This window comes from Neofelis nebulosa, chromosome 17 (genome assembly GCF_028018385.1).
Source record: "Neofelis nebulosa isolate mNeoNeb1 chromosome 17, mNeoNeb1.pri, whole genome shotgun sequence".
NCBI classification, from domain to species: Eukaryota; Metazoa; Chordata; class Mammalia; order Carnivora; family Felidae; genus Neofelis; species Neofelis nebulosa.
Window position 1 is genome coordinate 12,454,125 of NC_080798.1, and position 72,089 is coordinate 12,526,213.

Here is a 72,089-nt window from a genome sequence, read left to right on the forward strand (position 1 = left end):
GGTCCATTTCTGGGTTCTTTATTCTGTTCCACTGATCTATAGACACATTTCTTTAGAAATAAACTAGCACTGGGGTGCCTGGGTGGCTCAGTCAGTTGAGTGTCCAATTTTGGCTCATGTCTTGATCTCACAGTTCGTGGGTTCACGCCCCACATTGGGCTCTGTGCTGACAGCTCAGAGGCTGAAGCCTGCTTCGGATTCTGTGTCTCCCTCTCTCTCTGCCCCTCCCCTCCTCGTGCTGTCTCTCAACAATAAATAAATGTTAAAAAAAATTTTTTTAGAGAAATAAACTAGCACTAATGTGTGGCTCCTGTATATGTCACGTGGTGTCTTTAATGATAATGATGATAATTACTGGCATCTATTGATCACATATTAACAGGAAGAGCCTTGACTACTTTGCATGTATTAATTTGTGTATTTCTATATGAACCTGGTCTTATTTTACAGATGAGAGAACAGAGGCATGGAGAAGTTACTTGAACAATGACTGGTGCTAAGTGTCACACAGCCAGGGATAAGCCTCAGTGGCCAGGTTCCATTCCACGTTCTCTTGGCCACTACACTCTGCTTTCATTAGGATGTAGGGGCACCTGCGTAGCTCAGTTGGTTAAGTGTCTGATTCTTGATTTTGGCTCAGGTCATGATCTCACAGTTTGTGGGTTTGAGCTCCACTTCGGGCTCCACACTGTCGGCATGGATTGGCATTACTTGGGATTCTGTCTCTCCCTCTCTCTCTCTACCATTCCCCTGCTTGAACTCATGCTCGGTCTCTCAAAATAAATAAATAAATAAACTTTAAAAAAGGATGTAAAGTAGGCTTGGAAGCTAATGAGAATGAGGCCAAATCTGAGTAGGAAGCATCTTGAAGCAGAGGATATTTAAAGTGAGAATAATTAAAGTCTAAATGCCAGTTGAGCAGGGAAGGAAGGCATGATAAAATAAAAAGAACAGCACAAGCAAAGACCTCGAGGCCTTTGTGGGAAAGCAAGGGACACACTCAGGCTGGAAATTTAGAGTGGAGAGAAGGTTTAGAGAAGGAGGGGAACAGTTCTGACCTGGAAAATTTCTGTGAATTGTGTGTTTATCCTAAAGACGCAGAGAAGCCACAGAGGTGTGTCATGCAAGAACATAACCACGTTTCCATCTTGGACCGAACACTAACAATAAGAAGCCAAGTTCATTGATCAGGGGTAAATATTCTGAGAAGTTAAGGCTCAGGCTCTGGATCCAGACTTGCTAGTTTTGAAACTGAGTGCTAACACTTATAACCTTGGGCAGGTTACTTAATCTCTCCGGGCCTCAGGTTCAAAGATGTGAAATACGGGCAATGTTATCACACACTTCATAAGGTTGTTGTGTGGGTTAAAAGGGACTATGTATACATGCTGTGTGAGCCAAAAATGAAATCCTTGTAACAGACATTTTGGTGTAATATAAAAGCATGACAAAAGCAAGAAAATATTGGAAGGAATATATGGGGCACCTATAGATATTTTAAGGTATTCCCTTCTCTCTCATTCCCTTCACTTGTCATTTGAAACTTCAGTGTTACCTTTTGTTAACCTTAAAAATACAACTGCCAGTTATTTTATGAGCACAATTGGGTTTATTTGGGAATAGCAGAGAATTCCAATTCAGGACAAGCAAGCTGCAGCAAAACCATAGACATGTCTCCAGAACAAAGGAGAGGAACAGTCTATTATGGAGGAAAGGGGGGAAATTGGGAAGATGGTGAGAAACAGAATGCCCCTTGGAGTAAACTGGGAGTTTAAAGCACAGTGGCTTTTCATTGGTTGAGTTGTGACAGTCTCTCATTGGCTGGGCTGTTGCAGAGTGGGGGCAGGGGAAGGGAGGGAAGCCTCCTGCTGGGATAGTGAAGTAGAGTCCACCTGCACAGTGTGTCTCTTCCCATTGGGTCTGCAACTGATGGGGAGTGACAGACCATGAGAGCTCCCCCTGCTGGCCTCTTTTCTCCATTCTAAACAAGAATTCCTTTTATGAATTTTTACCTTTGAACAAACACAAATATCGTGTATGAAGACTACTTTTGAAATATCTAGTTAACATGATTTATCTTTAAAATTCAGAAAGCCCCTTGGGGTGGAGGGTAATAAGAATTGCCTGCATTAAAAAAAAAAAAAAAAAAAGCTGATCTGGGGGAGCATGTGAGTGGCTCAGTTGGTTAAGCGTTGGACTCTTGGCTTAAGCTCAGATCATGATCTCACCATTCATGAGTTGGAGCCCCACATCATGCTCTGTGCTGACAGCACAGATCCTTGGGATCTATCTCTCCCTCTCTCTACCCTTTTCCCCCATCCCTAGAAATAGATAAATAAACTTTTAAAAAAGTGAATAGAAAAAAAAAAAAAAAGATCTGGTAGGTCTAAAATAAAGTCAGCCTTTCTAGTCTGAGTGTTTGCCCCCAAGAGCACTTACAAATCATGAAGCTACCCTTTCTTCTTAGAGACACCTCTGCTAGTATCTTACAATGGAGAGACACAAGAAGCTGACAATCTGGAGGCTTGGAAGCCTGGATGACAGACTCAGCTCCCTGCCTGGCATGCTGGGAACCCATGCGCGATTCCTTTACTCCTAGTGAGGCAGGTTAGCATAGGGGTACCAGAAAGGACTCAGGTCACCAATCACCCGGGTTCTCACCTAGTGCAGTGGTTCTCTGCCCTGACTGAGTCCTAAAATCACCTAGGGTCCCTCCCCAAATTACGGATGTCTTGACAGATTCTAATTTAGTTTTAGAAGAGGCTTATGTAATTTTTTTGTTTATGTGCATATAAAAAATATTTTACCTATAATTATATATAAATATAATATATATATATAAATATAATGAATATATATATTTCAGATTCTAATTTAGTTTTAGAAGAACTTTAGGCAAGTTTTGAGCGTCCCTGAAATTTTAACACGCTGCCAGGGTTGGGAGATACTATCTTGGAAGTTAAGGCTCTGGGCAAAAATCCTGGCTTTTCTGTTGGCTACTGGCTTATCAGGAAAAAGTTCCTGAACTCTCTCTCTGTGCCTTAATTTTCTTATCTGTAAAATGAGGATAACTATTGTCCTTATCTCCGTCTTATTGCTGTGAAAATCAAACAAGATATTAAATATAAAGCACTTAAATTACTGCCGTGATATGTGTAAGTGTTCCATAGATGTCAGCTGCTGTAATTATTATTGGCAGGATTTTATTAATGTTTACATTTCATTATGGGATGGAGACTGCCAGCAGTCAGTCAGGCGTGGGGAGGATTTCTTATTTTTACAGTGAGCAGCAAAGAAGGCCACCCAATGTAAAATAACCAATTTTCCATTGACATTTGAGCAGAGACCCAAGGAAAGTGAAGAGTCATCCATATGCTATCTTCAGAGAGTTCCAGGCACAATATAAGCCCCTTTCAAAGGGTGGCTTTCAGAGTTTGTGTTGTGCCTTGTTCTTTTCATTCTCCCAGGCTCTATCTGTGTTATGAAAGATGAGCTTTTTCACTCCCCCCCCCCCCGGAATTTATGGAGCTCTGAATTACTATTTGGTTGTAAAATAATGTATGTTATCACTTCTGCTTTCTTTCCCCCTTCGTTTTCGTGGAGAAACATCTCAAAGGAGCCAAAGGGCCACTCTCTGCTTAAACACTGCCTTTCAGGAGTGGGTGATAACGTATCTTCTCCCAAACTTGCAAGTTATTCCAACTATCCCAGGGCCTCACAGTCCCTTGGACATTGGCATCTTTCCAATATGATACTCAAGACAGAAAAAGGATTTAAACTCTGTATGAAAATATCCCCTCGTAATCTATCTGTAAACATTTTAGTAAACATTTTGAGCAGAGCCCCGAAGTTCCGATGTGCAGTCTGGCTCTGATTCTCAAACGCTCTTGTAGGCACAATTACATAGAGGCTGTTTACCAGGCACCCGCCACAACAACAGAAGAAACTTTTAATGACTATTACAGGGAGGGAGGTGAAGTTCTCTAAACATTTCCTGCCAAGTCATGTAGCACTGAATTGAAAAGTTCATTGAAAAAAAAGAAAAACGACCTCAAACATTTAGATATCAGTATAAATTTAGAAACTTTGGAATAATAGTGAAAAACATTATAGAAAATAAAATTCTGAAATTGTTTTGGAGGTCGAGAGTTCATAATAGTGGTTAACTAACTTATAAATGGTTATAAATCTAGAAAATATGATTAGATATACATGTTGTGCAGTAAGATATAAGCTCTATGAACGCAGAGACTTTGTTCACTGCTGAAGCTACGGTCTTTGCTTTTTGCCCCGAAAGCGTATATTTTTTTAATATTTATTTTATTGCTTTAATTCCAGCACAATTAACCTACAGTGTTATATTAGTGTCAGGTGCACAGTACAGTGACTCAACAATTCTATACATTATTCAGTGCTCATCACGATAAGTGTGCCCTTGACCCCCTTCACCTATTTCATCCATCCCCCCATCTACCTTCCCTCTGGTGACCAGAAGTTTGTTTTCTATAGCTAAGAGTCTGTTTTTTCATTTGTCTTTTTTGTCTTTGTTTTGTTTCTTAAATTCCACATACTGGTGAAATCACATGGTATTTTTCTCTGAATGACTTATTTCACATGGCATCATACTTTCTAGATCCATCCATATTGTCACAAGTGGCAAGACTTCTTTTTTTTTTTTTTTTTTTTTTTTACAGATGAATGATATTCCATTGTGTATGTATTTACCACATCTTCTCTAGTCGTTCATCTATCGATGGACACTTGGGCTCCCTCCATGACTTGGCTATGGTAAATAGTGCTGCAGTAAACATAGGGGTGCATATGTTTTGTTTTGTTTTGTTTTCACTTAGTGTTTTTGTATTCTTTGGGTAAATAACCCGTGGTGGAATGACTGGATCAAATGGTAATTCCATTTTTAATTTCTTTTTTTTAATGTTTGTTTTTGAGAGAGAGACAGAGCACGAGCAGGGAAAGGGCAAGGAGAGAGGGAGACACAAAATCCGAAGCAGGCTCCAGGCTCTGAGCTGTCAGCACAGGGCCTGACATGGGGCTCCAACTCATGAACTGGGAGAACATGACCTGAGCCGAAGTCGGATGCTTAACCAACTGAGTCACCCAGGCGCCCATATATTTTTAATTTCTTGAGGAACCTCCGTGCTGTTTTCCACAGTAGCTGCATGAGTTTACATTCCCACAACAGTGCACAAATGTTCCTTTTTCTCCACATTCTTGCCAACATTTTTTGTTTCTTGTGTTTTTTATTTTGGCCATTCTGACAGGTGTGAGATGATATCTCACTTTAGTTTTGATTTGTATTTCCCTGATGATAAGTGATGTTGGGCATCTTTTCATGTGCCTGTTGGCCAACTGTGGGTTTATTTATGGCCTCTCTATTTTGTTCCATTAATCTGCGTGTTTATTTTTGTGTCAATATTATACTGCTTTTATTACTATAGCTTTGTAGTATATCTTGAAATCTGGGATCATGATATCTCCAGTTTTGTTATTTTTCAATATTGCGTTCGTATTTTGGGTCTTTTGTGGCTCCATACAAATTTTAGGATTATTTGTTCTAGTTCTGTGAAAAATGCTATTGGTTTTTATAGGGATTGCCTTAAATGTGTAGAGTATTTGGGTATTATGGACATTTTAACAATATTTGTTCTCCCAGTGCATAGCATGGAATATGTTTCCATTTGTTTGTATCATCTTCAATTTACTTAACGAATGTTTCATAGTTTTCAGAGTACAGGGCTTCTTTCACTTTCTTGGTTAAGTTTATTCCTAGGAATTTTTTTTGCAGTTATAAATGGGATTGTTTTCTTAATTTATCTTTCTGCCACTTCATTGTTAGCATATAGAAGAGCAACAGAATTATGTATATAGAGTTTGGATCCTGTGACCTTCCTGAATTCATTTATCAGTTCTAGTAGTTTTTTGGTGGAGTCTTTAGGGTTTTCTATATATGATATCATGTAATCTGCAAATAGTGAAAGTTTTACTTCTTTGCTGATCTGGATGCATGTCATTTCTTTTTCTTGTCTGATTGCTGTGGCTAAGGCTTATGGTACTATGTTGAATAAAAGTAGAAAGAGAGAGAGAGAGAGAGAGAGAAGGCTCAAACTAAAATCAGATATCAAAGAGGAGAAATAACAGCTGATACCACAGACATACAAACAATTATAAGAGAACATTATGAAAAATTATACGCCAACAAACTGGACATCCTAGAAGAAGTGGGTAAATTCCTAAAACAATATAGCCTACCAAAACTGGATAAGGAAGAAATGGAACATTTGAATAGATGAGCAATGAAATTGAATCAGTAATCAAAAAACTCCCACCAAACAAAATTCCAGCACCAGACAGCGTCACAAGTGAACTCTACCAAACATTTATAGAAGAATTAGTATCTATTCTTTTCAAACTATTCCAAAAAATAGAAGAGAAAGTAAAGCTTCCAAATTCATTCTCTGAGGCCAGCATTACCCTGATACCAAAACCAGATAAAGACACTACAAAAAAAAAACCCTACAAGCTAATATCTCTGATGAACATAGATGCAAAAATCCTCAACAAAATATTAGCAAACTGAATCAAACAGCAGATTTTTAAAAAATCATTCACCCCAATCAAATGGGATTTATTCCTGAGATAAGAGGGTGGTTCAGTATTCACCAATCAATGTGATGCAGCTCATCAACACAGGAAAGATAAAAACTATATGATCATTTCAATAGATGCAGAAAAAGCACTTACCAAGGTACAACATCCATTTAGGATAAAAGCCCTCAACAAAGTTGGTTTGGGGGAACATACCTCAACATAATAAAGGCCATATATGAAAAACCCACAGCTAAGATCATACTCAAGGGTTAAAAAGTGAGATCTTTCTCCCTAAGGTTAGGAACAAGACAAGGATGTTTACTCTCACTACTTTTATTCAGCATAGTACCAGTATTGCTACCCTGGCTTTCTTTTTCATTTCCATTTGCATGATAAATCCTTTTCCATCCTTTCACTTTCAATCTGCAGGTGTCTTTAGGTCTGAAATGTGTCTCTCATGGGCAGCATATAGATGTGTCTTGTATTTTTATCCATTCTGCCATGTGTTGTCTTTTGAATGAGCATTTAATCCATTTAAATTCAAAATAATTATTGATAGGTGTGTACTTATTGCCATTTTGTTATTCATTTTATGTTTTCTTTTTCTAGTTCTTCTCTATTCCTCTATTCTCTTGCTCTCTTCTTTCATGGTTTGCTGGATTTCTTTAGTGACATCCTTGGAATCTTTTGTCTTTATTCTTTGCATATTTATTAGTGGTTTTTGACTCGTAGTTACCATTAGGCTTGTATATAACACCTTCTGCATATAGCAGTTTGTGGTCATTTAAGTTTGAACCCATTCTTTATTCCTCCTTCCCACCCACCCCCCCCCCCAACGTTTTAGGTAAATGGCGTCATACTTTATATCCCTTTATTTTGTTAATCCTTTGACTTATTTTAATAGATATATTTAATTTTGCTGTTTTTATGCTTCCTACTTTTCTTACTCCTGCTTGTGGCCTTTCCTTTCCACTCAGAGTCCCCTTTAACATTTCTCGTAGGGATGTTTTAGTGGTAATGAATTCCTTAACTTTTCTTAGTTTTTGAAACTTTTTTTTGTCTTGGAAACTCTGAAACTCTTTATCTCTCCTATTCTGAATGACAGCATTGCTGAATAGAGTTTGTTTTGCTGCAGGATTTTTTTTTTCTTTCAGCACTTTGAATAGATCATGCCACTCCCTTCTGGCCTGCAAAGTTTCTGCTGAAAAATCAGCTGATAGCCTTCTGGGATTTCCCTTGTATGTAACTGGTTTCTTTTCTCTTGCAGCTTTTAAAATTCTCTATCACTACTTATTGCCATTTTAATTACTATGTGTCTTGGTGTGGATTTCCTTGGATCAATTTTGTTGAGGGCTCTCTGTGCCTCCTGAATTTGGATTTCTGTTACTTTTTCCAGATGCAGGAACTTTTCAGCTATTATTTCTTCAAACAAATTTTCTGCCTCCTCTTCCCTCTCTTCTCCTTCTGGGGTCCCTATAATGCAAATGTTGTTATGCTTGATGGTGTTGCTGAGTTCCCTTAACCTACTTTCATTTTATTATTCTTTTTTCTATCTCATGTTCAGTTTGATTGCTTTCCATTACTCAGTATACCCATCACTGATCCATTCTTCTACTTCCTCTAATCTACCCTTTATTCCCTGTAGAGCATTTTCAATTTCACTTTTTGAGTTCTTCATCTCTGGTCCTTTTTATGTTTTGTCTTTGTTGAGGGACTCACCAAGGTCCTTCACTCTTTTCTCAAGTCCAGTGTGTATCTTTATGACCATTTCTTTAGCTTATCTGTCAGATATATTACTTGTCTCCATTTTGTTTAACTCTCTTTTGGTATGATTTTGTCCTGTTCTCTCATTTGTAACGTATTCCTCTGTCTCCTCATTTTGTCTAACTCTGTGTGTCTGTTTCTGTGTTAGGAACGTCAGCTATGTCTCTTGCTCTTGAAAGTAGTGACCATATGAAAAAGAGGTCCTGTAGTGCCCTCAAGTTCAATGTCCCCTATTCACCAGAAACTTGCACTTCATGGATGTCTCCTACATGTGTTGTATGCACCCTACTGTTGTGGCTAAGCCACATTTGCCTTCAGTCCAGTCATCTGCACTGACTCTTTGCCTGTTGTAGGCATAATTTGGTCTCTGTGTTGTTAGGGGGCCAGTCTGGGGCCACCTTGGGCCTGAGTTGGGTCAGACCAGGCTTTTTCCACAGATTTAGTAGCACTGAACTGCAGGGTGCTCTCCGTGTATTGTCCCCTAAGAAGTTTTCATTGGTTTGCAGGGCCACAATCAGACCAGATGTCTGTCCCCAGCCAATTGCTTGAGCCACAATTGGACTGATATATGTGCTTATCTTCCCCTCTCTCTGGGAAAGGAGTCCCTTTAGAGTGGTGGTACTGGCCTCTGTTGGGGCTGCTTGCATACTGCCATATTTGTGTCACCACTTTGGATAGACTCCTGCTGAGGGCACGTTGGAGATGTTGGTCTACAGGAGAGTACAGGGGCAGGGGCAGCTCATGATGTTAGCAAGGTTTGCACAGGTCTGTTGTGGGGGACCTGTAGCCACTTAGGAATACTGCACAAGGTAGGTCAGAGGGTGTGAGTCTTCAGGAGAGTGTGGGGATGGGGCATGCTGTTCGCAAGCTAGGGGGAGAGTGTTGACACTATGCTGATTCCCACAGTTGTCTTGTATCTAGACTGGGGTTGGGGGGAGGGAAATGGTTTCCACCAGTTCTTTTGTTCTTGGAGAAGTCTCATAAAGATCTTTGTCCCTCCAGCACATGTTCTGAGATTAGTAAATAAATCCCCTTCCTTTGAGCCTCAGGTGTTTTTCAGACTGCTGCTTCTAAGCTATATCTCGGTGGGGCTGTTTGTTACACTCTTTTTAAGGGCAGGGACCCAGTTTCCTATTAACCTCCACTTCTCCTAGATCTGAGCCCCACTGATTTTTAAAGTTCTAGGTGTTAAACCCCACTGACGGTAAGAACTCATGAAATTAAGTCCCTCTGATTTTTAAGCCAAATGTTAATGGGGATTTGTCTTTCCAGTGTGGGTCCCCTATGCCGGGGTTGCCTAGTGTGGTCTGCTCCTTTCCTTTCTCTCCAACTGAGGCATCCTCTTGCGTATGGTCCTGCAGGTCAGTTTGGTTCCTATCTGCATCTCCACCCTTCCTACCCTTTTTTATGTGGTCTCTTCTCTACATTTAGGGGTGGAGAGTCTGTTCTGCCAGTCAACAAATCACTTTCTGGGTTATTTACACTGATGTGGATGTTATCTAGGTGTATCCAAGGGACAGGGTGAACTTAGGATCCCCCTACTCCACCATCTCCCCCCCACTTCCTGAAGCTACATCTTACCACTGGTTAGCACTTTGTAGCTGTGCCCAGAACTTATTTGTTAAATGGGTAAAAGGGAGAAAATTATATTGAGTTCATCTCAAAAATTTCATATAAATTTTACTCAGAAGAATCCTGCAAAAGGTCTTAATATAACTAATACAGGTAAACAGTCAAAATGAAGAAGACCATTGACTTTGCTGGGGCCTTATTATGTAGGCATGGTCGAATGAATCATTAGTCTTGGGGCTCAGTCTCCAGTCTCCTTCCCCTCCATAGATTGATATCACCTGGTTCAAAGTACCAACCCCCCCCCCCAATCACATGGTTAGTCTTTCTGGTGTGATCAGCCCCCATCCTGAGTCATCCATTATCATAAAATTATCTTGCCCTCCCCCCAAAACTCATCTGGCCGGTGTAAACTGTCAGGTGTGGTCTGAGGGAACCCTCATAAATAAGAAAGACTCCTGTCACTTAGCAGATTCTAAGGATTTAATGGCTATCTTCCAGGATCTAGGGGCAAAATTCAGCCAGCCTATTAATTATACAGGTGCACACAATTTAGAATTGTTGTATGTTCTTGGTGAACTTAACATTTTAACATTATGAAGGGTCTCTCTAGCAATGTTTTTAAAACATGTGTTGATTTAATTCACATTTGATAAAAGTCACCCTTTAATTTTTTTTTTTAACGTTTATTTATTTTTGAGACAGAGAGAGACAGAGCATGAACAGGGGAGGGTCAGAGAGAGAGGGAGACACAGAATCTGAAACAGGCTTCAGGCTCTGAGCCGTCAGCACAGAGCCCGATGCGGGGCTCAAACTCACGGACTGTGAGATCGTGACCTGAGCCGAAGTCAGCCGCTTAACCGACTGAGCCACCCAGGCGCCCCAAGTCACCCTTTTAAAGTATACAATTCAGTGGATTTTTAGTATATTCACACAATTGTGTACCTCACCATTATTCTCCCTCCAGAACATTTTCATCACTCCAGAATGAAACTCTATACCCATGCACAGTCCCTCCCTATTCTGCCTACCCACCCCCAGCCCCTGGCAACTCCCAGTCTACCTTCTGTCTCTATGTATTTGCGTATTATGGACATTTCATATAAATGGAATCATATACATCCTTTTGGGCTGGTTTCTTTTACTTAACATAATGTTTTCAAGGTTCACCATGTATCAGTACTTTATTCTCTTTTTATGGCCAAGTTATATTCCATAGTATAGATAGACCACATTTTGTTTACCCATTCATCAGTTGATGGACACTGGTTTCCACTTTTCTGGATATTAATATAATGGGCTTTGAACATCCGTGTGCAACTTTCGTGTGGTCTATCAATAGTTTTTGACTTAAAATATATTTTGTCTGATATTGTATTTAAAAATTTGTCAAAATAATTTCAGGCTTAGGGTGATATCTTTTTTCCAAAGAGGATATTCACTTGACCCTCAGGTACCCGAAAGTATTAGCAATTCAGGATTCCTTTTACATAGTTTTAAGGTTACAGCTGATTTGGATTTGGGCTGCAGACCCCTACCAGGGCAGATCTGTATGCTATTCACTCTTACCTCCAGGATTCAGTGGTTCCTGGTATCCAACACAAAATATAGGAGTTTTATCAGTTATCCACTCTTGGCAGGCCGTGGACTCCAACTTTTATAACCCTGGAGTCATCACAGTGTCAGAGATGAGTGCCTTGCTTCTCAGCCTTACCATTTTCAGAACTGGCCAGTGCCCCTCAGGGGAAAAGTGGCTCCAAGTTCTCCTGAATTTCAGAACTTATTCTCCTGAAATTCTGTACACACTGTTAGCTTACTGGTGCTTATCAACAGACTGTGTGTGTGTGTGTGTGTGTGTGTGTGTGTGTGTGTGTGTGTGTTTAATGGGAGTTACCTATTTTGCCATTACTCAAAGTGGAAGCCTCTGTTATATTTTTTGTCAGTCATTTTTATCTTTCCTATTATCAGGTTGATCCTGCTTAATATATAAAACAGCAAAACAAATGTTACCAAACGTTTTTATTTTGGGGAAGAATCTTTTGATCTTAAAATGGTTCTTTTCTTTAAAATCACCATTTTTCACATATTTAATGTTATCTATTTTCCTATTCAGAGGTGCATTGCCCAGGATTTGAATTGGCTTCAGTTGGTGTTCAGATATTTTCACTATCCTCCATGGTCTTTTTGTCCAGAGAGATAAACTCAAATCTATCAGGACTTTAGATTTAAACTTTTAGGAATTGAATCACTATACTATACACCTGAGCTAATATAACACTGAATGCTAAATAATTGGGATTAAAATTAAAACTTTAAAAAATAGGGGCACCTGGCTGGCTCAATTGGAAGAGCATGAAACTCTTGATCTTGGGGTCATGAGTTCAAGACCCATGTTGGGTGTAGAGATTACTAAAAATAAATAAATAAATAAACTTAAAAAGTAAACTTTAAAGGAGATACATAGAAGAACAAATTATTTAATGACACAAAAAATAACTGGAGAGATCCAATTATTTGGATCCAGTTAACTGGGACATCATGACAACTGACCCAATTCCTCCACAGGTCAAAGATCTGAAAAGGTAAACTGAAAGGGCTGTATTCAAGGATAAATGCACCTGAGTAGATAAACGGAATGAACAACAAGTCATGCTGACTTGAACAAACCAGTTATGAAAGATTTGGGAGGTAATTGGAAAATCTGAATAGGGATTGGGTATGTCAAAAGGCAATTTCTGCATACTGAATGAAACAAAGCAGGATGAGTTTATGGCAAGGCTTTTGACCTGCAAACCAGGAATCTCAAAGCTACAGAAACAAGAGTTCTGAGTTGTTCACAGGCTAAGGGGTATTTATGGGACAAATATGGAAGTCATTTGTCTTTTTTAGTTGATTGGCTGCCTAGTGGTCTTCTTTCTTATTTGGATCAGGGTAGCTGAGTCAAGGAAAGGAAGTCCAGACACAGCCGTGAACAGACTTGGCATTTGGGGATTGACTGGTGTCCTCCACTGATTTCTGAGATGAGCTGTAAATTCCTGTAAGGTTAGGTTAAGTTTCCTTTTTTGCACCTGCATTAACCATCTCCATTTTGTCCCTGACCTAAGAGACTCCATTTTAGTTCGGTTCTGCCACCAAACTAGCGTGAGTTTGCTCCTTGTTGAGTTACAGATAGAGACAACACCAAATGGAGCTGTCACACAAAGGAAATTTTATTTGCAGCAAATAAGGAGATCACAGGGAATAACTTCCAAAGCTGTGACTCCCCTGGCAGCGGTGAGAGGTTTCTTTTTGGGGTTTAGGATGAATATTCAGTAGGAGGAGCTTTGTCATTTTATGCAAAGGTGGGCATAAGGTCGTGCATAGGCGCTTAGAAAACATGCCTACACATGCATCCTATGTTATGTTAATACCCTCTTGTGCTTCTCTTTGGGTGGAGACTTCAATAGGATAATGAAGCAGAGGTAACTGTCGGACAAGGAGAAGGGGCTATGGGCATGCTCTGAGAGCCAGTATAAACTGGATAGGGTCTTGGGCTCTTTATCTCAGGTGAGGAACGAAAGGTCTTGTTTACTTTGGAAAGCTCCCAGGAGCTTCTTTCCATTTACTAGAAGGGATGCTGCTTAATTCATGAATGGTTACATAAAGCCAATTAGATTTTTTAATTTACTTGGCTTTTTTTTTTTTAAACACAACTCATTTTTTTTAAATGAAGTTCAAGATATTTCTCTTTTAGGCGTAATCAACATTTGTATCTACTTTTTGTAAATTCTTAGCATATTGAAATGAATAGATCATGCCACAAAACGGTGTCAAGAGCCCTTAGGTACCTTGTGGAATAAAGGAGGCAGAGGAGTCAAACACACTCCCTTTACCTCTGTTCCTTCCCCTCCGCACGAGACACAGCGTGGAACAGCTATGGTCACCGAAGACTGAAATTTCCTATCTACCTACCTCCTTTACCACCGTCTACCGTCTACGTTAACATAACTGTTCAGTCGTCATTAGCACAGGTTTAGTACTCCAGGGGATTCCTGTCCTAGCAAAGTGCTTGATTGTTCAACAAAGGAACTTCCACAAGGTCCATCAATTCTTCAATCTCTGCAAAAGAAAGCAACCGTTGGCACCTAAAAACCCTTGCTGTTCTCCCCAATCCTGGCCTACGCGAGTCTAATCCAAGTCCGTCGCACTGAAAGACCCGCCTGCAACCGAACTTGCAATTCTCAGTAAATTCAACCTTGACTTCGTGTCCGTGTCAAGGTGCCGTGTCCATCGCGGTGGTGTTCTCCCTTCCTGCGATTAGCAATAAACTCCGTGTATTACCCGACGGTGGTATTGGAGATATCGGGGAGCCGGCATTTGATACAAGTTTGAGATCCAGCCTTCCCCTAAAAATTTTGGTCCGTTTTTCTTTAATACGACCGAATTTTTTTCAACTCGCAATTTTCTCAGGCGCTCTAAGAAATGAATAAAACAAAAAGAAACCTGACAGTTACAGCAGCAGCGAGGTAACCCAACCTGAACCCGCTTTACACCCAAACGAGAGTCAGCTGTTGGAAGCGCGGTCCCGCAAGCTGCATTCTGGGAAATGTAGTCCAGGAGTTGCGTGAAATCGGAGGCGCTTCCGCTTGGGCATTCTGGGAAGTGTAGTCCAGGAGCGGGGTACAGTCGGGGACACTTCCGCTCCAGGAAGGCGAGGTCGGGGCCGAGATTGTTGGCAGGGAGGTGAGTTAACCCCGCGCCCCTGCGGTCCCTCCGAGCCTTCTCGGCCTCGGCGTGAGGCCAGCAGCCGCCGGGTCCTCGCTCCTGGGGCATGGGAGCCGCGGCGGAGGGCGGGGACGGAGGCAGTGGCGACGAAGCCTCCGCGTGGGGGCGGGCGCGCGTGGCGTGCGGAGTTTGAAGGTCTCCCGCGCTCTCCGCGCCCAGAGCTCTCCTCCCTCACCCCTAGAGCCAGCTGTGCGTGTGCCTCGAGGTGACACACTGGGCGAGTGATTAGCATTTCCCTGCCTCCGTTTCCCCCTGGCTGAAAAGGGTTAGTGCCTGCCCAGTAGTGTTCTTCTAAGAATTAGATGAGATTATATACGAAACGCTTAAAACCAGTGCCTAGTGCCTAGTAAAATGTTGGGTGGTGCCGGGAATGCTGTCATAATATCGGGCCCCCTGTTATTTAGAAGCTCCTGAGAGGCTGGCATCGGGGGCGTGGGGTCGGAGCCCCGGCTGCAGCTCCACTGGCCCTTCACCGATCTCTGCTGTGGGGCCGTTCCGGGATTCCTGGACTCTTCCCAGACCCTTGATTAGGAAGGAGAGTTATCTTCAGCTGGATCCCGGGGAAAGTTCTTTGTGGCTTATCGCAGAGAAACAGTCCTGCGCACGGCTTCGCAGAGTGCCTGCGGTGTACTGAGTCCTTAAGTGTTGTGAACGTGTAACAGCTGCGTGTTGTTCATTTAAGATGCAGCAGGATTTCTTAGTCTGCGGTTTCAGTCAGTCATTGCCTTCATGCATATGGGAGAGGAAACTTTGTTGAGCTTAATAACATGCTCAAGTAATTACACCTATTAAAATGGTGTCATTGGGGGGAAATCATGGCAGTTTTTCATTAGCAGCAGAACAGATTATCTGTGGGCAACCGGTCGGAATTAGACTTTCCTAGGGGCTCCTGGGTGGCTCAGTCGGTTGAGCCTGCAACTTGGGCTCGGTCGTGATCTCACCGTTGGTGAGTTCGAGCCCCGAGTCAGGCTCCGTGCTGGCAGCCTGGAGCCTGCTTCGGATTCTCTGTGTGTGCCTCTCTCAAAAATAAATTAAACATTAAAAAAGAATAATAATAATTAGACTTTCCTAGGGTATCGGTGACTCGCCACCTGGAGCCTTCATCTCTGAATTAGTGAGTTTCTGAAAAGATTTATTTTCTAGAAAGCACATTTGCAAGGGAAGTTTCGGGAAGCATGAAAGCATCTGCCTGTCTGACACCTTAGGGAATAGGGAATACCCGCATTATTATTATGCCCATTTACAGGTGACTGGATTGAGGCACAGAAAGATTAATAATTTGCTCAAGGTTTACACTGGTAATGAGTAGAAAGTAGTAAGTGGAAATGCAGAGCTTGAACCCATGCACCTTGGCCCCGTTAAGTTATACTGCCTGCCTGCTTCTCATTTCCTCTGAGACCCAGGCTCAGGAATACTCTGGAAGCTACCAGAAGCACTTTGGTGAGGGGCTGTTCCTGAGCTCAGGCAGCTGTCTGGAGGAGCCCAGAGGAAGCTGGAATCCAGCCCCTGGTCTACAGGGGCACCTCTTGGGGTTCCCACAAGTGCCATGTGGACTGACGGCTCTCTCACGACGGCTTTCCCATCCACAGCTTTGCCTTCCCAGAACTCTGCCCTTCCCCAAAAGGAAAAGGAGAAAAAAATGACCAAATTCCAGGTAAGTTGGTTTTGCCTTTCTGTTGCTTAAAATGACCTCTCGTTTCACATTAATTAATTAATTAATCAATGCGTTTCTCGCATTAATTAATTAATTAATGCGTTTCTCGCATTAACCCCCTACTTGGGAAGGGTGGAAGCATTTACCCTCCTACTTGGCAAGAACCTCAGGCACTTGAATAATTGTTGTGTACCAGCCTCTTGTTTTTTGTTTATTGCCAAATAACAGCGTGAAAATTGATATTTAAAAAACTTAAAAAAAAAACTTGCACGTTCTAAACATGTTTACAAATGAACAGTTTTAATTGTACCATATTCTTTCCCATTTGTGTTTACGTGTCTAGACTTGTAATCACAGTTTAAGTAGCATTTTGGATTTTTAAAATTTTATTTCTTTTAATGTGTATTTCGTTATCTTGAAAGAGAAAGAGTGTGAGTGAGCGGGAGAGGGGCAGAGAGAGAGAGAAGGAGAGAGAACCCCAAGCAGGGTCTGAGCTGTCAGTGCAGAGCCCGACACAGGGCTCAGTCCCACAAACAGTGAGATAATAACCTGAGCTGAGATCAAGAGTCTCGACCCACTGAGCCACCCAGGTGCCCCCCATTTTGGATTTTTAAAATGCAACTTGCTAATTACCTACAGTGTAAAAGGTCACATTATTTTCTGTCATTGACCTGCTGTTTTACCCCATTCTCCACATAAAACCCACATGGGGGCGCCTGGGTGGCTCAGTCGGTTAAGCGTCCGACTTCAGCTCAGGTCACGATCTCACGGCCCGTGAGTTCGAGCCCTGCGTCGGGCTCTGGGCTGGTGGCTCAGAGCCTGGAGCCTGCTTCCGATTCTGTGTCTCACTCTCTCTCTGCCCCTCCCCCGTTCATGCTCTGTCTCTCTCTCTCTCAAAAATAAGTAAACGTTAAAAAAAAAAATTAAAACTAAAAATAAAACCCACATGGATTTTACCATTTTAGAGATGTTTACAGTAACAATTTGCTTACATATAACCTTTCACCCCATACAAAAATTCTGAGAAGTCAGTCGTTTTTTTTTTTCTCTTGAAAGTTCTAGGGGCTCGATTGTTTTCTCACATGTGGTGCCTCATTCTTTGTGATAAGAATGTCTACAGTATGGCTTGGAGCAGCAGAGTCTGCCAGAGACTGAACTCAGAAAATAATTCTAGTTTTCAAACAGCATGAGCTAGATTCTGAGAGCGCCTGGCTGGCTCAGGGTAGAGCGTGTGACTCTTGATCTTGGGTTTGTGAGTTCAAGCCCCACGTTGGGTGTACAGGTTACTTAAAAATGAATAAGTAAATAGGGGCGCCTGGGTGGCGCAGTCGGTTAAGCGTCCGACTTCAGCCAGGTCACGATCTCGCGGTCCGTGAGTTCGAGCCCCGCGTCAGGCTCTGGGCCGATGGCTCGGAGCCTGGAGCCTGCTTCCGATTCTGTGTCTCCCTCTCTCTCTGCCCCTCCCCCGTTCATGCTCTGTCTCTCTCTGTCCCAAAAATAAATAAAAAACGTTGAAAAAAAAAAAAAAATTAATAAAAAAATGAATAAGTAAATAAATTTAAATACTTCTTAAAAGCTAGATTCCTTTTTTTTAATTCTAAGTTAAATCATGTGTGTATTATATAGTTAAATATTTGTTTTATTCGTTGATGCGTTAGTATGTTTTGAAGAAGCACATTTAAAAAAATTTTTTTTTTTAATGTTTATTTTTTGAGAGAGAGAGAGAGAGAGAGAGAGAGAGTTTGAGCAGGGAGGGGCAGAGAGAGAGGGAGACACAGAATCTGAAGCAGGCTCCAAGCTCCCAGCTGTCAGCGCAGAGCCCGATGTGGGGCTCGAACCCACAAGCTGTGAGATAATGACCTGAGCCGAAGTCAGACGCTTAACTGACCGAGCCACCCAGGCGCCCCAGCACATACTTATTTTTAAAAATCTTGAGCACTAGGGATTTGCCAGGCATTTACTCTGTGGAACAGCTGTGTGAGGATATACCTGGTCTCTGCATTTTCACATGAAGAAACAGGTTTGTGAACCTTCAGATACCTCCTGAAATCCACTCGGTTCCCAGCTGACCCTAAAGTTCCCATTGCCTAAGTCGGGAGTTTCAGGTGTCCGATTAGGGTAAATGGAAAGACCCAAAAGAAAAGAGACTTCTCTGTTCGGGGACCTCAGGCCAGGCTACATGTGTGCTGGCAGATCTGGTGGATGGGGGTCTCCAAACATAACATTGTCGTCACCTGATTCCTTTTCTTAGTGCCTGTCTCTTCTGTGTCAGACATGTCAAGTCGTTGTTTAGTACACAGGTGCTCAGAACTCCAGCTAGAGTTTTTATTTCCATGCAGAAAAAGTTATGACACAAATAGGAAACAGGAGTTGGCGGCGGGGGGGGGGGGTGGCTAAGAATTTATACATGCTAGAAAAAAGGCTTGATATTCTCAGTAGGAATTTTACTGATGCATAAGATACTCCGGTAGGATTCCTTTGTTCATACAAAGGAAATGAACGGGTAATATGTGAAAAAAAATGGAAAGATGATCTTTTATTATTATTTGAGTGTAGTTGCCACACTGTGTCGAAAAGACTACGTTCTGGTTGTTTCGTTTTGAAGATTTTATTTTTAAGTAATCTCTACACCATACGGGGGGCTCAGACTCACAGCCCTGAGATCAAGAGTCCCAAAGCTCCACCAACGGAGGCAGCCAGGTGCCCCCCAGTTTGGGCCAGAGTGTAGAGAGTCCAGAATACTTGTAATCTTTTACAGGAAGAGTTAATGGGGGAAAATTGCTATTATATTAACAAAATCAGGGTGCATATTTTTCAAGAGTGCAATTGCCACTTCCTGGAACTTATCCTAGGGAAGTAACAGGACAGTTGGCTGAGATCTGTATGAAAACTGTATAAAGGGCACGATGCTACCTGTATACAAGGTGTTTTTCTCCTTCTTCCCTCTCCTTCCCCTCCCCTGCACGGCCCTAGCGTGTTTGGTAAGACTGTGGAAGGGGAAGAGGAGAAACTGTGAGAAGAGTTGCCCGGTTCCCTCAGAATCGGGAACGGCTTCCCCCGGACCTCCACCTTCTCCGTGCTGCCCCGCTCCCCTGGCCACGGGGTGCGAGCTCGAGGTTACGTGTGCTTGGTGTTGTAGGAGGCAGTGACGTTCAAGGACGTGGCTGTGGTCTTCACGGAGGAGGAGCTGGGGCTGCTGGACCCCACCCAGAGGAAGCTGTACCGAGAAGTGATGCTGGAGAACTTCCGGAACCTGGTCTCTGTGGGTGAGCGCGAGACCTTTCTGTCACTCATCCCCTCGAGCAGGGTTTCTTCACCTTGGCACTGTTGGCATCGGGGGCAGATATTTCTTTGTTGTGAGGGCCGTCCTGTGCCTATTGGGATGTTGAGTGACATCCCTGGCCTCCGCCCACTAGTTTAAGGCTTCAGGGCTCCTCAGAGACCAGGGTTTCCCAGTCCCTTTAGAACATGGAGACGAGATGTTTCTAGTCTTTGTTCCGAGGCAGACATCGTCTCGTGTGAATGAACTATAAATGAACAGTTAAAGCTTGTCTTCGCCTGGCTCCATATTTCAGGCATCTTTTTTAAACTTGTAGATCATGAGCCACTGGTGGGTCAGGACGTTCGTAAATGGCATCGACTGTCTTCTAATCTAGAATACTTACAGGACAGAGCTCCTTAGCGGGGGTTCACCTTGACGCGTTAAGTTCAGCTGTTTCCATTGAGGGGTGTCAGACGGGGAAGGATGTGAGGAAAACAGACGGTGGTTAGAAACCGTTCGTTTGGTCATTTACTTCAGTAATTTGTGTGGTAAGAATAGATCTCTAATGATGCCAAGCGTACTGCTCACCGTGGGTCGTGACGGAAAAGTGTTTGGTAACCACTGCTGCGGGGCGGGGCAGAGCCTCACATTATGGGATGGGAACCCACGGTTTTCAGTACTCGCGCCCTTCGTGTTTTCACTCGCGTCTTCTCTTTCCACAGGGCATTCATCCTCCAAACCAGATGTGATATCCCAGTTGGAGAGAGAGGAAAAGCTTTGCACGAAGGAGATCCACACTCAAAGAGGTAGGCGCGGCTCGGGTCCTGGCAGGGGACGGTCCCATCGATCTGCCTGCGTCCTGGCTAATCTTCGTGCAGCAGCCAGAGAGGCCCCTTGAAAACCTCAGTCCCGCTGCGTCACACCTGCTTCAGTCCCTCCCCGGGCTTCTCCTTTTACTCAGAATAAAACCCAGCGTGTTCTAGGAGCCTGGAAGGTCCTGTGGCATGGGCTCGTTCCCCCAGCCTCACCATTCATTCTACATTTTTCTCCCGTCACGTCCCCCTCCCTCTGTCTGCCAGCCTCACGGCACTCAGGTGCTTCTGCATTAGGACCTTTCCCGTTCTCTCCTCCGGCCGGAATGCTGCCAGCCTGTACACGTCTGACCGCTCATGCTTTCTCACTCGCTCCTGTCTATCCGAAGACCTTCCACCCAAGGCCTTATCCGACCACCACTTAAAATGCCGTGTCCCTGACTTGCCTTCATTTGCGTGTAACCACCAGACTTATTAGCATCTGGGATTTTTGCATTGTGGTAAAATACACATAATACCCTTTATTTCAACCATCTTTAAGTGGGCCTTAGGTACATCCACACTGTTGCACAACCCTCCGTGCTGCCCCTCTCCAGAACGTTTCCATCATCCCACACTGGAACCCTGCACCGTAAACAGCGCCCCCTGTTCTTCTCTTACGCCACTTCCTGGCGACCGCTGTTCTCCTTTCCGTCTCTTTGGATTTGACTGTTTCACGTACCTCATGGAAGTGGAGTCATGCGACATTTGCCATTTGCACCTGGTTTATTTCACTTAGCATAACGTCTTCAAGGTTGATTGTGTTGTAACACATGTCAGAATTTCCTTCTTTTTTATGGCTGAGTGACGTCGCGTCGTGTGCACCTGTCGCATTTTCGTCATCCGTTGATGGACATTTGGGTTTGTACCGTTTGGTTATGGTGAAAAATGCTGCTGTGAACATGGGTGTACAAATATCTGTTCAAGCCCTTGCTTTCCATTTTTTGTGTGTATACCCAGAACAGAAGTGTTGGATCGTGTTAGCAATTCTATTTTTTTTTCCTTGGGAGAGGAAGGGAGGGGGAGAGAGAGAGAGAGAGAGAGAGAGACTGCAAGCAAGTTGGGGAGGGCAGAGCGACAGAGAGGGGGAGAGAGAGAATCTTAAGCAGGTTCCTTGCCCAGCACGGAGCCCCAGGGAGGCTCTGTCTCACGACCATGAGATCATGACCTGTGCTGAATCAAGAGTCCGATGCTTACCCGACTAAGCCACCCAGGTGCCCCTGGTAATTCTGTTTTTAATTTTTGAGGAACTGCCATACCATTTTTCACAATAGCTGCACTGTTTTATGTTCCCACCAGCAATACACAAGGGTTCCAGTTTTCTTCATCCTCACCAACACTTGTGTTCTGTGGGTTGTTTTTTTTTTTCCCCTTAATAGCCACCCTAATGGGTGCAAAGCGGTACCTCGTTTTGATTTGCGGTTCTCTGATAATTAGTGATATTGATCATCTTTTCATGTGCTTAGTAGCCATTTGTGTTTCTTCTTTGGAGAAATATCTGTGCAAGTCTTTTGTCCATTTTTGAGTCCGATTGTTTTCCTTTGAGTTTTAGGAGTTCTCTGTGTTCTGAATACCAATCCTGTTTCAGATAATATGATTTGCAAGTATTTTCTCATTTGGCGTGTGGCCTTTTTACTCTATTGACAGTGTCTTCTGATGCACAAGAGTTTTTAATTTTCATGAAATTTTCAAATTTGTCAGTGTGTTTTCTTCCCTGTGCCTTTGGTGTCCTAGCCAAGAAATCATTGTCAAATCCAGTATCACAAAGCTTTTGGCGTATTCTTTCTTCTATGAGTTTTATAGTTTTTGCTCCTATGTTCTGATTTTTGATGCATTTTGAGGTAATTTGTGAATATGGTATAAGGAAAGATCTGACTTCATGCTTTTGCGTGTAAATAGCCAATATTTCCAGCACCATTTATTGAAAAGACTGTCCTTTTCCCATTCAGTGGTCTTGGCACCCTTGTCAAAAACCACTTGGCTGTGTATGCAATGGTTCATTTTGGGGCCTTGTAGACTATTCCCTCGGTCTGTATGTCTTTATGCCAGTACCACACTTTTTTGACTACAGCAGCTTTATAGTAAGTTTTGAAATCAGGAAGTGACTACCTCCAACTTTTTTTGTTTTTTAAAGGTTGTTTTGGCCACCGAGGGTCCCTTGAGATTCCATGTGAATTTAGGATGGGTTTTTCTGTTTCTGTACTCTTGGGATTTTGATAGAGATTGCATTGAACCTGTAGGTCCTTTGACCACGTAGCACTGATATCTTAACAGGAGTAAACCTTCCAATTCAGGAACATGGTCTGTCATTCCATTGTTTTAATGTTTTTAATTTATCAGTGTTTTGTACTTTTCAGTGTACATGTCTTTCACCTCCTTGGTTCAGTTAATTCACAAGTTTTATTCTTTTTGGTGCTATTGTATATGGATTTTTTTTTTTTTTAATTTACATCCAGGTTAGTTAGCATAGGATTTCAGGAGTAGAATCCAGGCATTCATCCCCTACATAAAACACCCAGTGTTCATCCCAACAAGTGTCCTTCTTATCCCATTTATCCCATCCTCCCACCCACAGCCCCTCCAGCAACCCTCAGTTTGTTCTCCACATTTATGAGTCTCTTCTGTTTTGTCCCCTTCCCTGTTTTTAAATTTTTTTTTTTTCAACATTTTTTATTTATTTTTGGGACAGAGAGAGACAGAGCATGAACGGGGGAGGGGCAGAGAGAGAGGGAGACACAGAATCGGAAACAGGCTCCAGGCTCCGAGCCATCGGCCCAGAGCCTGACGCGGGGCTCGAACTCACGGACCGCGAGATCGTGACCTGGCTGAAGTCGGACGCTTAACCGACTGCGCCACCCAGGCGCCCCCCTCTTCCCTGTTTTTATATTATTTTTGTTTCCCTTCCCTTATGTTCATCTGTTTTGTCTCTTAAAGTCCTCATAGGAGTGAAGTCATATGATTTTTGTCTTTCTCTGACTAATTTCACTTAGCATAATACCCTCTAGTTCGATCCACATAGTTGCACATGGCAAGATTTCATTCTTTTTGATTGTTAAGTAATATTTCATATATACATATGGTATGCATATATATATTATATTATATCATATATCATATCATATCATATTATATTATATTATATTATATTATATTATATTATATTATACTATATTATATCATATATAGACACATATATACACATACCACATCTTCTTTATCCATTCATCCATCGATGGACATTTGGGCTCTTTCCATACTTTGGCTGTTGTTGATAGTGCTGCTATAAACATTGGGGTGCGTGTTTCCCTTTGAAACAGCACACCTGTATCCCTTGGATAAATACCTAGTAGTGCAGTTGCTGGATCATAGGGTCGTTGTAGTTTTAATCTTTTGAGGAACCTCCATACTATTTTCCAGAGTGGCTGCACCAGTTTGCCTTCCCACCAACAATGCAAAAGAGATCCTCTTTCTCCGCATCCTCACCAACATCTGTTGTTGCCTGAGTTGTTAATGTTAGCCATTCTGACAGGTGTGAGGTGGTATCTCATTGTGGCTTTGATTTGTTTTTCTCGATTTCCTTTGCTGATTGTTCGCTCTTTGTATGTAGAAATGCAACTGGTTTTTGTGTGTGGCTTTGTATCCTGCTGAATTCATTTATTTTAACAATTCTTATGTGGAATCTTTCAGGCTTTCTACATATAAGATCATATTATCTATGAACATAAATGATTTTACATCTTTCTTCCCAATTTCCATCACGCACCCCACCCCCAACTCTCACGACCATAAATCTGATCTCTGTTTCTGTAAATTTGATATTTTTAGATTCCACACATAAATGAGATCATAGGGTATTTGTCTTTCTGTGTCTGACTTATTCCACTTAGCATAATGCCCGCAGAGTCCATCCATGTTGTTACACATTTTCTTCTTTTTTATGGCTGAATCATATTCCTGTGTGTGTGTGTGTGTGTGTGTGTGTGTGTGTGTGTGTGACATTTCATTATCTGTTCATTAGTTACGAACACTTGGATGATTTCCATGTCTCAGCTATTGTAAATAATGCAGTGAACGTGGGGGTGTAAATATCTCTTTTGAACCGTGATTTTGTTTCCTTTGGATATATATCCAGAAGTGGAATTGTTGGATCTCTTTTTTGATGCAAGTATTTACAGATAAAAATTTTCTTCTTTGCAATGCTTTCACTGCTTCCCCTAAGTTTTGGTACCCTGGATTTTCATTTTCATTTGTCTCCAGATATTTTCTAATTTTATTTGTGATTGTTTTTCTTTGATTCATTGGTTATTGATAAGTATGTTTTGAGTTCCACATATTTGTCAATTTTCCAAGATTCCTGCTTTTGATTTCTAGCTTCAGTCCATTGTGATTAGAAAAATTTGTTGTGGGGTGCCTGGGTGGCTCAGTCAGTTAAGCTCCTGACTTTGGCTCAGGTCATGATCTCATGGCTTATGGGTTCGAGCCCCACATCAAAGCGGTCAGCGCAGGGCCTGCTTCTGATCCTCTGTCTCTCCCTCTGTCCCTCCCCCGCTTGTGCTCTGTCTCTCAAAAATAAATAAACTTAAAAAAATTAAAAAAAAAAAAAAAAGAAAAATTTGTTGTATGATTTCACTCAATCTTTTAAAAAAAATTTGTTAAAGACTTGTTTTATGGCTTCACATATGGTCTGCCCTGGAGAACGACTTGAGAAAAATGTATATTATGCTGTTGTTGGGTGGCATTTCCTGTGTATGTTATGTCCAGTTGGCTTGTAGTGTTAAGTTCTCTATTTCCTTGATCTTTTGTCTAGTTCTATCCATTACTGAAACCAGGATATTGAATGTTCCTTCTGTTACTATCGATAGCTATTTATCCCTTCAATTCGTCTATATTTGCCTCATATATTTGGTATTCTGATGTTTAGTATATATCCATTTGTAATTTTTATATCTTCTTGGTGCATTGACTCTTTTATCAGTACAGATTGTTTCTTATAAGTTTTTGACTTAAAACTCTTTTTTGTCTGACATCAGTTATAGCTATCCAGCTCTCTTTTGCATGGGATATCTTTCTGTCCTGTCACTTTCTGTTTTTCTTCTTCTTCTTTTTTAATGTTTATTCATTATTGAGAGAGAGAGGGTGTGAGTGGGGGAAAGGCATGGTTGGGGGAGCAGAGGATCCATAGCAGGCTCTGCGCTGACAGCAGCAAGCCCGATGCGAGGCTCAAAGTCATGAACTATGAGATCGTGATGGGAGCCAAAGTTGGATGCTCAGCCGACCAAGCCACCCAGGCACCCCTGTCATGTCACTTTCAAGCTATGTGTGGTCTTAGATATGAAGTCTCTTGTAGACAGCTTATAGCTGGATCATGTTTTGTTTTGTTTTGTTTAATCCATTCCTCCAATTTATGCCTTTTGATTGGGGAGTTTAATCCATTTACATTTAAAGTAATTATTGATAGGGAAGGGCTTTTGCCATTTTGTTTTTTGTTTTTATATTTGTTTCAGGTATATCATAAAGCTTTTTTGGCCCTCTTTTCCTTCATTATTACATTTTGTGTGTGTGTTTAGTTGACTTTTTTTTTTTCTTTTTTTGTAGGGACACGTCTCAATTCTATAATTCTGATACCAGTTCTAATAAGTGGAGGTTATTGCCATACTAAGCAATTAGTCAAGATTTCAGCTGGGTGTCGTACATTTCAGCTCAGTTCTGACACCATCTGTCTGGACACAGCGTCAGATCCTACAGGTTAAGGGCTCAGTTCTATAAGATCCCACCCCTCACCCTTCACCCCCTTTCAGAGGCCAGTGATAAGGCCAGATTGTTAACTGTGCTTCAGAGGTTCCCTCAACCCCAACCTTGGGTTCAATTAATTTGCTTTAGTGGCTCACAGAACTCAGAGATACCGTTTACTCACTAGATTATCAGTTTATTACAAGGGGATATAACTAAACAGCCACATGGAAGGGACGCGTAGGGCAAAATATGTGGGGAGGGGTGTGGAACTTCCAGGCACTCTCTGGGCTCACCACTCTCCCTGCATCTCCACATGTCCACCTACCTGAAAGTTCCCCAAACCCCCTCCTTTTGGGTTTTTATGGAGGCCTCATTAGTTAGGCATGACCGATTAGGTCATTGGCTGTTAGTGATTGGTTCAGCTTTCTGGCCCTCTCCCTTCCCCCAGAGGTCAGGAGGTGGGACTAAAAATTCCAACCCTGTAATCAAGGCTGGCTTTCATGGCAACCAGCCTCCCATCCTTAGAGGATTTCCAAAAGTCACCTCATTAACCTAAACTCAGATGTGGTTGAAAGAGGTTTGTTAGGAAGTATAGGACACCCATTTCACCTTTATGGAAATGGAAGGATTTCAGGAGCTTAGGAAAAGAGACCAAATATTATAACAAAGATGCTCCCATTGTTCTTTTCTCTTAGGAAATTCCAAGGATTTGGGGATCTGCGGGCCAGGAACTGAAGACCAAAATATGTATTTATTATAAATCACAATATCACATTTTATAGCATTCAGTGGATAGGTTTTATATGTATCTTTAATTTTTCAGAAGTGTTTTATTTTTTTGACACTATATATTTCATTTCTCAGTTGTTTGCTTCTGTCTCCTAGGAATACAGTTCATTTTTGACATCAACCTTGTAGCCTGCAGTCTTCCCATATTGGTATATTCTAGAGGCAGTATTGCAAATTCCTAAAGATTTTCTATGTAGAAGATCATGATGTACAAATGTATATTCTTTCTTCTTTCCAATCTGAATGCCTTTGGGTTTTTTTTGTTTGCTTGCTTGCCTCAAGGCAGGTGAATAGCGTCAGTCTTTCAGCACTGATAATGGCGTCGTCAGCTGTAGGTTTTCTTTTTCGGTTGAGTTCCCTTCTGAGTTTCAGAGTTTTTATCATGAATGGGTAATAGTATACGCATATACATCTTTCGTAAAATACTGAGGTGATCATTACATTTTCTCTTGTATGTTGTAAATACGATAAAATGCATTGGCAATTTCACATGTTAAAACAACCTTGCGTTCCTTCTATTAAAACCCAAAATTCAGCTGACTAAATTTTAAAGATCTTACTGGCTTTTTCAGTGATTCCTGAATCAGGCAGCATTCATGAGAGCAGATAGAAAAGCTCCCCCAGGAGCTATATAAAGTAAAAGACTTACAGGCAGAACGGAACACGGACAAGGAAGTTCTGTGAGGCACAAAAGCAGGTTGGTCATTTGCAAGGTTACTTTCCCTTTAGGGGATGGCAGGCTACCTAACTAGAGCAGATCAGGGGATTCCCGATTGGTTTAAGATTGCATTTCTGGGTGAGCCAAAAATTATACTAAGTCTTGGTTTGGGGGCATGAGGCTTAGCATATGCAACTCCATTCGGGTCCTGTCGTCTTGTCTTTAACGCTGGGATTAACCCCACCTATTCATGATGTACTACTATTCTTTTTATTATATTTGTAGAAACAAACAAGATTTGTTCTTTATTAAGGATATTTGTACTTTTGTTAGGGGGGATTTTGATTCGTAACGTTCTTGGGACTTGATATCTTTGTCTGCTTTTGATGTCGAGGTAATACTGGCCTTACACAAGTGACATTCAGGTATACCTTCCTCTTCTGTTTTCTGGAAGTGTTCGTGTAGGACTGGTATTACTCCTTTCCTGAGTGCCAAGTGGAATCCACTGGTGAAGTCATCTGGTCTTATTGTGAGAATGTTTTTATGAATTAAATTCCTGAACTCTTTAGATTTTTTGCTTTTCTTGCTACAGATTTGGTTATTTGTATGTTTCAGGGAATTAGTACATCTTATCTAAATTGTTGAATATATCCCCTTATTTTAATGCCTCTAAGATCTGTAGTAATATCCTATCTTTCATGACTGATACTGAGTTTTCCCTATTGTTTGTTTCTATTTATTTGATTTTTACTCTTCTTTCCTGCTCTTTTCACGGCTTCTTGAGATGGAACCTTAGGTGTTTGATTTTAGACCTTTCTTGTTTCCTAATGTAAACGTTTAAAGCTATAAAAGTATCTCTGAGTGCTATTTAACTGCATGCCAGAAATGGTGATATAATGTTCCTTCATCATTTTTTCAAAGTGTTTTCTAATTTCCCATGCAATCTCCTGTTTGACGTGTGGGTTGCTTAGAGTGTATTTAATTTTCGTATTATTAGGACTTTTCTGGATGTCTTCACTGTTGTTTCAATCTAGTCTTTTTATTGACATCTAGTTGGCATACGGTGATACATTCGTTTCAGGTGTGCAGCATAGAGAGTAGACAACCGTATGCAACGTCTGCCATCTGTCACCATACAGCACTGTTACGACACCATTGCCGTACCTTTCATCCCTGTAAGTCACCCATTCCGAAGTGGGGATCCTCTACTTCGCACTCCCCTTCACCTGTTTTGCCCATCCCTCACGCCCCTCCAGCGACCACTAGTTCCCTGTATTTATGGGCCTGTTTCCATTTTGTTTGCATGTTTTGACTGTTAGATTCCACCTATAAGTGAAATCAAGTTATTTCTTGGACTTAGTTCACTCAGCATAACACCTCCTAGGTCTATCCATGTTGTTGCAAATGGCAAGATCTCACTCTTTTTTGTGACTGCTATTCCGTCGTGTGTATGTATGTCCGTGTGTGTGTATGGACACACACACACACACACACCCCCCACATCTTCTTCATCCTGTTGATGGACACTTGGGCTGCTTCCATGTCTTGCCTGTTGTAAATGATGCTGCGGTAAATATAGGGGTGCGTGTATCTTCTTGAATTGGTGTTTTGTTTTCTTTTGGTAAATATCCAGTAGTGGAATTACTAGATTATATGGTAATTCTATTTTTTTTTTAATTTTTTTAAATGTTGATTTATTTTTGAGAGAGAGAGACAGAGCAAGAGCAGGGGAGGGGCAGAGAGAGAGAGAGGGAGACACAGAATCTGAAGCGGGCTCCAGGCTCCGAGCTGGCAGCACAGAGCCCGACGCGGGGCTGGACCCCATGAACCGCGAGATCATGACCCAAGCCGAAACTGGATGCTTAACCGACTGAGCCACCCAGGCGCTCCATATGGTAATTCTATTTTTGATTTTTTGAGGAACCCTCATATGGTTTTCCACAGTGGCTGCACCAATTTACATTCCTACCAGCAGTAGGCAGTGGTTCCTTTTTCTCCACGTCCTCATCAATGCTTATTATTCATCTTTTTGATACTAGCCGTTCTGACAGATAGGATGTGATACTTCATTCTGGTTTTGATTGGCATTTTCCTGATGGTAAGTGATGTTGGGTGTCTTTTCATGTCTCTTGGCCATTTATATGTCTTCTTTGGAAAAATGTCTATTCAGGTCTTTTGCCGGCTTTTGAATTGGGTTGTTTTTTTGGTGTTAGGTTATATGTAAGTTGTTTATACGTTTTGGATATTAATCTCTTCTCAGATATATCATTTGCAAATGTCTTCTTTTATCAAGGAGGTTGCCTTTTTATTTCACTGATGGTTTCCTTGGGTGTGCAAAAGCTTTTTATTTTAGTGTAACTCCAGTAGTTTATTTGTGCTTCTGTTTTCTTTGCCTGAAGAGATAGATGTAGAAAAATGTTTCTAAGGCCAGTGTCGAAGAGATTGCTACCTGTGCTCTCTTGTAGGATTTTTAGGATTTCGGATCTCACACTTAGGTCTTTAATCCATTTTGACTCTATTTTTGTGTGTAATATAAGAAAGTGGTCCAGTTTTCCCAGCACCAGTTATTAAAGAGGCTGTCTTGGGGCATCTGGGTGGCTCAGTCAGTTAAGTGTCCGACTCTTGATTTTGGCTCAGGTCATGATCTCACAGTCCCCTCTCTCTCTCTCTCTCTCTCTCTCTCTCTCTCTCTGCCCTTCCCCTTCTTGCACGTGCACACAAGATCTCTCTCTCAAAGTAAATAGACTTTAAATAAAAGAAAGACTGTCTTTCCCCCGTTGTATATTTTTGCCTCCTTTGTCAAAGATTAATTAACCATATAAGCAGGGGTTTCTTTCTGGGCTCTCTCTTCTGTTCCATTGATCTCTGTGTCTTTGTGCCACTACCATACTATTTTGATTACTATAGCTTTGTAGTGTATCTTGAAACGTGGGATTGTGATACCTCCAGCTTTATTGTTACTGCCTTTGAATTTAATTCCACTCTGGTCAGAGAACATACTCTTCAGTATTCCAGTCTCTTGAAACTTTTTTCATAACCCCTGGACACGGTTATTTTGATGGATTTTGCATGTGTATTTGGAGAAAAAAATGTGTGTTCTATAGTTGGGTGCAGTGATGATCTATAAGTTTCATTTTAGTTAAAATGGTTAATTTTAAGGGTTCAGAGTTTGTATTGTTTCACTTATTTTTTTTTTTTATGGTCGAATTGTTTCACCAACTAAGAGAAGTGTGTTAAAATCTCTAACTCTGTAGTTTTGTCCATCTCTCAGTTTCTGTTTTTGCTTCGTGTTTTGTAGCCTTTGCTAGATACATATGGGTTTGTAATTTTTACATCATTTTGCCATATTGACCCTTTTATTATGGCTCTCTCTGTCTTTAATAGTGTTCTGTTTGTTTTTGTTTCCAGTTTGTATTCAGTTAATTAGCATCAAGTGTAATATTCGTTTCAGCTGTAGAATTTAGTGGATCCTCATTTACATACAACACATGCAACACCCAGTGCTGATCACAAGTGCCCTCCTTCATACCCATCACCCATCTAAGGCATCCCTTTGCCCACCTCCCCTGCAGCAACCCTCAGTTTGCGCTCTAGAGGTGAGAGTCTCTTACGGTTTGCTTCCCTCTTTTTTTTTCCTTCCCCTTTGCTCATCTATTGTGCTTCTTAAAATTCCACATGTGAGGGAAGTCATATAGTAGTTGTCTTTTTCTGATTTATTTCACTTAGTATAATACACTCTACCTCCATCCACATCTATTTCGTAGAGTCTCTTATCTGATACTAGTTTAGCCAATCTTTCTTAGGCTTTGCATGATGTATTTGCATGTCTTTTATTTTTTTTAACGATGCATATTTAGAATAGGTCTCTTGTTGACAGTGTATAGTTGGATCTTTTCTTTTTATGTGATCTGCCAACATCTGCCTTCCGATTTTTGGGTAGTACATTTACACGCAGCGTAGTTATTAATACGGGTGTGTTTACATTCATCATCGTGCCTTTGGGTCTTCTCTCTTTGCTCATCTGTCGTTTTCTGTAATGTTTTGGGCAGATTAAATATTTTTTGGTGTTTTGCTGTAATGCCTCTCATGACTTCTGGCTGCTGCTTTTTTAGTCCAGGCCCTGGGGTCTTTGCTACGTCTGCATAGTCGAGAGATCGGCCAAAGATGTGGGTAGGGTTTATAGTCCTAGTTAGGGATGGACCCTCTGTGGCTCCCTTACCTTTGATTTTTCTCCCCTAAATTTCCAGTGGTGTTTCTGACCTTGAGTTGTGACCTTTGACACTTCAAACCGTGTTTGGCTTAAGTAATAGCACTGAGTCAGCAGAGACTCAAACTCACAAATTTTACCCTGTGCCATTAATGGTGAGCCAGGGATTTGGGAAAAACTTAGATTAATCTTACTTCTGTGGCTTTCTGGCTTCCAGGATTTCCATCCTAAATTTCCTGTTCCCCAGCCCTGAACAGTTTTGGCTTTTTCTTGCCAGATCTGGAAGGGGGGTTAGTTTGGGAAGCACTCTACTACAAAAGAAATCTTTAAAAGTTGTGCACACTTCTCATGCCCACTTGTAATCTCTCCCTCTCTCCCCTTCTTCATGTCCCACACCCGTCCCCAAGCAACTACTGATCTACTTTCTGTCACTCTACAGGACTTTTTTTTAATTGAAAAAAAAATTTTAATGCTTAATTTTGAGAGACAGAGAGACAGACACAGAGTGCAAGCAGGGGAGGGGCAAAGAGAGAGGGAGGCCCAGAATCTGAAGCAGGCTCCAGGCTCTGAGCTGTCAGCACAGAGCCCGATGCGGGGCTCGAACTCACGAACCGTGAGATTGTGATCCGAGCCAAAGTCAGACCCTTAACCAACTGAGCCACCCAGGGGCCCCTAAAACATTTTTTAAATCATATGGTGTTTTTTCTTTCCCTTGGCTGTCTTATTTTACTCAGTATAGGTTGAGATTCACCCGTGTTGTTGCATCTATCCATAGTTCATTCCTTTTTATTGCTAAGTAGTATTCCAGTGTGAATATACTACAATTTATTTATTCGTTCACCTGCTGACGGGTTTGTCCAGCTTTGGGGTGTTACGAGTGAAGATGCTGAATATTCTTATATGTGTGTGTGTGTATTGGCATATACCTTCATTTTTCTTAGACAAGAATAACACATGGAATGGTTGGATCTTGTGGTTGGCATATATGTGTTACTTTTTATTCGTTTTTTTCCACTGGCGTGTATTTAAGTCTATAAATACATTTTTATTTTTATTTTCATTTTTTTAATTTTTTTTACATTTTATTTATTTTTGAGAAACGGTGAGACAAAGCGTGAGTGGGGGAGGAGCAGAGAGAGAAGGAGACACAGAATCTGAAGCAGGCTCCAGGCTCTGAGCAAGCGGTCAGCACAGAGCCTGATGCGGGGCTCCAACCCACAAACTGTGAGATCATGAACCTGAGCCGAAGTCGGACGCTCAACCGACTGAGCCACCCAGGCGCCCCTATAAATACATTTTTAAAATAGGTTTTATTTTTCACCTAACTTTTAGGTTCACAGCAAAAGTGAGCAGAAGATACAGAGAGTTCCTCTAGACTACACCCACGTGCAGGCACACACACAGCCTTCCCCTGTCAACATTTGATACTAGAGTGGTACTTTTGTTGCAGTCGATGAACCTACCGTTCATCACCGTAGGTTCCCCGGGATACATCATCATCGCCCAGTGTCTATACTTCAGAGTTTGCTCTTGCTGTTGTACATTGTAGGAGTTTGTACAAATTTATAGTGGTATGTATCTACCATTACGGTATGATCCAGAACAGATTGCCTTAAAATTCTCCGTGCTCTGTTAATTCCCCCTCCCCTCTAAACACTGTCGACGAGCGATCCTTTTGTCTCCATAGGTTTGCCTTTCCCAGGATGTCAGCTGGAATCGTAGAGCTTTCAGCTGTTTCGGATTCACTTCTTTCACTTAGCAATGTGCATTTAAAGTTCCCTCAGGACTTGATAGCCCTGTTCTTTTTAGCGCTGGACGATAGTCCATTGTCTGGATGTACCACAGTTTATTCATCCATTCGGCTTGATGGCTTCCAAGTTTTGACAGTTACGAATAAAGCTGCCGCAGACATCTGTGTGATGACTTTTGCGTGGACATACGTCTTCCACTCACCTGGTAAGTACCAAGGTGCACTATTTACTTCTGTGGTTCTGTAAGAAACTGCCAGACTATCTTCCAAAGTGGCCACACCATTTTGCGTTTTCAGCAGCAGTGAATTGAGGCTTCCGGTTACATACTCACCAGCAGCGGTGTCGACCTTTGGGATTTGGGCCATCCTAATAGGGGCAGTCGTATCTCATTTTGATCTGCAGTCCACTAAGGGCATGTGATGTTGAACACCTTTTCGGAGGCCTGTTTGCTCTTAGTGTATTTTCTTCGCTGATGTGTCTGTTCAGGGCTTTTGTCCATATTTTAAACACATTGTTTTCTTATCGTTGGCTTTGACGAGTTCCTTTGCCACATCTATTTTTTACAAATATTTTCTCCCTGACTCCCCTTATTCTCTTGACGCGGCTTGCTCAGAGCAGAAACTTCATTTAGGAGTTTGCTGGTTTTGCGTTTACATTAAGGTCTGTGCTTTGAGTTCATGTTTGCAAAAAGCTTAACCTCTCCATATGGATTTTTTTTTTTTTTTCCGCACGTGAATGTCCGGTGGTTCTAGCACCGACTGCCTTTGCTTCATTGTATTGCCTTTACCCCGTTGTCAAAGATCAGCTGATTATATTTGCTTGAGCCCTATTTCTCACGTCTTTGTTCCACTCCATTGGTCCATTTCTTCTGTCGCCAATTCTACACCACCTTGAATACTGCAGCTCTACGGAATAGGTCTAGGTGTTGCCTAACGCGTCTTCCAACCTTGTAATTCTCCTTCAATACTGTGTTGGCTCTTCTGGGTCTCTTGCCTTTCCGTGGAAACTTTTAAATCCGTTTGTCGATATCCACCAGATGTCTCGCCGGGATTTTGATCGGGATTGTGAAGGACTGACATCTTGACAGTCTCGGGGCTTTTTATCCCTGAACATAGACTCTTAGGGGGTGCTAATGTAAGTGATAATGCTATCGTAATTTCCAATTCCACTTGTCCATTGCTTGTGTATAAGGGAGCAATATACTTTTCTGTATCAATTTTGTGTTCTGCATCCTTGCTATAATTGTTTATTAGTTCCAGGAGGTTTTTTGATTGATTCTTTGGGGGGTTTCTACATCGACAATCACATCATTCTCCAACAACGTTTTATTTCTTCCTTTGCAATCTGTACCCATTTGCGTTAGCTGGGACTTACAGTACAGTGTTGAAAAGGAGTGCTAAGAGATTCCTGATTTTAGCGGGAAGGTTTTATGTGTCTCACAAAGATACTAGTTAGATGTCCTTTCTCCAGTTGAGGAATTTCTTCTATATTCCTGGTTTCCTTGAGAGTTTTTATTATAAACAAGTATTGGATTTTATCAAATGTTTTTTCTCTGTATCTTTTGATAGTCTTATGTGATTTTTCTGTAGTTTTTTCATGTAATGGATTAATTTTCCAGGGTTGAACCTTTCTTACATGCCTAGTATGCTTGACCACAGCATCTAATTCTTTTTATGCATTGTTGCATTTGACTTGCTAATATTTTTGGAGGATCTCTGGCGTTGATGAAATATATCAGTCTGTAGTTTTCCTGTAATATCTTTGTCTGATTTTGGTATTAAGGTAACGATGGCCTCATAGAATGAGTGAGGAAATATTCTCATTGCTTTTGTCCTCAGAAAGCTATTGTAAAGAAGTAATATAATGCCTTTCTTAAACGTTTGGTAGAATTCACAAGTGAACATATCTGGGCCTGGTGCTGTTTCAAAAGATTAATGATTCAGCTTCTTTAATAGATACAGGCCTAGGGCCCCTGGGTGGCTCAGTCAGTTAAGTGTCCGACTCTTGGTTTGGGCTCAGGTCGTGATCTCACAGTTGGTGAGATTGAGCCCTGCATCAGGCTCTGTGCTGGCAGTGCGGAGCCCGGTTGAGATTCTCTCTCTGTCCCTCCCCTGTTCGTGCACGCTCTCGGACTCTCTTTCTCTCAAAAAAAGTAAACTTTAAAAAAATACAGATGTAGGCCTATTCAGATTGTTTCTTCTTGTATGAGTTTTAGCAGATTGTGTCTTTCAAAGAATTGTTCCATTTCATCTAGATTATTAAATTTGTGGTCCTGGAATTATTCATGGTATCCATTTGTTATTCCTTTCGTGTCCATAGTATCTGTATTGATGTCTCCTTTTTCTTTCCATTTTATGGAACTATAATTGACATATAGCACTGTAAAATTTTATTTTATTTTTTTAACGTTTATTTATTTTTGAGACAGAGAGACACAGAGCATGAACAGGGGAGGGGCAGAGAGATAGGGAGACACAGAATCTGAAACAGGCTCCAGGCTCTGAGCTGTCAGCACAGAGCCCGACGCGGGGCTCGAACTCACGGACCGTGAGATCGTGACCGGAGCCGAAGTCGGCCGCTTAACCGACTGAGCCACCCAGGCGCCCCAAGCACGGTAAAATTTTAAGGTGTACATCATAATGACTTGACTTAATATTACAAAATGATTACCATAGTAAGTGTAGTTAAAATTCATTACCTGTTAGAGGTTTTTTAAAAATGGGTTTTTTCCCTTGTGATGAAAACTTTTAGGGTTTATGCTTTTAGCAACCTTCAGATAGGTCACATAAGCAGTGTTAACAATATTCACCATTCCAGTACTTATTTACCTTATAATTGGAACTTTGAGCCTTCTGGTCCCTTTCATCCAGTCCCTCCATCCCTGGTAACCACAAATTCGATCTCTTCCTCTGAGTTGTTTTTACATCTACCTATAAGAGAGATCATACGGTATTTGTCTTTGCCTGACTTATTTCACTTAGCATAATGCCCTTGAGGTCCATCAGTGTTGTCATAATGGCAAGATTTCATTCTTTTTTATGGCTGAATAATATCCTCCCCCCTTATACACGACCCGGTTTCTTTATGCATTCATCCATCGATGGACCCTTGTTTCCACGTATTCGCTGTTGTAAATGCTGCTGCAGTGACCATGGTGCAGATCTCTCCGACAGGCTGATTTTGTTTTCTTCAGATATATGCCCAGAACTGGAATTGCGAGGTCCTGTGGTAGTTCTGTTTTAGATGTTTTGAGGACCCTCCTTACTGTTTTCTGCACTGGCTGCACCAGTTTACAATCCCAACAACAGTGCACAAGGATTCCCTTTCCTCCACATCCTCACCAGCACTTCTTATCTCTCGTCTTTTTGATGCCAGGAATATTAACGGGCATGAGGTCGTATCTCCTTGTGGTTTTGATTTGCATTTCACTAGTGATGAGCGATACTGGACATCTTTTCACGTATTGGTTTCTCCTGCTCTCTGAACGTAGAGGGTTCCTATGAAGTCTTCTGTGAGCCAAAATGGCTTAAAGAAGCAATTACCAGGACACCTGGGTGGCTCGGTTGGTTGGGCATCCGACTCTTGATTTTGACTCAGGTTATGATGTCACAGTTGTGAGATCAAGCCCCGCATCCGGCTCTGTACTGAGCGTGGAGCCTGCTTAAGATCCTTTTTCTCTCTCTCCCTTTGCCCCTCCCTCTGCTCACATGCTCCCTCTCTCTCTCAAAAAAAAAAAAAAACAAAAAAAAAAAAAAAAAAACCCCAAAAAAAAAAACCCCAGTTACCAGTCATTTATATGGAACATTTTTGACTGTTTTGACTGTTTCCAGACCCAGAAATGACCTCTCTCTTAGGCTTTCTGCTACCTAGGACACATCTTTCTCGTGGGTGCACAGATGAAGCACGGGTGCTCCCAGCCACGGTTAAGGCTATAGTGGCTTCAGCACTGAGATGCTGCCTTTAGTTCCGGAGCTTAGCCGTTGGCCCCTTGGGGCATGTGCTGCCTCTGTCACGGCTCACCGCAAAACGAAAGCTAAATGCTATTTTCACTTTTCACCTTTTCTCATAAAAGTGAAAACGCTCTTCGGATTTCTTGTGGTTTAGCAAATGCCAGGACTCATGTACGTTCTTTGTAAAAGTTAAACGGTGTAACACGCACTTTCAAAAAGCAGGTGGTGCCTTGGGGCGCCTGGGTGGCTCAGTCGATTGAGCGTCCGTTTTCGGCTCAGGTCACGATCCCGCAGTCCGTGAGTTCGAGCCCCGCGTCGGGCTCTGTGCTGACAGCTCGGAGCCTGGAGCCTGCTTCAGAGTCTGTTTCCCTCTGCACCCCCCACCTGTGCACGCATGCTCTCTGTGTCTCTCTCAAAAATAAATAAAAGACCTGAGAAGACCTTAAGCCCTCACTCTGGGCTGATCCCAAATTTCCTTCCCTTTTAAATGTGTGGGGTTTTTTCTACTGGATATTCTATTGTTTGCTGTAGACCTTTGTTTTTCAGATCTTTTAGCTAGCCTCTAGTGTTTTTTTTTAATAAAAATGTTTCCTTTGCGGAACAAGGGCTTGGAGCTTCTTAATTCACCACCTTGCTGACGTCAGTCTCTCTGTCCCTGATTCTTTATTCTCTTTATCCCTTCAGGAGGCAGGAATCAAAACGAGAAGGAGACTCTTCACGAAGCAGGAGTAAGGTGCCTTTCATTGGGAGAGTTTTCATGTTGGCAAATCAAGAGACATATCGTGAGCAAATTAACCAAAGATCAAGACTCCAAGATAAATCTTCAAGGGAAGAGTTCTGAGTTCCCTGAACAGTGTGATTCCCCCTGTCGAGTGGGAGCAGGAATATGTATTCAGGCTTCCGTGGAAGACAGCTGTATAATGAACCTTATAGAGGATCATTCCAGTATTCTTGAAAATCAAGAATTTCTGGCCGGGAGAGTTCAGAATTCTTGGAGTAAAATATATCTCAGCGAAACACAGAATTACCAGAGAAGTTGTAAGCAGACTCCGATGAAAAACCAATTATGTATATTTGCTCCATACGTTAACCTCTTTAGTTGTATGTCACACCACCATGATGGCGATAAACCTCACAACGAAGACTGTGGTAAAGACATCTTAAAGGTGTCCCCTCTGGTCCAGCAGACCTACCACTGTCGTCAGTGTGAGAAAGCATTCAACGATGGCGCCAGTCTTGAACTTCATCAGCAGGTACATTCGAGAAAGAAGTCCTCCGAGTACGGCGCACATGAGAAGGACGCCCGCTATAGCTCAGCTCTGCCCATTCCACAAAGTGTTTACACAGGAAAAAAACGCTATTGGTGTCACGAGTGTGGGAAGGGTTTCAGCCAGAGCTCAAACCTGCAGACTCATCAGAGAGTGCACACAGGGGAGAAGCCCTATTCGTGCCTTGAGTGTGGGAAGAGCTTTAACCAGACCTCCCATCTTTACGCCCATTTGCCTATTCACACAGGAGAGAAGCCCTACAGATGTGAAAGTTGTGGGAAGGGCTTCAGTCGTAGCACAGATCTTAACATTCACTGCAGAGTCCACACTGGAGAGAAACCTTACAAATGTGAGGTGTGCGGGAAGGGCTTCACCCAGAGATCACATCTTCAGGCCCACGAGAGAATCCACACCGGAGAGAAACCATATAAGTGTGGAGACTGTGGTAAACGCTTTAGTTGCAGCTCAAATCTCCATACCCACCAGAGAGTCCACACGGAAGAGAAACCGTATAAGTGTGATGAGTGTGGAAAGTGCTTCAGCTTGAGCTTTAACCTTCACAGCCATCAGCGGGTCCACACGGGAGAGAAACCATATAAATGCGAAGAGTGTGGGAAGGGTTTTAGTTCAGCCTCAAGTTTCCAGAGCCATCAAAGGGTTCACACGGGGGAGAAACCATTTCGCTGCAACGTGTGTGGTAAAGGCTTCAGTCAGAGTTCCTATTTTCAAGCCCATCAGAGAGTCCACACTGGAGAAAAACCATACAAATGTGAGGTGTGTGGGAAGCGCTTCAATTGGAGCTTGAATCTTCACAATCATCAGAGGGTCCACACAGGGGAGAAACCTTATAAATGTGAAGAGTGTGGAAAGGGCTTCAGTCAGGCCTCCAATCTTCAAGCTCATCAGAGTGTCCACACTGGGGAGAAACCATTCAAGTGTGACGCGTGCCAGAAGCGATTCAGTCAGGCCTCCCATCTTCAAGCCCATCAGAGAGTCCACACGGGAGAGAAGCCATATAAATGCGATACATGTGGCAAGGCCTTCAGCCAGAGGTCAAATCTTCAAGTCCACCAGATCATTCACACTGGAGAGAAACCGTTTAAATGTGAGGAGTGTGGGAAAGAATTCAGTTGGAGTGCTGGGCTCAGTGCTCATCAGAGGGTCCACACAGGAGAGAAACCTTATACGTGTCAGCAGTGTGGTAAAGGCTTCAGTCAGGCCTCCCATTTTCACACGCATCAGAGGGTCCACACTGGAGAAAGGCCATACATATGTGATGTGTGTTGTAAAGGCTTCAGCCAGAGATCACATCTTGTGTACCATCAGAGAGTCCACACTGGAGCAAATCTGTAGAAGTGTGAGGTGGGGGGGGGGGGGGGGGGGTGGCCTTCGGTTAGAGTTCACATCATCTCCATTGGAAAATGGACGCTAGTAATTGTAGAAAGTTCCTTCAGAACTCAGAAGCCTCCAGGAATCTTCACATGCAAGCCGCTCTGTGAAGCGCTCTCTTTTAAGGACAGCTGGGTGCTGAATTCTTTGCGAATCGGATCTCACAGACGAGAGAAAACCTTTTCCGTAAATACGGCCAGTGTTTGTGCCGGCATTCTGAATGTCCCAATTTTTCGAGATGCAACAGAAAAGAACTTCAAAATTCACCCCAGTCTACCCAGGAAAGAGGCCTTATAAATGAAGATTAGGGGCAGGACTTTTAACAAAAGTATAGTGATGGACAAGTAAAATTAATGTCGGTGGCAGTGTAACCTCCATGTAGGGAGGGAGGTTTTTCACTACTTTATCTCTACTGTGTAGAAAAGTGCGCTTGGCTCGTAAGAGATGCCCAGCAATTACCGGACAAAGTGGAGAAAATCTGTCATTAGGACAGATACAGTAAAACCTTGGTTTTATGTGTGCCATACGTGAGCATAATTCATTCCAGAAACATGCTTAATCCAAAGCAGTTGAATACCTAAGCCAATTTCGTCATAAGAAATAACTCGGATGATTTGTTCCACAACCCAAAAATATTCGGATGAAAAGGATTACAATACTGTAATAGAATACAAAATCATAAAATATAAGGAAAAATAAATTAACCTGCACTTACCTTTGAAAACCTTAGTGGCTGGTGTGAGGGAGACAAGAGAAAGGAGGGTGACTGTGTAGGATGACAGTCACTGTCACTAACGGAATCACTGCCATCTGTTGGCTCAATGGACTCTTCTGCACAGGGCCCTTGTATGTGGTCGCACGGATGTTGGCTACAGGACAGTATTAATGAACTCTTGTCATATACTGTATTTAATGTAACTGGCAAGAAGGCAGCAGAGGAAAGGGTCTCTAGCTGTAGGCAGCCTGACCTAGAATGAAGCAAAGCCTTCTTAAGCTTACTCTTGTATGGAAAAGCAAGGGGCTGTCCATAGGTGCTTTGAAGTGATAAAAATACACTAGTGCCTGTTGTGGGTACCTTCCAACATTCTAAAAAAATCACTGATTTCCGCCGAACACCACAGCCTGAGACTGAGCATCTGAGCCTGGGAATCCTTCGGTGAGAGAGAGAGAGAACCATTGGCTCACTTGTGATCACATGACATTGGGCATCACATACGACTCGTATTGCAAGACATCCCTCGTCTGTCAAGTGAAAACATATTAGAAATGTTTGCCCGTCTTGTGGAACATTCGCAGAACAAGATACTCGCAGTCCAAGGTTTTACTGTATTTGAAAATTCTACTCCCCTACCCTGAATTCATAATAACATACTTCAAAGGAATCCTGCAAGTAGCCTTAATGAGATTAATTTCAGGAGATACTCAAGTACAGAAAATTACATAATACTGCCATCCACAATAATGCAAACTGGGATGGCACTGGTGAATGGCCCCCATCCCCAATCTGGCCCTGGTTCTTTGTAGTGTGTCAGCCCTGTTGTACAGTGTAATATTTAATGTTATTTGTATTTTATAGACTGAAAAATACTGTTTTTAAGCAATCTAATAACATGATACAATTTATATGCTTGGGAATTTTGGACCCTAATCCATTAAGGTAGATTTCACTGTTAACTCTTTAAAAGTGTTGAATAGTTACTAATGACAAAAAGTTTTTTAGTAAACTTGAATTGTTAATAATCGGTTTCTTCTCCTTTTTCCATTTAGGCTTAGGTTGCCTTCTCTGTGCATAAGCCCCCCACACAGACCTCTGTAGGCAGGGGCTTTAGCAGATTTCAAGTACGTTAATTTTGTCACACCCCGCCCCCCCACCAAAGGGAGTGTGGAGCAAGAAACCTGTTGAATTTTATTGAGATTTCATTAAATGTAACAATTTAGGTGGATTACCATTTGCACAGCATTCAGCATTCAGTGCCTCTTGTTAGGAGCGAACACCATTAGCTGGTCAATATCACAATACCCTTTGACCTGGCAATCATAGCACTAGAGGCTTCGCTTAAAAGATTATAGGGAAAGTGGGAGTGGACACAGGATGCTTATACTTAATTTTACAAAAAAAAAAAAAAATTCTTAGCAAAATATTGGAGTAAATATGTTCTAATGATATACAACTGCAAAAAAAAAAAAAAAAGATAACGACCTTGATCTATAATGGCAGGTAGAGATCCATCTTTCATGAGAAAACTAGGTTAGCGCCCTCCCAGTATGTGTGGACCAACAAATATGTATACCTACAGATGTGCTTATGGATGGCTTTATCTCACCATATGTCACGGGAACCTGTTTACAGAGACGCATGAAAGGATGTTCATTGTTTCATTATTGGTTATAGCACAGTTTGCATTCATCAGGTGGGTTGACAAAACAGTTTATGGTTTATTCAGCGCAATACTATGCAAAATCACGTGAAAAATAAACTTATGGTTACTAACACTGGTAAATACCCAGGATATGCAAATAAGAGTGGCCAGAGTTTTGTAGGAGATAGATGCATGTCAATCTATTATGTCCCCTTTAAAAGTAATCAGATCATATTCATACCTCTAGATATACTGTGCTATGTATGTAGAATATTCTCATGTATACCTATGATACAATTACCTTTAAAAGGGGGGGTATTATAGTAAAATTTTAACTTGTTTTGAGAGCATTTTAAAGCCTTTATTTTCAGCGTATTCTAAACATTCAGAAAAGATGCAAGAACAGAATTCCCATATATCCTTAGGTTATCCACTGTGATTACAGACCAAGCAGATCATTCAACTGTATAATACCTGAGTTGAGAGGACCCACACAGCTTTGGTTCCTTGGGCATGTCTTTCCATCTCTGTGGTCGCAGAGCCACTTCATACTGACTGGACACTGTGTGGAGGCTCAGAGTATCCTAACAAAAATCAGCAGAAGTACTATGGCCTCGTCTAATCTACCCTCAGAAGTTACAGTGTTAATTCGAGGAGGCAGTTACAAAAACCCATCCAGGATCAAAAAGAGAGGGAGCACGGACTCCACCTTTTGATAAGAGGAGTGTCAAGGAATTTGCAAACGTGTCTTAAGATTACCATACTTGGTTATAATGTTTTCTACCCTACAGCTTATTCAAATTCCACAGTTGTCCCATAATACGTTTATAACAATTTTTTTTTTCTCTATTCCAGGATCTAATCTTAAGACAGGTCGTTAAGTTGTCCTGTTCCTTTAATCTTTAAATCTGGATCAGCTCCACGGTATTTCTCTTTCATGAAATCAGTATCTTTGAAAAGTATGGGCTAATTTGTAGACTATCCCTAAATTTTGGTGTGATCTCTCATGATTAGATTCAAATCAGTGTGGCAAGCATGTTCCATGAATGACACATACTTCTCAGTGCATTAAACCAGGAAACACATTTATCAGTGATCCTAGTTTTGATCATTTGAATAAACTGACAACTTCAAGGTTTCTCCACTATAAAATTGCTGTTTTGCCTTTGATATTAATAAGTAATTTGTGGGGAGATTTTTGTGTAACAACTACCTTATTACAGTCTTTCACCTGCTAGTTTTATTGTTGATATCTTCGGTCTCAGTTATTACTGCGATGATTGCAAAGCGATGGCTTTCTTGCTCTGTCATTCCTCCTATATTTAGCACTTGGCATTCCATCATTACAGGAGCTTTCCCTTCCCCCCTGTGTCTCTTTTCTATCTGTATGTATCATCAATATGAACACTTGATTTCTGGTCTAATAGCATTTTGGGTTTATCTTGTATTCTGCCTGCTGCAGCCACAGATTCTACAAAGACCTGATTCCTTTGAGTGGAATGGTACTTAGAAACCAAGATCTGCGTGCTATGTGTTATCATTATTGGGGTATCAGTCCTTCCTGTATATGTATGTATGTGAAAAATGAAGACACCTTCAACTTCAAATAAGTATGTCTAGTCTGTCCCTCTTCCATATTAACTTCTTTTGCAATAGTCGGAAATCCGTTCCCACTATCATCAATCTGTTTACTGATTATTCAGTCCTTTAATACACAGCAAGTAGTTTTGAGTTGCTAAACAATAGCATTGCGGGGGTAACTGGGTAGCTCGGTCAGTTTTGCATCCAACTCTTGATTTCAGTTCAGGTCATGATCCTACGGTCATGGCGTCATGCCCTGCATGAGGCTCTAGGCTGAGCATGGAGCCTGCTTAAGATTCTCTCTCTCTGTCCTTCTCCCCGACTCGTGCGTGCTCTCTCTCAAAAAATAAACAATAGCATTGCAAAAAATAAACCTGGCTGTGTTCAGGACTTGTTTACAAGAATTTTTCTCTCTAAACCAAGTATATAAAGTACTTTAAAAGTAACTTTGTCTATTTCTTTTTTGTTTCCATTCAATCTAGTTATATTATTCATTTGAAATAAAGTTAGATTCTTTTCTTTAATGTTTATATTCCCTTTCAAGCTCTCCGTATCTTGTGATTTACAAAAATTGGTAAATGAATTAAGTTCTGATGAAACTCTAGTTCCATAAGTACCCTAATATGTTTTTATTTGTATTGATTTCCTTTTATTTAGACATACGGTTAGACATATTTATTAAAGTTTTTGAGTTACCTCCTTAGAAATATACAATAAGTATTCATTTTTCATGAAATTAATCTTTATATTATATATTCCTTTGTGTAGATAGGCCACAGGAATGGGGAGGTTAAAACGCATGGTGGAAATTGGGTGGATTCACAGAAGTTTGGTGGTTTACAAATGGTTAAGTCTTTGTATTTTCTTTATATTTGAAATAATCCAGGATTAAAATAAAAAAATATATGTGTATATTTATATACACATATAAATCTATACATCAATATATGAAAAGAGAAAGAACTAGTAAGTATAGACTTTTAGGGTCAGAGAAAGTTTACCAAACTCTGCAGTTGATGTGCAGTTGTAGCTGCTCTGAGACTTGGACAATTTACTGGAAAAAAGCTGCCTGTTAATAAGGCATTCTTAATAACTGCCATGAAATTTCAATGAAGAAAGTTGTCCCCGACCAAGGATTCTAACTCTTCCAAATTGTCTCTTTTCTCTCACATTCCTTGTACTAGTTACTAGACTTGGACATGGGGTAGGCATCTGTTGTTCATTTTCCCTCCCAAACCATTATCTCCATCTCCCCTCTGCCCATTGATTTGCACAAACTACCCCACTGTTCCTTCATGCAGCTATCGACCGATCTTCATTCTTCTTGTTCCTTGATTTTATCTCCAGAACGAGCCCTGTTACCCTGCCACTACTCTTGTCACGCTACTTGAAGATTATTATATCCACTTCCAAAAACCTGGACTCCCAGTTCTTTGCCGTGCCACCAATGGTCTTGTCTTCCACATCACCTCAGCCCCTGACTCCAATGGTAACATCTTACTTACAAGAAAGTAACCAGAAACCCTCTATAATCTCAAACATTCCGGTCCAGTCACCAACTCTCATTTTACCAGCCTATATCCTCTTTATTCTCATTTTAATAACTTTTAGAACTCACACGGACCTAAAATTCATCACTCCTACTCCCTTTCACTCTCCCACCTTAATTTCCCCTATGTGTGGAAAGAAGATCAGACTTCCCCTTAAATCCCAATGCCAAAACTGTGTCTCATGTCAATCTCTAACAGCAAGGAATACTTCAAGAGTGTTTATGCTTCCCAGTCTATAGAGAAAGGCAGGGAAGAGAAAACTGGGTTAGGAATATATGCTAGATGAAGCAATCTACAGTTTGTGGTCCAAATAGGCTGTGACTTAAGTGTGTTTTTGCACACTAGCTCCAACCCCAATTTATTATCTTTCATGTAAGAGTTATATCCTAGTTCTAGTGAGAACAAGGCTATTATAGTAATAATGCCAACACTCAGGATTTTTACAAAATAATTTCAGGGGTGCCCGGGTGGCTCAGTTGGTTTAACATCCAACTCAATTTTGGCTCAGGTCATGATCTCACAGTTCATGGGATCAAGCCCCACATCAAGCTTGTGCTGAAAATGCAGAGCCTGCTTGGTATTCTCTCCTTCTCTCTGCCCCTCCCCTGCTTGCGCTCTCAAATAAACTTAAAAAAATAATTAAGACTTTAGAGATTGATCAGTTGATATAATTACTTATCTGTGCAACATCTCATGAATTACCGTGATGTAGTTGGAAAACACTGCTTTAGAGGTGAACTGCTTAGTGGTGTAAATATATGTAAACAAGTAACCATATGTGAAGTATAAGAATGAGAGAAGCATTTTAAATCTGCTGACCAAATGGTCCCTGTTGCACCAAACTCCAGCAGATGACAAGTATAAATTCTAGACCAAATAGTACAAGAAAAACTATCCAAAGGCATTTGAGAGTGAACAAAAGGCACGCAGATTCTGGACATGGTGAACACTTGGAAGAAAGAAATAACACAAGGTCAGTTTCCTGATTTTCATGGCTTTTACCCAGAGAGCAAGTCCAGTCTGCACTATTTTGGTCAACTAAAACGTAGATGGAAAATCATAAGTTTTCCAACAAAATTGTTCAAGGCCTACACAACTGCTGCTGGAAAATAAAGTGTGTAGAACATCCTGGAAGAGGGCCAGAGAGGTGAAACCCCAAGTTCTGTATATAAGCATTTCCCAAATGTCTTGTTGACTCCTCAACTAGACAGAGGAGACAATCCAAGCCAATACTAACAGAAGTTAATTAAAATTTGATCCACCACCCACAGGAAAAGGAACATTTTTGGTTCGAGTCGAGCTAAATTAAGTGCCTAATAAAAATACAAGAAAAGAAAATACTCTAGAGGAACATAATGGAATCCAGAGTTTCCTGAATATATTAATCACAATGTCCAGGATATAATTCAAAATTACTAGACATGTGAGAAAACAAAAACAGGAAAACATGACTCATTTTCAAGAGAAAACAAATCTGTGGAGGTCAACACTGCAATGATCCAGATGTGGGAATTAGACAATGATTTTTAAAAGCTATTATAACTGGGGCGCCTGGGTGGCTTGGTCGGTTAAGCGTCCGACTTCGGCTCAGGTCATGAGCTCACGGTCTGTGGGTTCGAGCCCCGCGTCGGGCTCTGTGCTGACAGCTCAGAGCCTGGAGCCTGTTTCGGATTCTGTGTCTCCCTCTCTCTCTGCTCCTCTCCCTGTTCATTCTCTGTCTCAAAAATGAAATAAACGTTTAAAAGCTATTATAACTATGCTTAAAATGTAAAGGAAACTATGCTCACCAAAGAAGGAAAAAAAAACAAGAAACCTTAGCTGAAAAATAGAAACTATCAAAAAATAACCAAATAAAAGGTCCAGGGAGAAGACAGTGGAGGAGTACCCTAAGCTTACCATGTTCCACAGATACATCTAGATAACACCCACATCACTATAAATACTCCAGGAAATGCCCCAAAGACTGGCAGAACAGACTCTCCAGAGCTCCATGTAGAGAAGAGGCCACATCAAAGAGGGTAGGAAGGGCAGAGACATGAAAGCTAAATAGACTTCTGAAATAGTCTGCAGGAGGGAGGGATGCCGTGGGTGCAGAGAGGGGAGAGGACCAGACCCCATGCCAGGTACCCCAGCCATGGGGGACCCACACAGGAAAGATAAATCCCCATGACATTGAGCTTTAAAAACGAGAGGGGCCAAATTTCTTTAGTTTTTACAACCAACGGGGCTTAACAACTGGAACTTTAAAGGTCAGCAGGTGGCTCTGCAAGAGCTTGGAGGGCAATAGGAAATGGAGTCCTCACCCTTAAAGAGATAGCACAACAAACAGCCCTAAAGAGATACGGCAAGAAGCAGCAGTTTGAAAAATGCCTGGAGTATATGAAAAGGAGATTTATTATTCTCAGAGCATGTGCTGGAGAGGCAGATATCATTGGGAGACTTCTCTGGGAACAAAGGAGTTGGTAGATGCCATTTCCCAACCCTACCCCCCAGCCTAGATACACACAGGAACCAACATAGCACCAACACTCCCTACCTAACTTGCTAACACAACACATCCTGCCACACATGGTGTGGACCTGCCCTGGCCTAAGCAAGAATTCTGGGTGGCTGCAAGTCCCCTCTTAGCTGACCGGTGCTGACCTTGCTGGTATCACTCACTCACTCTGCCCCCACATCTCCTGAAGATCTGCCCCGCCCCCCGCCCACCCCCGCCATATGGCTTTGGCCAGATCCTATCCAAAGAAACATCCCCAATAAAGACCAGCACCACTCCAAAGTGACCCCTGCCCAAGGAAATGGGGAACACAACCACACATGCCAGTCCGACTGTGGCCCCAGCAGAGGGCTTGAAGGCACACATTGGGCCTGACTGCAGGCCCCATCCACCAATGAAAGCTTCTCAGAGGACAACACAAGGAGAGTGCCCTGCAGGCCAGGGCTACTGCGTCTCTTCCAATGATAAAAACTCAGTAAGCTAGGAAGAGTGGGGGAACTTCCTGAACTTGATAAAGAACATCTACAAGAAAACCTAGCACAACATAATAAATTAATGGTGGTAAGCTAGAAGTTTTCCTCTGAAGATCAGAGATCAGGCAAACATGTTCACTTCACCATTCCCATTGAATACTGTACTGGAAGTCCTAGCTAACAAATAAGAAACGGAAATAAGAGGTATGCAGCTTGAAGAGGGAGAAATTAAACAGCCTTTGTTCACAAAGACTATGTAGAAAATCCCAAAGAACTGAAAAAAAAACAAAAACAAAAAACAAACACCTCCTTCTGGTTAGAGCAAGGTACAGGATACAATATACAAAAGTCAATTTCTTCCCTGTGTAACAGCATGGAAAGTTGTAGTTTGAATTAAAAACAAAATAGCATTTATGTTAGCTCTAAAAATGGGAAATACTTATATACAAATCTAACAAAATACGTATAAGAACCACATGAGGAAAATTATAAAGCTCTGGTAAAAAAAAATTAATGTCTGGGGCGCCTGGGTGGCTCAGTCAGTTGAGCGTCCGACTTCGGCTCAGGTCATGATCTTGCAGTTCGTGAATTCGAGCCCCGCGTCAGGCTCTGTGCCAAGAGCTCAGGGCCTGGAGCCTGCTTCGGATTCTGCGTCTCCCTCACTCTCTGCCCCGCCCCTGCTCATGCTCTGTCTCTGTCTTTCAAAATTAATAAACATTTAAAAAAAATTAATGTCTAGATAAATGGAGAGATATTCCATGTTCTTGGACAGGAGGACTTAATACTGTCGAGATGTCCGTTCTCCCGATTAGATCTACAGACTCAAGATGATGCCAACAAAATTCCAGAATGTTATATTATAAATATGGACAAATGGACTCTAAAGTTTGTGTAAGAGGCAAGAGACTGAGAACAGCCAACAAAGGAAGAAGAATAAAGCCACAGGACAGGACTGACATTACCTGAATACAAGACTTACTACAAAGGCACGGTACTCAAAATGGTATGGTACTGAAAAAAGAATAGACTAACAGGTTAATGGAATAGAGCCCAGAAACAAGCCTACACAAATATAGTCAAGTGATCTTTGAGAAAAAGAGCAAAGGCAATAATACGGAGCCAAGAAAGTCTTTTCAACAAACAGTTGGGGAAGAACTGGACACCCACATGCAAAAGAAAAAAAAGAAATAGACACAAACCTTACATCCTTCATGAAATCTTACTCAAAATGGATTGCAAACCTAAATGTAGAAATGTAAAACTGTCAGACTCCCAGAAGATAAGAGAAAATCTAGATGACCTTGGGTTTGGCAATGAGTTTGTAGATAAAAAACCAAAACCACAATCCATGAAAGAAAAAAAATGTTAGACTTCCTTAAAATTAAAAACTCTGTTCTGCAGAAGACACTGTTGACAGAATAAAAAGACAAGCCACAAAATCAGAGAAAATACCTGAAAAACTCTGATCTAATAAAGGCTGTGTATCCCATATATACAAAGAAGTCTTAAAAGTCAACAATGAACCAACTTAAAAATAAGCACAAGATCTGAACAGACACCTCACTAAAGAAGATACAGATGGAAAAAAAAGCTTGTGAAAAGATGTCATGTCATTGGGAACTTGCAAGTTAAAAAAATGAGATACCACTATACACCTATTAGAGTGGCTAAAACACCAAATACTGGCAATACCAAATGCTGTTAAGAATGTAGAGCGCAAAAATGATATTTCATTGCTCGTGGAAAAGCAAAGTGGCACAGACACTTTGAAAGACAGTGTTTGGCAGTTTCTTATATGAAGCTAAACCTAGTTTTGCCATATAATCTAGCAATTATGCTTCTAGGAACCTACTCACTGGGGTTGAAAACCTATCTGTATACCTCCAAATCTTCACACAAATGTTTATAGGAACTTTACCTATAATTGTCAAAAACTGGAAGGAACATGGTTGCCCTTTAATGGGTGAGTTGACATACAATCTATGGTATATTCTTACAATGGAGTGTTCCTCAATGATTAAAAACAAAGAAATGAGCTATCGAACCACCAAAAAGACACGAAGTGACTTTAAATGTATATTTCTAAGTAAAAGAAGCCAGTCTGAACAGGCTACATATTATAGCATTCCAGCTACATGACATTCTAGAAAAGGCAAAACTATAGAAACCATAAAACGATCAGGGGGTTGAAGAAAATAAGAGGGGAGGTTAACTAAGTGGGACATAGAGTAATTTTAGAGCCATGAAACTATTATGTATGATACTGTAATGGGAGATACAGGATATTATGTGTTTGTCAAAACCCATAGACCTGTACAACAGAAAGAGTAAATACTCAGGTAAATATAGATTTAGTTAATAGTATGGATCAAGATTGGTCCATCAGTAGTAACAAATATATCACGATAGCAAGATGGTAATGACGGGGGAAATGAGTTGGGGGAGGAGGAGGGAAAGAATGTATGGGAACTCCCTGGCTGCTTTATTTTTCTGTAAACAATAGAATTTCACTTAAAAAACAAATTAATTAGGGGCACCTGGCTGGCTCGGTTGGGCGCCCAACTTCGGCTCAGGTCATGATCTTGCGGTCTGTGAGTTCAAGTCCCACATCAAGCTCTGTGCTGACAGCTCAGAGCCTGGAGCCTGCTTCGGATTCTGTGTCTCCGCTCTCTCTCTCTCTCTGTCTCTCTCTGTCTCTTTCTCTGTCTCTCTCTCTCTCTCTCTGCCCCTCCCCTGCTCGCTCACACTCGCTCGCTCTCTCAAAAATAAATTTAAAAATATTTTTAAAAAACCAAATGAATTAATTAAAAAGACAATAACAAAAACAAGTTCACTAGATTCCTAAAATAGCAAAATGCTAACAACAGAGAGAAGTATCCATGGCCTTGAAGACAGATTAATGGAAATTATCAAATTTGGGGGCACATGGTTTGCTCAGTCAGTTGAGCATCCAACTCTTTTTTTTTTTCCCACTGGGCTGTGAGTTTCTCAAATGCACAAGCCATTTATCTTTGATTTCTTTTTTTTTAATATATGAAATTTATTGTCAAATTGGTTTCCATACAACACCCAGTGCTCATCCCAAAAGATGCCCTCCTCAATACCCATCACCCACCCTCCCCTCCCTCCCACCCCCCATCCACCTTCAGTTTGTTCTCAGTTTTTAAGAGTCTCTTATGCTTTGGCTTTCTCCCACTCTAACCTCTTTTTTTTTTCCTTCCCCTCCCCCATGGGTTCCTGTTAAGTTTCTCAGGATCCACATAAGAGTGAATACATATGGTATCTGTCTTTCTCTGTATGGCTTATTTCACCTAGCATCACACTCTCTAGTTCCATCCACGTTGCTACAAAGGGCCATATTTCGTTCTTTCTCTTTGCCACGTAGTACTACATTGTGTATATAAACCACAATTTCTCTATCCATTCATCGGTTGATGGACATTTAGGCTCTTTCCATAATTTGGCTATTGTTGAGAGTGCAAGCATCCAACTCTTGATTTAGGCTCAGGTCATGATCTTGTGGTTCGCGGGATCAAGCCCCATGTCAGGCTCTGTGCTAGCAGTGTGGAGCCTGCTTGGGATTCTCTCTCACTCCCTCTCTCTCTCTGCCCCTTTCCTTGAACTCACTCACTCTCTCTCTCAAAATAAACAAACTTTAAAAAGAGAGAGAAATTATCAAATCTGAAGAACAGAGATAGCCCCAAATTTACAAGAACCTCTGTGATCAGAAGGATAATCAAAAGGGATAACTTAGTGTATTTATAGTCCTAGGAGGAGGGGTAGGGGGAATAAGGCAGACAATAATTTTAAAAAAATAAAGATGAAAAATCCAAATTTGGTGCAAGATATAAATCTACAGATTTAAGAAGTGTACTTCAAACAGGAAAACCAGACCTATCTACACCGCAATCAAACTAATAAAAACCAAGGATATAAATCAAATCATGAGAGCAGCTAAAGACAAATGACATTACAGAGGGAAACAGTGGTTCAAATGACTGTTGGCATTTGGGGAAAAGTCCAATCGGAAAACAACGTGGGGCCAAAAAAAATGGCAGCACTGTCTGTAAATTGCTGCGAGGAAACACACACACACACACACACACACACACACACACACACACACACCAGTATTCAGAATAATGTCCTCTCAAAATAAAGATATTTTCAAATCACAGAGAACAGAGAATTCACTCCTAGCAGAACTGCACATCGAGAAATGTACATTTCCAAGCGGAAATGACACTAGAAACATGGACTTCCAGGAATCAAGGAAGAACACCAAAACTGTAAATATGTGGATAATTATAAAATGCTATTTTTCTTTATTTAATATACATGATTGATGATGCATAATAACATGTGGATGCGATACATGTAAAAAATATTTTTACAGGAAATGACACAATATTAACTTTAAGACAACTGTGAAAAAGAACATAATCACTTAAGTAACTTAATGCAAATATGTACAGCCTGAATTAATAGTGAATGCTCAAAAATATTCAATTAGCTCAAAAGAAAGCAGGAAAGGAGAAACAAAGGGGACAAAAGAAGGGAGAGCAACTGGTAAAACGGAAGCCCTAAATGTAACCATGTAAATAATGGCATCAAATGTTAATTAACTATACAAATGCAAAGATTGAATGGGTAAAAAATTCACTATACGTTGTCTTCAAGAAAGGCACCTCAAGCATAAAGACACAGATAGTTGAAAACTCCATATGAGCAGTAAATGTGTGAAGACTGGCAGTTATGTTAGTATCAGATAAAGTAGATTTCCTCACAAAAACTCTCACAGAGACACAACAGGGAAATCTCACAACGATAAAAAGGTCAATACATTAGTGACACATACAATTATTAATTTTTTTTTAATATTTTTTAACGTTTATTCATTTTTGAGAAACAGAGAGCAAGCAGGGGAGAAACAGAGTGAGAGGGAGACACAGCATCCGAAGCAGGCTCCGGGCTCTGAGCTGTCTGCACAGAGCCCTACCCGGGGCTTGAACCCACAAACCCTGAGATCATGATTTGAGCCGAAGTCGGATGTTCAACCTACCGAGCCACCCAGGTGCCCCATAATTATTGTTTATATGACAAGTCACAAGGTTTTAGAATACATGAAACAAAACTTACAAAATTAAAAGGGAATATAAGAAAACCTAAAATCAGAAGTAAAGATTTTTTTTAAATTTTTTTTTCAACGTTTTTTATTTATTTTTGGGACAGAGAGAGACAGAGCATGAACGGGGGAGGGGCAGAGAGAGAGGGAGACAGAATCGGAAACAGGCTCCAGGCTCCGAGCCATCGGCCCAGAGCCCGACGCGGGGCTCGAACTCACGGACCGCGAGATCGTGACCTGGCTGAAGCCGGACGCTTAACCGACTGCGCCACCCAGGCGCCCCAGAAGTAAAGATTTTTAACCTGTCTCAAAAAGTATTACAATTGGAGTTTTTAAAATTACATCTGAAGACAGATATGAACAATATCAACCACCTTGATCTAAGTGATATTTATAGAACATTATACGCAAGAACAGCAGAATACTGTTGATGGTACCTGGGAGTTTACAGAATAAATTTGGTAATGAAAGGAAACTGTATTAATCTGGGCATGTATTAACTTAGTCATTTTACATAAAAATACCCAAATTGTAATTTTTCTTCTTGGTACATTATTCATATAATAATTTGAAGTTTAATAACTTCTATTTTAAACCATTTTGACAGTTTATCTCCTAGTGTGTGTGAATAACAACCAAATGATTTCTTTTTATAATCTTAAATGTTTCACAAGAGAGAGAAAATAGGGGCACCTGAGTGGTTCAGTTGGTTAAGCGTACAACTCTTGATTTCAGGTCATAGTCTCATGGTCCTGAGATCGAGTACCGTGTTGGAATTCACACTGAGCATTGAGCCTGCTTAAGATTCTCTCTCTCCCTCTCTCTCTGCTCCAAGTCACACATGGGAGAAAATTTTAAAAAAGTGGAACAGGGGTGCCTGGGTGGCTCAGTCGGTTAAGCGTCCGACTTCGGCTCAGGTCATGATCTCACAGTCCGTGAGTTCGAGCCCCACATTGGGTTCTGTGCTGACAGCTCAGAGCCTGGAGCCTGTTTCAGATTCTGTGTCTCCCTCTCTCTCTGCCCCTCCCCTGCTCATGTTCTGTCTCTGTCTCAAAAACAAATAAACATTAAAGAAAAAAAACAAGTGGAACAGAAAAAAAAAATGAGAGGGATCCAGCTTCAGACAATGATGCATTTATACCATGATGAGGCTAATATGTTCTCTTTGCAAGAAAAAGGAACAAAGTTTAGATGCAGAAAAAGATCTGGAATAGACCAATTCAAGGACTGACATATAGCTGGTTTTGAGAAAATTTGGTGCCTGGTAATTTTTAAAAGTTAAATTTAAAAGATAATTTTTATTTTTTTAACTTTTTTTTTTTTTGAAAGAGAGACAGAGCTTAGGCAGGGGAGGGGCAGAGAGAGAGAGAGAATCCGAGCTGTCAGCACAGAGCCCAGTGCAGGGCTTGAACTCATGAACCGTGGGATCATGACCCGAGCCAAAGTCGGACACTTAACCAACTGAGCCACCCAGGCACCCCTAAAAAATAATTTTTAAGGTTATCAATGGTCAACTCTTTAAATACAGAAACAAAGGATCAGGTATCTACCAAATTAAACAAAATGCTCTCACTTCTGGGCAAAAAAAAAAAAAAAAATCTCCCAATGAATTTATCTTTCCTTCACTTTGTTCCAAGGTGCATCTCAAACAGTCTTGCTCACTTGTAAAAGTTCCCCAAGTGGCCGGTGCAATTCTGAATTTTCCCTCCAGAAATTGTGCCAGTTAGGCAACTGTACAAGTTAGCACTATGAGTGAGGAAATGATAGAGGCAGCAGGTGGTAAGCCTGGAAGCAACAGTTTTGGGATAAACATTGGGGTGCATGTGCCCCTTTAATGGATAAAGAAGAAGTGGTATATATCTGCAATGGAATATTACTTGATGATCAAAAAGAACGAAATCTGGCCAGTTGCAACAACGTGGATGCAGCTAGGTGCTATTATGCTAAGCGAAGTCAGTCAGAGAAAGACAAATGTCATATGTGGAATTTAAGAAACACAACAGACGAACATAGGGAATGGGAGAAAAAATAAGATAAAAACAGACAGAGAGGCAAACCGTAAGAACCTCTTAAAGAGAACGAATTGATGGGGCGCCTGGGTGGCTCAGTCAGTTAAGTGACCCGCTTCAGCTCAGGTCATGATCTCACAGTTCCTGGGTTCCTGAGTCTGAGCCCCGCGTCGGGCTCTGTGCTGACGGCTCAGAGCCTGGAGCCTGTTTCGGATGCTGTGTCTCCCTCTCTCTCTGACCCTCCCCCGTTCATGCTCTGTCTCTGTCTCAAAAATAAATAAACATTTAAAAAAGAGAGAGAGAGAGAGAACAAATTGAGGAGTACTGGAGGGAGGTGGGGGAGGCAGGTGGGGGAGGGGGGTGGGCATTAAGGAGGGCACTTGTTGGGCTGAACACTGGGTGATGGATCACTAAGTTCTACTCCTGAAACCAATACTAAACTGTATGTTAACTAACTTGAATTTAAATACATTTAAAAACAAACAAAAAAGAGACCCCATGAGTATTGACCAGGCAGTAAGGATCGTGCTTGTATAACTTCATGTCTCTGGAGCTCAGCCAAAGCACAATAGCCACCAGTTAGGGCAGACAAAACAAAACAAAGAAGTTCTCAGCGACGCAAACACTAGGGAAGAAGTTGTTATACCATTTTGATAGCGACCTGAAGCAAAGTTTGTGTCCAAAAGGCTATGGTCTGAGGAGACCCTCTGACTTTCCCAATCCCTACAGCAGCTTGGCCAGAGTCATGGAACCTGTGCTCATTCTATCAACGAGCAGACAGACCACAGGAGCAGGTGTTAAAATCCTGGAAAACAATTTCACCAAGGAGCAGTTCAGATTTCATCAGATAGCTACAGCAAAATATCCCGGGGGACTTCAATCCTAGAAAAACAAACCCAATGTCAAATTGCTTCATTGAAACCTCAGAGGTAAGTTCTGCATGAACTTGCCTTCTGGGCAGCACCTTGAATACTCAGCTGGGGGTGGAAATGGTTCATACATACACACTGTTATTGAGCAGGAAGTCCCCATCCAAGGCAGCGAGGGCTTCAATGGGATTATAGTGAACCTCCATTCTGTCAATGCCCCCTAGTCATTATCTTCGCTAAACCTTGCTTCAGGTCGCTATCCAAACCGTAGAAGAACTTCATTATTTGTTTGTGTCCCTGAGAACTGCTGTGTTTAATCTGCCCTACTTGGTGATAACTGGACTTTGGCTCAACCCCAGAGTCACAGAGTTCCACCAGAAACACTCCTGCTATGTAGCCGAACAAGTTAGGCTGATTACTCATCGCAGCAAGGGACAGCAAAGACCGCAACCAAGGGATTTTCAGTGAGTTGTGTGAGGTGATATCGCAGAGGCTTCAAAAAAGTGGGGCTTTGCTCTGGGTTGGGTGTTGTCAGGGGGTAGTTCTGTGATTGGGTATATTCATAAATGTTATGTTGGAGGGAAGGTTGGACCAAGGCTAAGGGTAGAATTGGTGAAGAAACGGCAGTCACTCAAAGCAGCTGGGAGAGGGTGCTAGTTAGCCATTTCTGTCATTTGGGTAATACTATTTTGTCCCTGCTGAAACAGGATTGCAGAGTGGTCTTGTTTTTGCCTTGATGCACCATGGCAAAAAAGCAGCCTTGTTCAAAGCTGAATTTCTGTGAAATCATTTCTTTTCTTTTCTTTTCTTTTGAGAGAGAGCGAGTACAGGAGCAGGGGAGGAGCATAGACAGAGGGAGAGAGAGAATCTTAAGCAGGCCCAGCACAGAGCCCAACGCAGGGCTTGATCTCACAACCACGAGATCATGACCTGAGCCAAAATCAAGAGTCGACTCTCAACTGATTGCCCTGAAAACTGTTTATTTTTCAAAAGAAGGCAGGAAAAGGTGAGCAGTGGGAACAAACAGAAATCAAATGGCAGACCAAATTACAAACGTGAAGGGAATTCCAAACATTTCAGTAAATACGTCTAAAAATACAACAATGAGAAGACAGATTGTCAGAATAAAATTTTTTTTCATGACACACCTATACGTTGTTTACAAGAGAGGAGCTTCAGTTACAATGATACAGGCAGGTTAAGAGTAAAATGATGGGGTAAAATTTTACCGTGTAACAATCACAAGAAAGCTGTGGCTGTTTGGGAAATGCAAATTAAAGCCATGCCAAGATACCACCACATACTCGGAAGAGTGGATTAAAAAAAAAAACCTGACGATCTGAAGGGCTAGTGAGGTTGGAGAGCAAATGGATCTGTTACAGGTCGCTAGTGAGAATATAAAATGGTACAGTCACTCTAGAAAAGTTTGCAGCTTCTTTAAAAACTAAACATGCCTGGGGCGCCTGGGTGGCGCAGTCGGTTAAGCGTCCGACTTCAGCCGGGTCACGATCTCGCGGTCCCTGAGTTCGAGCCCCGCGTCGGGCTCTGGGCCGATGGCTCGGAGCCTGGAGCCTGTTTCCGATTCTGTGTCTCCCTCTCTCTCTGCCCCTCCCCCGTTCATGCTCTGTCTCTCTCTGTCCCAAAAATAAATAAAAAAAACGTTGAAAAAAAAATTAAAAAAAAAAACAAAACAAAAACTAAACATGCCATATGACCATATGACCAAAGCGTATCGGCAAATGTTCACAGCAGCTGCAGTTATAATATCCAAGTGGACCCTGGCTAGCTCAGTCTATAGAGCACGTGACTCTTGATCTCAGGGTCATGAATTTGAACCCCACTTTGGGGGTGGAGCCTACGTAAAAAATAAAGTATAATACCCCAAATTATAATAATAGAAGACAGATTAGCGGTTTCCAGGAGTTGGGGTTGAATAGAGGGTCTATTTATAAGGGAATAATACCAGGTGGGCCAGTTCTATATCCTGAGTGTTGTGGTGGTTACCAAAACCTGTATGTGGAATAAATTTTCACACACACACACACACACACACACACACACACACACACACACACACTTTCTGCATGCAAACACTGATTAAAATATGCAGCTCTCTGCCAAGCCAGCAATTTTGCTCCTAGGCATTTATCCTGGAGAAAAGGAAACATGTTCACACAAAAATCTGTGCACAAATGCTCATGGCAGCTTTATTTGTAACAGCCGAAAATATGTAATCAGTGCCCATGTCCTCCAACTGGTGAAAGGTTAATCAAACTGTGGCATATTGCATGGGATACTACATTATCCTAAAGTGTACTGAACTACTGATACCCACAATTGGATGGATCTCCAGGGAATTTTGATGAGTGTAAAAAAGTTAATTTCCAAAGGTTACCTGCTCTAAGATTCCTTTTATATAACATTCCTGAAATGACAAAATTACAGAGATGGACACAGATAGTGATTGCCAGAGGTTAGGGATGGGGTGAAGAAGTTGGAGGTGGTAGGTAGGGTTATAAATAAGACAAGAAGTGTTCAATATTTTTTTTTTTAACATTTATTTATTTTTGAGACAGAGAGAGACAGAGCATGAACGGGGAAGGGTCAGAGAGAGAGGGAGACACAGAATCTGAAACGGGCTCCAGGCTCCGAGCCATCAGCCCGGAGCCTGACACGGGGCTCGAACTCACGGACCGCGAGATCGTGACCTGGCTGAAGTCGGACGCTTAACCGACTGCGCCACCCAGGCGCCCCAGAAGTGTTCAATATTTTGACCATAGTTGTGGATACATGAATCTACACGGCACTTGACATACACATAATGTGTACCAATAAAACTGGAGAAATCTGATTTAGGTCAGTGCATTGTATGAGTGTCAATATCTTGGTTGCATTATTATATCATAATTTTGCTAAATTTTTCTATGGAAGGAAACTGGGCAAAAGGCACAAGGGGTCTTTCTGTATTGTGTCTTATAATTGCATGGCAACCTAAATTACCTCATTAAAATTTTCAAGTAAAAAAAGGAAACCATCAAAACCCTAGAGGAGAAAGCAGGAAAAGACCTCTCTGACCTCAGCCGTAGCAATCTCTTACTCGACACATCCCCAAAGGCAAGGGAATTAAAAGCAAAAATGAATTCCTGGGACCTTATGAAGATAAAAAAGCTTCTGCACAGCAAAGGAAACAACCAACAAAACTAAAAGGCAACCAACGGAACGGGAAAAGAGATTTTCAAATGACGTATCGGACAAAGGGCTAGTATCCAAAATCTATAAAGAGCTCACCAAACTCCACACCCGAAAAACAAATAACCCAGTGAAGAAATGGGCAGAAAACATGAATAGACACTTCTCTAAAGAAGACATCCGGATGGCCAACAGGCACATGAAAAGATGCTCAACGTTGCTCCTCATCAGGGAAGTACAAATCAAAACCACACTCAGATATCACCTCACGCCAGTCAGAGTGGCCAAAAGGAACAAATCAGGAGACTATAGATGCTGGAGAGGATGTGGAGAAACGGGAAACCTCTTGCACTGTTGGTGGGAATGCAAACTGGTGCAGCCACTCTGGAAAACAGTGTGGAGGTTCCTCAGAAAATTAAGAATAGACCTACCCTATGACCCAGCAATAGCACTGCTAGGAATTTACCCAAGGGATACAGGAGTACTGATGCATAGGGGCACTTGTACCCCAATGTTTATAGCAGCACTCTCAACAATAGCCAAATTGTGGAAAGAGCCTAAATGCCCATCAACTGATAAATGGATAAAGAAATTGTGGTTTATATACACAACGGAGTACTACGTGGCAATGAGAAAGAATGAAATATGGCCCTTTGTAGCAACATGGATGGAACTGGAGAGTGTGATGCTAAGTGAAATAAGCCATACAGAGAAAGACAGATACCATATGGTTTCACTCTTATGTGGATCCTGAGAAATGTAACAGAAACCCATGGGGGAGGGGAGGGGAAAAAAAAAAAAGAGGTTAGAGTGGGAGAGAGCCAAAGCATAAGAGACTCTTAAAAACTGAGAACAAACTGAGGGTTGATGGGGGGTGGGAAGGAGGGGAGGGTGGGTGATGGGTATTGAGGAGGGCACCTTTTGGGATGAGCACTGGGTGTTGTAGGGAAACCAATTTGACAATAAATTTCATATATTGAAAAAAAAAGGATGAAAACAAATAAAAATGTGTACAGTTAGTAATATTGTATCAAGGGCAATTTCCTGGTTTTAAAACCAGGAGCGTACAATGGTTATGTGAGATTTTGTCATTGTGAAAAGTTGTGTGGCAATACTATCCTTCCCCCTTGCCCCCGTCAAGTTCTTAGGTCTTAAAGTATTTCAAAATAAAAAGATTTAAAAAGAAAAAAAAAAAGTCAAAATGGCCACATTAATATAAGACATACTAGTCTTATAGCAACAAAACTTACCAAGGATAAAAAGAGATATTATTCAGGAACCTGGGTGGCTCAGTAGGTTAAGCATCCAACCCTTGATATTGGCTCAGGTCATGATCTTGGGGGTCATGAGATCAAGCCCCCTCATTGGTCTCCACACTGAACATGGAGTCTGCTTGGCATTCTCTCTCTCTGTCTCTCTCTCTCTCTCTCTCTCTCTCTCTCTCTCTCTCTCTCTCTCCCTCCCCTACTCTCTCACTCTGCTTCTCCCCTGCTCACACTCCTCTCACAAAATAAATAAACATTAATTTTTTTTTATTTTTGAGAGAGAAAGACAGAGAACGAGTGGGGGAGGAGCAGAGAGACAGGGAGACACAGAATCTGAAGCAGCCTCCAGGCTCTGGATCCCTACCCAGGGGAACTCACCAACTGCCAGGTCATGACCTTAGCCAAAGTGGGATGCTTAACTGACTGAGCCACCCAGGCGCCCCAATAAATAAACATGTTTCTAAAAAAAGAGATATTATGTAATGATTAAAGGTCAATTCATTAAGTAAATGTAACAAGGATAAACTATAAAGCCACCGAACAATGAAACTTGAAAATACTTAAATAGAAAGCTGAGGAGAGGTGTTAAGATGGCAGAGGAGGGGGGAGACGGTAAGCTTGTCTCCTCCCTCAAACACAGCTAGATAGTCACCGGATCACTCTGAACACCCAAGAAATCAGTCGGAGGTCTGAGAGAACAAAAACCGCAAGTAGAAAAGCTACCACCTTCTGGAAGGTAGGAGGTGTGGAGACATATAGCTATGAGTATGGCAGTGGGGAGGGAGCCTGTTTACAGAGCGTACTGCAAAGTGTTACAAGCAGGGGAGGGCAAAATCTGAACTTTTAGAAGTCTGCTACAGTGGGGGATGTGCCTTAAAGGCTTTGCTCAGGTGGCAAAGCAGGGTGGAATCCCAGGAGTGACAGCATGACCTGAGGATCCTTGGGTCGCAAAGACAGGTGGTGCCACCATGCTGCGCAGTTTTCAGGCATAGGAACGGGGACTGGGGCTGAGGGCAGAAAGCGGAGTTGCCGGCTTTCTGCTCTGTTTTGATATAAACCCTACTGCTACATGGTCATGTGACTGCTTTCCTTGCAAGGGCCAGCAAAAGTACAGTTAGACCTTCCCGCGTAGCAACAGAGCAGGTCTGCACTGTGGGAGTCCCTAAAATTTGGAGTTTTGAAAATGAATTGCACACCTGAGATTTTAAAAAAAAGTTTGGATACAGGCAAGGTAAACACAGGGTTCTGATGGAAATCAGGGACACAAGAGGGGTGACTAACTGCTGTTCTGTGAGGGTTCCCCGAAGAGTGGGGGGACATGATCTTTCAGCTCTGGGAGGAGAAAACAGGGCAATGCCATATTTATCCCCTCCCCCCAGTCAGAGCTGAAAGCCTTCAGGGAGCAAAACAGCGCCACCTAATGGAGGCCAGAGCCACTTACGCCAAGCCCTACCCCAATGCCCCCGGAAGCACAGTTCCACTGAAACAAGTCAGCCTGAGAATCAGCCCAGCAGGTCCCTTCCCAAGAAAACCAGCACAAACAATTCCCTGGCACCAACTCTACTGATTATAGAGTGCTACAAAGCTTCAGCTCTAGGGGAAATAGGATCTAGCTTCCTGTTTACTTTTTTTTTCATTTATTTTCTCATTTTTTTCACTTCCTTTTTAAATTATATATATATACATATATATATGTATGTATGTATATATATATTATATGTATTTGTTTATTTTAATTTTGTTTTATTTTATTTTTAGATCAAGATTATTTTAACAAGCAGACAGAAACACATCCAGGATCTAGTTTTCGGGGTTTTGTGGTTGTTTTTGTGGTCTCCCTCTCTCCCTCCCCCTTTCCTTCCTTCCTTCCTTTGTTCTTTTCTTTTTGGACAAAATGACAAGATGGAGAAATTCACCCCAAAAGAAGGAACTGGAAGTAGAATTCAAGGCCAGCAATTTAATCAATACAGATATAAGTGAGAGGACTGAAATAAAATTTAAAACAAAGATTATAAGGATACTGGATGGGCTTGAAAAAAGCATAGAAGATACCAGAGAATTTCTTTCTGCAGAAATAAAAGAACTAAAATCTTATCAGGCCAAAGTTAAAAATGCTATAACTGAGATGCAAATTTGAATGGATGTCATGAAGGATGGATGAGGCAAAGGAGTGAATTAGCAATATAGAAAATAAAATTATAGAAAATAATGAAGCTGAAAAGAAGAGGAAAACAAAGGTTATGGATCACGAAGGCAGACTTAGGGAAATCAGCAACTTTTTTTTTTTAATTTTTAAAAAAAATTTTTTTTTCAACATTTATTTATTTTTGGGACAGAGAGAGACAGAGCATGAACGGGGGAGGGGCAGAGAGAGAGGGAGACACAGAATCGGAAACAGGCTCCAGGCTCTGAGCCATCAGCCCAGAGCCTGATGCGGGGCTCGAACTCACGGACCGCGAGATCGTGACCTGGCTGAAGTCGGATGCCCAACCAACTGCGCCATCCAGGCGCCCCAATCAGCAACTTATTAAAACGTAATAACAATTGTATCATAGGAATTCCAGAAGATGAAGAGAAAGAGGGGCAGAAGGTTTATTTGAACAAATTATAGCCAAAAACTTTCCTAATTTGGGGAAGGACACAGATATCAAAGCACAGAGAAGCATAGAGAACTCCCATTAAATTCAGCAAAGCCAACCATTGCCAAGGCACATCATAGTCAACTTCACAAAATACTCAGACAAGTAAAGAATCCTGAAAGAATCAAGGGGAAGATAGTCCTTACCCTACAAGGGAAGAGAGACCAGGTTTGCAGCAGCAGATCTGTCCACAGAAACTTGACTTAGCAGAAAGGAGTGGCAGGATATATTCAATGTGCTGAATCAGAAAAAATATGCAGCCAAGAATTCTTTATCCAGCAAGGCTATCATTCAGAATAAAGGAGAGATAAAGACTTTCCTAGACAAACAAAAACTTAAAGGAGTTCACGATCACTAAACCAGTCCTATAAGAAATTTTAAGGGAGACCCATTGAGTGGAGGAAGAAAAAAAACAGAAAAGACCAAAGCAACAGAGACTGGAAAGGACCAGACAACGTTACCAGAAACACCAACTCTATAGGCAACACAAACAAAATTCATATCTTTCAATGATTATTCTGAATGTAAATGGACTAATTGCCTCCAATCAAATAGAGTATTAGAATGGGTTAAAAAATAAAAACAAGACCCATCTATATGCTGCCTACAAGAGACTCATTTTAGACCTAAAGACATCTGCATACTGAAAGTGAAGAGATGGAGAACCATCTATCATGCCAATGGTGGTCAAAAGAAAGCTGGAGTAGCCATACTTATATCAGACATACTAGACTTTAATATTTTTTAAATTTTTAAATGTTTATTTATTTTTGAGAGACAGAGGGAGACAGAGCATGAGCAGGGAGGAGCAGAGACAGGGAGACACAGAATCTGAAGCAGGCTCTAGGCTCTGAGCTGTCAGCACAGAGCCCAACACGGGGCTTAAACCCATAAACCATGAGACCATGACCTGAGCCAAAGTCAGATGCTTAACTGTCTGAGGCACCCAGTTGCCCCAGACAAACTAGACTTTAAAACAATTGTAGACTATCACAAGAGATGAAGAAGGGCATTATATCATAATTAAGGTGTCTATCCATCAAGAAGATCTAACGATTGTAAATATTTATGCCCCCAACTTTAGAGCACCCAAATATAGAAATACATTAATCACAAACATAAAGCAACTCAATAATAATGCAGTAATAGAAGGGAACTTTAACACCCCACTTACAACAGCTGACAGATCATGTAATATCCCTGATGAAACCAAATGCAAAAATTCACACCAGATATGAGCAAATCGAATTCAATAGTATATTTAAAAAATCATTCACCATGATCAAGTGGGATTTATTCCTGGGTTGCAGGCCTGTTTCAATATTCACGAATCAATCAATGAGATACACCACATTAATAAAAGAAAGGATAAGAATCATAGGATTCTGTCAAGATGTAGAAAAAGCATGTGACATGGGGCGCCTGGGTGGCTCAGTTGGTTAAGCATCCAACTTCGGCTCAGGTCATGATCTCGCGGTCCGTGGTTTCGAGCCCGGCATCAGGCTCTGTGCTGACAGCTCAGAGCCTGGATCCTGTTTCAGATTCTGTGTCTCCCTCTCTCTCTGACCCTCCCCTATTCATGCTCCCTCTCTGTCTCAAAAATAAATAAATGTTAAAAAAAATTAAAAAAAAAAAAGAAAAAGCATGTGACAAAAATACAGCATCCATTCTTTACAAAAATCCTCAAGAAAGTAGGAAAAGAAAGAACGTACCTCAACATCATAAAGGCCATATACTAAACACCCACATCTAATATCATCCTCAATAGGGAAAAACTGAGAGCCTTTCCCTTATGGTCAGGAACAAGACAAGGATTCCCACTCTCATCATTACTATTTATAGTACTATTTATAGTACTGGAAGTCTTAGCTTCAGCAATCAGACAACAAAAAGAAATAAAGGACATACAAATCAGGAAGCAAGAAGTCAAACTTTTACTATTCGTAGACGGCATGATACTCTATGTAGAAAACCTGAAAGAGGGGCGCCTGGGTGGCGCAGTCGGTTAAGCGTCCGACTTCAGCCAGGTCACGATCTCGCGGTCCGTGAGTTCGAGCCCCGCGTCAGGCTCTGGGCCGATGGCTCGGAGCCTGGAGCCTGTTTCCGATTCTGTGTCTCCCTCTCTCTCTGCCCCTCCCCCGTTCATGCTCTGTCTCTCTCTGTCCCAAAAATAAATAAAAAAACGTTGAAAAAAAAAAATTAAAAAAAAAAAAAAGAAAACCTGAAAGACTGCACAAAAACTGCTAGAATACAAGAATTCAGCAAAGTTGCAGGATACAAAATCAACACGCAGAACTTGGTTGCATTTCTATACACCCAATAACAATGCAAAAGACATGAATAGACACTTTTCCAAAGAAGACGTGCAGATGGCTGACAGACACAGGAAAAGATGTTCCACATCACCCATCAGGGAGATACCAATCAAAACCACAATGAGATATCACCCAACACCTTTCAGAATGGCTAAAATTAACACAAGAAACAACAGGTGTTGGTGAAGACACAGAGAAAGGGGGAACCCTTTTGCACTGCTGGTGGGAATGCAAACTGGTGCAGCCACTCTGGATACCAGTATGGAGGTTTCTCAAGAAACTAAAAATAGAAGGGCACCTGGGTGGCTCAGTCATTGAAGCATCTGACTTTGGCTCAGGTCATGATTTCATAGTTTGTGAGTTTGAGCCCCATGTTGGAATCTGCTTGGGATTCTCTCTCTCTGTGTCTCTGCCCCTTCCCCCATTTTCTCTCTTTCTCAAAATGAATAAATTTCAAAAAAAAAAAAAAAAGGGAAAAACTAAAAATAGAATTACGCAATGATCCAGCAATTTCACTATTAGGTATTTACCCAAAGGATACAAAAATACAGATTTGATGGGGTACATGCACCCCAATATTTATAGCAGTATTATCAACAATAGCCACTTGGAGAGAGCCCAAATTTCCACTGATTGATGAATGGATAAAGATGTGGTGTAAATATATACAATGGAGTATTACTCAGCCATCAAAAAGAATGAAATCTTGCAATTTCCAATGATGTGGATGGAACTAGAATGTATTATGCTAAGTGAAATAAGCCAATCAGAGAAAGACAAATACCATATGATTTAACTCATATGTGGAATTTAGGAAACAAACCAAATGAACACATGGGAAGGGGTGAAAAAGAGAAGAGAGAGAAACAAACCACAAGAAACTCTTAATGATAGAGAACAAACTGAGTGTTGATGGGGGGATCTGGGAGAGAGATGGGCTAGATGGGTGATGGGTATTAAAAAGGGCACTTATTGTGATAAGCACTGGGTGTTTTATGTAAGTGATGAATTCTACTCCTGACCAATATTGCACTGTATGCTAAATAAAGTTTAAATGAAAATAAATAATACATAAACAAAAATTAAAATATAAAATGGAAAAATGTAGTCACACAGAAAAAAATTTAAAAGCAGCAAGAGAAAAGAAAACAGTTATATAAAAGAGAAACCCCAGAAGGCTATCAGGGGATTTCTAGCAGAAACTGCAGGGCAGAAGGGAGTAGCATGACATATTCGAAGTGCTGAAAGAAAAAAATCCTGCAGCAAAGAGTACTCTAATCAGCAAGTCTATTATTCAGAATAGAGGAGAGAGAAAGGGTTTCCAGGCCAGCAAAAACTAAAAGAGTTTGTGACCACTAAACTAGCCCTGCAAGAAATATGAAAGGGGACTGTGCAGAGTCACAGAAGTGACCGTATGAAGGTAGCAAATACAAAAGCAGGATTGATAAATATTTCTGTAAAAATATCAGTCCAAGAACTCACAAAGTAAAGGAATGTAAGTATGACTCCATAGACCTAAATGAGAGGAGTAGGAGAGTAAAGAATGGTTTCAAACTTAAACGACCATCTACTTAATATAGACAGCTATATGCAGATGTTATATGCAAACCTAATGGTAACCACAAATCAAATACCACTAATAAATATGCAAAGAACAAAGAGAAAGAAATCCAAATATATCATTAAAGAAAACCAGCAAACCATAAAGAAGGGAAAAAGAAAGGATCAGAGAAAAACTTCAGAAACAACCACAAACAAGCAATAAAATGGCAATAAACATACATCAATAATACTTTGAATGTAAATTGACTATATGCTCCAACCAAAAGACATTGGGTACAGAATGGATAAAATAACAAGACCCATGTATATGCTGTCTACAGAGACTCATTTTAGACCTAAAGATACCTGAAGATTGAAAGTGAAGGGATGGAGAAACACTTATCATGCAAATGGACGTCAAAAGAAAGGCAGAGTACCAAAACTTCTATTGGACAAACTAGACTTTAAAAAAAAGACTGTAATGAAAGACAAAGGACACTATATAATAACAAGAGGGACAATTCAACAAGAGGATATAACAATTGTAAATATTTATGTATCCAATATAAGGGCACCAAAATGCATAAAACAGTTAATAACAAACATAAAGGAACCAAACAATACTATATTGTATAGCAATACAATAGTAGGGGACTTTAACATCCTACTTACGTCAATGGACAAATCATCCAATCAGAAATCAACAAGGAAACAATGGCTTTGAGTGACACAATAGATCAGGTAGATTTTTTTTAATGTTTATTTATTTTTGAGAGAGACAGAGACAGAATGCGAGTGGGTTAGGGGCAGAGAGAGAGTGAGACACAGAATCCAAAGCAGACTCCAGGCTCTGAGCCGTCAGCACAGAGCCCAACATGGGGCTCGAACTCATGAGCTGTGAGATCATGACCTGAGCAAAAGTCAGCCACTCAACCGACTGAGCCACCCAGGCGCCCCTAGATCAGGTAGATTTAACAGATATATTTAGAACATTCTGTTATAACACAGCAGAATACACATTCTTTTCAAGTACACGTGGAACATTCTCCAAAATAGATCACACTTTAGTCCCCAAGTCTCCACAAATTCAAAAAGATTGAAGTCATCCCATGCATCTTTTCTGACCACAATGCTATGAAACTAGAAATTAACCACAAGAAAAAATTTGGAAAGACAACATATACATGGAGGTTAAATAATAAGCTATCAAACAATTAATAGGTTAACCAAGAAATCAAAGAAGAAATCCAAAATTACATGGAAACAGATGAAAATGAAAACATAATGGTCCACACTTTCTTACACCATACACAAAAATAAACTCAAAATGGATGAAAGACCTAAATGTAAGACAGAAAATCATCAAAATCCTTGAGGAGAAAGCAGGCAAAAACCTCTTTGACCTTGGCTGCAGCAACTTCTTACTCAACACGTCTCTGGAGGCAAGAGAAACCAAAATGAAAATCAACTATTGGGACCTCATCAAAATAAAAAGCTTCTGTACAGTGAAGGAAACAATCAGCAAAACTAAAAGGCAATGGACAGAATGGGAGAAGATATTTGCCAAGGACATATCAGATAAACGGTTAGTATCCAAAATCTATAAAGAACTTATCAAACTCAACACCCAAAAAACAAATAATCCAATGAAGAAATGGGCAAAAGACGTGAATAGACACTTCTCCAAAGAAGACATCCAGATGGCCAACCAACACATGGAAAAAATGCTTAACATCACTTATCATCAGAGAAATACAAATCAAAATCACAATGACATACCACCTCACACCTGTCAGAATGGCTAACAATAACAACTCAGGCAACAACAGATGTTGGCAAGGATGTGGAGAAAGAGGATCTCTTTTGTACTGCTGGTGGGAATGTAAACTGGTGCAGCAACTCTGGAAAACAGTATGGAGGTTCCTCAAAAAATTAAAAATAGAACTACCCTACAACGCAGCAATTGCACTACTGGGTATTTATTCAAGGATACAAGTATGCTGTTTTGAAGGGACACATGCACCCCAATGTTTACAGCAGCAATATCAACAATAACCAAAGCATGGAAAAAGCCCAAATATCCATCAATGGATGAATGGATAAAGAAGATGTGGTGTTTACATATACAATGGCGTATTACTCAGCAATCAAAAAGAATGAAATCTTGCCATTTGCAACTACATGGATGGAACTAGAGGGTATTATGCTAAGCAAAATTAGACAAAGATAAATATCATATGACTTCATTCATATAAAGACTTTCAGACACAGAACACATGAACACAAGGGAAGGGAAGCAAAAATAATATAAAAACAGGGAGGGGGACAAAACATAAGTAACTCTTAAATATGGAGAACAAACAGAGGGTTACTGGAGGGGTTGTGGGAGGGAGTATGGGCTAAATGGGTAAGGGGCATTAAGGAATCTACTCCTGAAATCATTGTTGCACTATATGCTAATTAACTTGGATGTAAGTTAAAAAATAAATTAAAAAAAAAAAGAAAAAAATTTAAACAAAAAAAAGAGAAAAGAAAAATATAAAAAACAAAAAACAAAGCAAAACAACAAAACATAACAGTCCAAAACCTTTGGGATGTAGCAAAAGCAGTTCTAAGAGGTAAGTCTATAGCAATACAAGTCTACCTCAAGAAGCAAGAAAAAGTTCAAATGAACAACCTAACCTTACACCTAAAGGAGCTAGAGAAGAACAAAACCCCAAACCAGCAAAAGGAAGGAAATAATAAAGATTAGAACAGAAATAAATTATACAGACGATAAACAAACAGTAGAACAGATAAATGAAACCAGGAGCCAGTTCTTTGAGAAGAAAACAAAATTCATAAACGTCTAGCCACATTCACCAAAAAATAGAGAAAGGGCTCAAATAAAATTACAAATGTAAGAAGAGAAATAACAACCATCACAGAAATACAAACAATTGTGAGAGAATGTTATGAAAAACCATATGCCAACAAATTGGAAAACCTAGAAGAATGAATAAATTCCTAGAAACACATAAGACTACCAAAACAAACAAGAAGAAATAGAAAATTTGAATATGCTGATTAACAGCAAGGAGATTGAATCAGTAATCAAAAATCTCCCAACAAACCAAAGTCCAAGACCAGATGCTTCACAGGTGAATTTTGCCAAACACTTAAAGAAGATTTAATGGTTTTTCTTCTCAAACTACTCCAAAAAATAGAAGAGAAAGGAAAACTTCCAAAATCATTCTATAAGGCCAGCATTACCTAGATACCAAAACCAGATGAATACACCACAAAAGAGAGAGAGAGAGACAACTATATGCCAATATCTTTGATGAACATAGGTGCAAAAATTCTCAACAAAATGTTACCAAACTAAATCCAACAATGAATTTTTTAAAATCACTGCAATGAAGCAATCAAGTGGGATTTATTCCTGGGTTGCAAGTGTGCTTCAATATTTGTAAATCAAGCAACCGGATATATCACATCAATAAGAGAAAGGATAAAAAGCTGTATGGTCATTTCAATAGATGCAGAAAAAGTATTTGACAAAGTACAGCATACATTCATAATAAAAACCTTCAACAAAGTAGGTTTAGAGGGAACAAACCACAACATAATGAAGGCCGTATATGAAAAACAGCTAACATCATCCTCAGTGGGGAAAAACTGAGAGCTTTCCCCCGAAGGTCAGGAACAAAACAAGGCTGTCCACGCTCACCACTTTTATTCAACATTGTACTGGAAGTCCTAGCCACAGCAATTAGACAACCAAAAGGGGAAAAAAGGCATCTAAATTGGTAAGGAAGAAGTAAAACTTCCATGATTTGCAGATGACATGATACTCTAAATAGAAAACCCTAAAGACTCCACCAAAAAACTATCTGAACTGATACATGAATTCAGCAAATGTCGGGATAAAAAAATCAACATAGAGAAATCTGTTGCATATTTTTTTTTTACATTTTTTAAACATTTATTCATTTTTGAGAGAGTGCGAATTGGGGGGAGGGGCGCAGAGAGAGAGAGGGAGACACAAAATCTGAAGCAGGCTCCAGGCTATCAACACAGAGCCCAACGTGGGGCTCAAACCCACCAACTGTGAGATCATGACCTGAGTTGAAGCCGGCCGCTTAACCAACTGAGCCAACCAGGCGCCCCTGAAATCTGTTGCATTCCTATACACTAACAATGAAATAGCAGAAAGAGAAATTAAGGAAAGAATTCCATTTACAGTTGCACCAAAAGTAATGAGATACTGGGGCGCCTGGGAGGCTCAGTCGATTAGGCGGCCAACTTTGGCTCAGGTCATGATTTCGCAGTCCATGAGTTTGAGCCCCATGTCAGGCTTGTGCTGACAGCTCAGAGCCTGAAGCCTGCTTCAGATTCTGTGTCTGCTTCTCTCTCTAGCCCTCCCCCGTTTGCACTCTGTCTTTCAAAAATGAATAAATGTTTAAAAATTTTTTTTA

At 41.2% G+C, this 72,089-nt stretch overlaps 1 protein-coding gene across 2 annotated transcripts; it reads left to right on the forward strand.

Moving 5' to 3' along the window:
* Positions 1 to 14,544: 14,544 nt before the first annotated feature.
* Positions 14,545 to 44,602, forward strand: ZNF235 (zinc finger protein 235). Of its 2 annotated transcripts, none has more exons than XM_058709077.1 (5): positions 14,545 to 14,661; positions 16,293 to 16,357; positions 19,497 to 19,623; positions 20,342 to 20,440; positions 38,246 to 44,602. In XM_058709077.1, exons 2-5 carry the CDS (start codon positions 16,343 to 16,345, stop codon positions 40,177 to 40,179), a joined length of 2,175 nt encoding a protein of 724 aa, XP_058565060.1. In that variant the 5' UTR covers positions 14,545 to 14,661; positions 16,293 to 16,342; the 3' UTR covers positions 40,180 to 44,602. The 2 variants fall into 2 exon arrangements, with proteins under 2 accessions (XP_058565060.1, XP_058565062.1); XM_058709079.1 differs by having other exon boundaries at positions 14,548 to 14,661; positions 20,342 to 20,425; positions 38,243 to 44,602.
* The last annotated feature ends 27,487 nt before the right edge of the window (positions 44,603 to 72,089 follow it).

Excerpts from the sequence above, each read along its gene's own strand:
- ZNF235 (XM_058709077.1), top strand. Across the intron at positions 19,624-20,341 it reads CCGGAACCTGGTCTCTGTGG|GGCATTCATCCTCCAAACCA; the intron begins GTGAGCGCGAGA and ends CTCTTTCCACAG. Across the intron at positions 20,441-38,245 it reads AAGAGGTAGGCGCGGCTCGG|GCAGGAATCAAAACGAGAAG; the intron begins GTCCTGGCAGGG and ends TCCCTTCAGGAG.